The sequence below is a fragment of the Neltuma alba genome, unplaced genomic scaffold, assembly GCF_004799145.2.
Source record: "Neltuma alba isolate B1F8T4 unplaced genomic scaffold, ASM479914v2 tig00012028_pilon, whole genome shotgun sequence".
NCBI classification, from domain to species: domain Eukaryota; kingdom Viridiplantae; phylum Streptophyta; class Magnoliopsida; order Fabales; family Fabaceae; genus Neltuma; species Neltuma alba.
Window position 1 is genome coordinate 44288 of NW_021636595.1, and position 71223 is coordinate 115510.

The 71223-nt window shown below is 33.8% G+C and overlaps 6 protein-coding genes, 1 non-coding gene and 2 pseudogenes across 10 annotated transcripts; 5 read left to right on the plus strand and 4 right to left on the minus strand.

Moving 5' to 3' along the window:
• The first annotated feature begins 12461 nt into the window (after positions 1–12461).
• Positions 12462–15217, plus strand: LOC114721300 (glucose-6-phosphate/phosphate translocator 2, chloroplastic-like). Its single transcript, XM_028907121.1, has 5 exons — positions 12462–13268; positions 13700–13925; positions 14050–14272; positions 14416–14629; positions 14881–15217. The coding sequence occupies exons 1-5, from the start codon at positions 12744–12746 to the stop codon at positions 14890–14892; spliced, it is 1200 nt and encodes a 399-aa protein (XP_028762954.1). The 5' UTR covers positions 12462–12743; the 3' UTR covers positions 14893–15217.
• A 2289-nt stretch (positions 15218–17506) lies between these two features.
• Positions 17507–24175, plus strand: LOC114721305 (beta-glucosidase 46-like; annotated as a pseudogene).
• Positions 24176–26347: 2172 nt separating this feature from the next.
• Positions 26348–35856, plus strand: LOC114721298 (phospholipase A I-like). Its single transcript, XM_028907120.1, is given in 19 exon segments — positions 26348–26981; positions 27554–27701; positions 29697–29775; positions 29857–30010; positions 30106–30315; positions 30400–30645; positions 30737–30899; positions 30990–31250; positions 31335–31456; positions 31821–31982; positions 32083–32275; positions 32397–32422; positions 32424–32534; positions 32830–32968; positions 33092–33295; positions 33396–33864; positions 33955–34171; positions 34270–34359; positions 35101–35856. Coding segments are annotated over 19 exon segments (3975 nt in total). The 5' UTR covers positions 26348–26441; the 3' UTR covers positions 35542–35856.
• A 1468-nt stretch (positions 35857–37324) lies between these two features.
• Positions 37325–40930, minus strand: LOC114721299 (probable serine/threonine-protein kinase PBL23; annotated as a pseudogene).
• Positions 40931–41951: 1021 nt separating this feature from the next.
• On the minus strand, positions 41952–43992 carry LOC114721313 (pentatricopeptide repeat-containing protein At1g61870, mitochondrial-like). Its single transcript, XM_028907132.1, has one exon. It carries the CDS (start codon positions 43931–43933, stop codon positions 42707–42709), a length of 1227 nt encoding a protein of 408 aa, XP_028762965.1. The 5' UTR covers positions 43934–43992; the 3' UTR covers positions 41952–42706.
• Positions 43993–44127: 135 nt separating this feature from the next.
• Positions 44128–44199, minus strand: TRNAW-CCA (transfer RNA tryptophan (anticodon CCA)). The gene has a single exon. It is a non-coding gene; the product is annotated as a tRNA-Trp (tRNA).
• A 5584-nt stretch (positions 44200–49783) lies between these two features.
• LOC114721315 (tobamovirus multiplication protein 1-like) lies at positions 49784–55366 on the plus strand. Of its 2 annotated transcripts, XM_028907136.1 has the most exons (11): positions 49784–50129; positions 50995–51085; positions 51175–51227; positions 51346–51438; positions 51625–51696; positions 52425–52497; positions 52628–52673; positions 52799–52862; positions 53541–53594; positions 54895–54972; positions 55070–55366. In XM_028907136.1, the coding sequence occupies exons 1-11, from the start codon at positions 49974–49976 to the stop codon at positions 55160–55162; spliced, it is 873 nt and encodes a 290-aa protein (XP_028762969.1). In that variant the 5' UTR covers positions 49784–49973; the 3' UTR covers positions 55163–55366. The 2 variants fall into 2 exon arrangements, with proteins under 2 accessions (XP_028762969.1, XP_028762970.1); XM_028907137.1 differs by lacking the exon at positions 51346–51438.
• A 2768-nt stretch (positions 55367–58134) lies between these two features.
• LOC114721316 (derlin-2.2-like) lies at positions 58135–61511 on the minus strand. The gene is made up of 6 exons (XM_028907138.1): positions 61337–61511; positions 60735–60834; positions 59371–59585; positions 59208–59291; positions 58704–58757; positions 58135–58605 (listed from the first exon to the last, which is right to left on the minus strand). Exons 1-6 carry the CDS (start codon positions 61433–61435, stop codon positions 58423–58425), a joined length of 735 nt encoding a protein of 244 aa, XP_028762971.1. The 5' UTR covers positions 61436–61511; the 3' UTR covers positions 58135–58422.
• Positions 61512–67067: 5556 nt separating this feature from the next.
• LOC114721314 (polyadenylate-binding protein RBP45B-like) lies at positions 67068–71028 on the plus strand. 3 transcript variants are annotated; one of them, XM_028907134.1, is made up of 6 exons: positions 67082–67404; positions 67749–68214; positions 70090–70145; positions 70222–70352; positions 70442–70538; positions 70655–71028. In XM_028907134.1, the coding sequence occupies exons 1-6, from the start codon at positions 67117–67119 to the stop codon at positions 70820–70822; spliced, it is 1206 nt and encodes a 401-aa protein (XP_028762967.1). In that variant the 5' UTR covers positions 67082–67116; the 3' UTR covers positions 70823–71028. The 3 variants fall into 3 exon arrangements, 2 of the variants coding, with proteins under 2 accessions (XP_028762968.1, XP_028762967.1); XR_003738067.1 differs by lacking the exons at positions 70442–70538; positions 70655–71028 and adding an exon at positions 68544–68626 and having other exon boundaries at positions 67068–67404; positions 70222–70322; XM_028907135.1 differs by lacking the exons at positions 70442–70538; positions 70655–71028 and having other exon boundaries at positions 67081–67404; positions 70222–70356.
• The last annotated feature ends 195 nt before the right edge of the window (positions 71029–71223 follow it).

Below are 71223 nucleotides of genomic sequence, written 5' to 3' on the forward strand. Positions count from 1 at the left end.
AGTTAAGTTAGTTATTTGCAATAAATAAGTGTTGTCTTTCCTAAAATATATTTACTAATCAAAATATTAGCTAGAACTACCATTACTAAAAAGACTATATTTAAAAAAATGTATAAATATAATAGATAAAGTAAATTGAGTATAATATTTATGATCAAAATAAAAGTAAAAAAAGTTCTTATAATAAAAACCAAAAGTAGTATCATAAAATAGGCCTGGTGCATTGTTGGGTTGTTTTGAGCTGGACCCAGTATTGCTCTAGTAAGCCCGAGCCCTTTTTAACGCACTTCGTTTTAAAGTTAAGGGTTTAGGAATCTATTCTCAACCCCCACCAAATTAGAATAGATATATCCGTTCATATGACTGGGAATTTTCCAAATACTTAGATTTTGATATCCTAAGCTTTTTATGATTACCCAAAATAAGAAAAAATAATCAACAAACTGTTATGAAATTGTGCAACCCAAACCCAAAATAGCCCAATTAACCCAGAACCAAATATACAGGTTTTTCGGAAAAGTTGATGGGAGTGGGACCATGGTTTTGGAATCCTGTCATCTGACCCAGTGATCCACCACCATTGTGCAGAAAGAATATTTGAACTATCAGTTTCACCAGCAAAATATTATCAAGTTTACCTTCAAAGGGGGAAAAAAAAACTACACAGAAACATTGCACTACATTTTGACAATGAAACAGTGTAAGCTAGTTAGCTGACTATGTAACATTCCATGATCAGACAAGAATTACATAATCATAGGGTTGCACATCCTCCACAATCCTGCAAAGGTTTTTTTCCCCTTTTTTTCCCTATGCATAGGTATCATCTTATTAGAGACAGTTTTATTCGAGGTACTGCCTTATACTAAATATGGGCACCTATTTTAGTGGAGATTCAAATTTTAGTTCATCACGTTGTAAGGGACTAACTCCTCCACTAGATCCAACCACCCTTTTGGGTGCAAAGATTTTGTTTGAGTTGAAGCCAGCACTCTCCCCAGCACCCTGAACCAACCCTGGCTTCCATCCACATATCACAAGCCCAGATTCCTGCCAATCGCCACTAAACCAGGTTCACAAAGCTAGCCCATGACAATATTCGTTCTCTCCTTATTGCAAAATCATTCAAAATTTGTCGCTTTTACATTTGTTCTGTCAAAAGCATCTATACTTTCCTCGTAAAATAGGATTTCTAAGAATCCATAATTCACTCATTTAATGAACTAATATATAGGAGTGTTCATGGGACGGGACGGGACCGAGACACCCCGGTCCCACGTTGCGTCTTGTGTTTGGTCATTAGATTTCAACTCTATTACAATAATTCCAAGAACAAATCAAAATCCAAATGAAAACAAAAAAACAAAAACCCAACAGTAAAAGATGAAGAGTGAAAGCAGAGATAGCAAGATCAGGGAGAGAGAAGGTAGCGGCGACGAAACACAGAGAGGGAGGGGAAATAGCTTTAGCTTCTGTCATGCCCAGCACCGCTTTTCTTGCCTTCAATCTCTCTTTGTTGATTTGTGCATGCAGGAAGTAACTAATGAGATCTATGCTTCCTTGTTCGGCATTTTTGTCTCCACCGTTTTATTTCCCATTTGACTGTGCAAGTGCCGAGTGATGGCAAGAGGCAAGAGAGTGATAACTTATAAGTTTGGTTGGGCGGCACAGTAAAAGAAAAAGGATAAAAATAAGGATTTGCATTTATTATATATTATATTTATATCTTAATATATGTGTTATACATATAATAAAATGAAAAAAAAATGTACAAATATATTCGGGACGGGCCCAACATGAGTAACCCTACTAATATGTTTAATTATCCGGTAAGTTGTGGCTTTTTGGGACTTGAGAATTCTGTTGATGTGTGAGGTCTTGGAACTCTGGAAGCTTGTGACTTTCATAATGAACCTATATAGGTTCTATGCATTGCATTGCATAAAATTTAAGAAATAAGTCTCATGCCTAATAAATACTGCATCTTGTTAGAGTCTTCTGAGTTATAAATGCATCTTCTGCTACAATAGAAGGATCACTCATGGGAGGAAGCTGAGATTGACTGACCCATCATTTCATCCCCATCCTGAGAGGAAAACCAACCTCATCAGAATTCATATCCATTTTGAAATTGGTTCCCAAATATAGATTCATAATGTAATTCAGCAGTCATCACCATATAGCACAAACCACACAGCTCCTTCCCGTCCTAATCCCCGAAAAAACATGGACTTGGTAAACATAGAGAACAAAAGGGGAAAACGAAGGATAAAGAAATGTGGAAGAGTTTCAGAATGCTCCAGTCGTTGGTTAGAAACCTTAAGAGTCAGAAATTTAACTGTGGAGGATTTCATAATCCAAATTTGTGGGAAGAATAATTGGGCCTCAAATAGAATAAGAAAATGGAAAGGAGAGTGAAAATTAAACATGCAGAGAAACCCAGTCAGAATTCTGAACTATTGGTTAAAAGTTCTACAAGAATTATTTCTCTTTACATGTACACAACCTTATTGGTGAGAAAATAGACAATTGAGAAGGAAGCTTTTGCACCAAAGGCACCTGGCAAAAGGTGATTTCAAACAATGAAGGTTCCCTTCAAGCGATGGCAGGAAGCCAGACATAAAAATTGCCAGGGAAGATTAAAGTAGCTCCTGAAATAATAATTTTACGCTAAACTATTTAACATAGTGAACTAAGTCAACAGAAAAGTGGTCATACTATTTGTTGAAAAATCAACAGCAAGCAGATACGCCATTGGATAACATATTTTAAAGCACTCTAAAAATGTATTTCCTAGCCTATGTTATACTAAACACCTCTTCATTATAACTTTTGCATAGCCACTTCATACAAAGCCCTGATTATGATAGATCTGAAATCTGTTTCTAACTAAAGATCACAAACAAAGATTTAATGACAAAAGAACTTCAATTCCGTCAATGAAAAAGATGATAAACACACAATTAGCAATGTCAAGGAGTACGAGGGACTATATCATTTCGAAGTCATTCAAGTAAAAAATCTATGCTCACTTATCGTAAGTATCTTTGCATCTATATCAAGAAGTATTGATTTTATGTTATGGCTTAAGAAGATGAAACGCCTTCATTTTCATTAGTTTGACTGTCGTTCATTTCCAAATTTATGCTCAAACCAAAATATTAATAAAATTCAATGTAAGGTGTGTGAACTCATGAAACACCATAGAAACTTATTTCCTAGAGCCCCATATACTACTACCAGACCTTTCACAACCAAGCACAATGACTTGTAGGGACCATCTCGTGTTGCCAACAGTACAAAAAATGAGTGGTTCCTTATTTTCACAGATGACCATACCCGTCTTCCGTTCGTCAGCTTTCTAAAAGACAAGAATGAGGTTTCATTTGTTTTTCATAATTTAGGACTTTAGAGTTTAATTATTCTTGGCTTTTAGTGTCATATGCAAATGAGTATCAGAGAGCTTCGAATTTGGAAATCTATATAAATCATGTTAAACCATGTTTCACTTTCACATAGTTTGGAAACGCTTTAGAATATTTTTCAAACATTAGTTTCCAGTTAACGCGTCAATCATATCCCTATGCATTAACCACTTTGTTTTCAATTTGATTTGCTTCTATCTAGTGGGTAACTAGTTAATCCTTGTACTTAATGTATTAGGTAGCTTTTAGAGAGGTTTTTCTGCTTCTATATATCTCTTCATCAAAGCATTTTCAACATAATATAAATGCATAAAAACATGAATCATAATACTAAATCCAAATATGTTAAATATTATCTGTATAGGTAAGTAATAGCTTTTCAATCAATAAAATAACCAACATATAAAAGGATTGTAAATATTTTTACAAGCAAACGGACATACTACCTCCGGTTCTTAATATAATACCCAATTGACTCATTTAGGAAAATTAAAAAAATTAGTTAGGTTAGTTATTTATAATAAATAAGTATTGTCTTTCATAAAATATTCTTACTAATATGTGTATTAGTTAAAAATACCATTTGATAGAATTTTTAACATGTGTAACTACTACAAAAGTTACTTTAAAAAAATAAGTCAATATGAAAAACAAAGTGGATTGAGATCTTATATTTAAGACCAAATTAAATATCAAACTAGCTCTCATATGCAATGAGGCCAGCCCACCAGCCCTTTGTCTTCTGATAATCGGACAAAAATCTTTGTTGATATTTATATGAGATTCAAAGGCTTCCAATCCACTAATTCTTTTTTATACCATGATTCTTGCATTTTAAGTCAATCATACAATTTTTTTAATTTTTTTTTTATATTTATACCTTTTTTTTATTAAAAATATGTTCTTAGTTTAATTTTTTATTGAGATGCTCTCCATGGAAAAAATAAGGAGACATTCTACGTACTTATAAAATACGTATTTGAGTAATGAAAGATGTTTTAGATAAGATTTTTAAATTCAACTAGAATGTGACTATTTTCCGTTTTACATAAGATTCATATATGATTTTAAAAATAAAATCAATGTCAATGTAATTTTAAGAAAATTTAAGAAAAATAAAAAAATCACCAAACCCACATGCATACATAGCCCCTGGGAAAACAAGGAAATATCATGAAGAAGTAGAAGGAAAAAAGGACTAAAAGTGGTCAATATGAATATCAGAAGCAATGCCATTGAATGATGCACATAGGAGTCTTGTCAGTAAAAGACATTGTTGATGATAGGAAGAAGAATAAGAGGTTGTTCATGAAAGAGCATATATATATATGAGACATGCCAAAGTAAAAGATCTCAAGAGATAAGAATTGAGACTTCTTCAAAATATGATTCCATGAACCATGTAAACACCATGATGAAGTATAAGGCTTCTTAACTAGAGACATCTCTATCCAAGTATTTAACTCACAATATATAATACACACAGTAGGAAATCATCAGGAACATGACCCTATTTATGTGACCAAAAAAGTATGACTAACATATCTGATGATGATGGTTGAAAGATTCGAGCGAGATAATAAATTTAGGGTGTAGTTAAGTTCAAAGTTCAAAATCTAAAATATAATGGACCATGTGTGTGATATAAAAAGAATGATTTCACACTAACTAAAAGTTTAATTTGTGAGTTCGTAATAGTCAAATGAAGCACCCACGGCTCTGAAAGCACAAGCAATTTCCTTCACAAAAGCCAAGAATGCTGAATTTCCAAACTTTAACACCGAGAATACATTAGGTCAAGCCAAGACAGCTCAGAAATCTTGTGAAGACCAAACAATCACTACTCATATACAGCATGAAAACACTAGTGAGACACAAGCTCAAGCCAAAATCTTTCACGAATTTCGTATCCATATATAACTGTTTAAGCAAGAAACCCACTAAGTTAGTCGAAATAGCCCATAGACCTTACCTTAAACTTGATCCACCAAATGTGAGTTAGAGAGAGGGTTGAGGTGTAAGAGGGAATGGGAAACATTTGTTTATAGTACAATATTAAAAGGAAGAAAAAAAGAGAGCATTTTACTCCAAGCTAGGTCAGGACTAACAGGCCCTCCAAGCCCAAGCCAAATCTTGCTTACTAAACCCTGATTTTTTGCCCATCAACCGTGAAATTAACTATCAACAACTCGTGCAAACAAGCAACCAATATAAATTGATCCGGATGATAAAAAAAATTAGCTCATACCCTATACCATCGTGAGTTTAAATCCTATTATCGATGTGAGGATATCTTTGAAAGGTGATATTTAAGTATCTTTGTGAGTATTTTTTGAGCTTGAAAATATATTCTGACCTTGATAAGTTTTTTCAAACTAAACTATCTTGGCATAAAAAAAAAAAAATTCAAACAGACACTGATGCATGATAAGTCAATCCTGCAACCAAAAATATCAGCAGCTTCTTGAGTTATGTTTTTTTTTTTTGGTGTGTGATAGTAACATCACACTTATACACAAACAATCAAGGGAAAATTACAATGAAGTCCCAATAAAAAAAATAACTACCAACAAGTCCCAATGACAAGTTAGAAGTTTTTTTCTACCATGAGACTTGTCATTATATGCTGCTTATATTGTTATTGAGATTTTTTGATAATTATATATATATATATATATTTTAAGACCTTATTACAGTTCTTCCAATCATCAATGACATCTGAATTCTCAAAGTGACCGTGGGGGGAAGGCCCTTTGGGAGATTCAACAAGAGCCGCTGGAAGCCTCTTTTTTTTCTATCTCCAAATAATTTTTGGAAACCACTTGATTGATTTGAGGGCTAGCATGGAAATTTTAGAAATAAAACATAAATGTCTAAAGCGCAATTTGCATAATACAAGTCCAAGCCCTAAATAATTAAATTAAAATAATTTCGAGGTTTAAAACACCAAACTTCTTATATTTGCTGTATCAAGTTTCCCACTCGCACATGACAATGTATTCTATTTTTAAAATATTAATATTTAATAATATTTAACTATAAATATATATAGAAAAAAATACAGTCATATGTGATTGGATAATTTGACATAATGAATATAACAAACTTGACCTAAATTTTTTTTCTATTAGTTATTACATTCAATCCTAATTATAAAATCTTATTTGTATAATAAGGTGTTATAATTAGGATCAGAAAAATTTTTATTTAACGGCCATAAATTAAACTCAAAAATGGGAATGAAAATAAAAACAGCAAAATTCCTGCACGTGAATGTCTCCAATCTTGCTGGAGGAGACAGGCTCCTTGGGAATTGTTTGAGACCCCAAATGTCACTTCCGCCATTCTCAGACGTGGGCCCCGCACGCTGCCCCTTGGCCCCTTCACATGCGGCCCTCCATGCCAGCCGTCATTACATACTACCGCATCTTCGAAAAAAATCTGCCCCCCCATGCCCAACCTCACATGTATCTTTGATGTGATAGTGGGGTCCAGGAGAATGGCGGGGGGTTGAATCATTGCAAGTGGTACAAAAATAATTGAGCTTCAACCTGCAGCAGTTGGGCATTCTCCACCGCAAATTCCCCCGCAGGCTGCAGCTCCCTTAGGCTTTGTTTGGTTCAACGTAAGTGAAAGAAGGGGAGGAGAGGTTAATAAGAAAGAGGAGAGGAGGGGAAGAAAGGTCATAAGTTTTGTTTGATTGGATGAGAGACGAATAGAGGGGAGATTTCTTGTTTAGGTCATAAGAGAAGAAGATGAAAGGTAATTATAAATTGACAAATATATCTTTATATCTATATATTTAGACTGTTTTATTGTTTTATTATAATATTTATATTAAAATTATTATTTCTTAATTTATCAATTTCAAAAAAACCAATAACTTCACTTACATGCGATAAAAAATTATGATAAAACTAAAAAAAATTAGGAAATATGATAAAAAGTTTAGCATTCTATCTCATTAATTTTATAATTATATGTATTAAAATATATGATATGTATATATTATATAATTATAACACACACATTATGATATGTATATATTAATATATATATATGATATGTATATATTATATAATTATAATATTATATTATCATTATCAAATATTATTAGTGACTGAAAAGAGAAAAAAGTGAAAAAAAAATTTCTAATAAGAGAGACAAATTTGAAATATTAAAAAGTTAGTGTGGATAGTTTAGTCAATATTAGACATAATATTTCTCTCCCATCCAAAAAACTCCAAATTTGGAGGGGAGCATCAGGAGGGGAGAAGAGAACTAAAAGACAAATTTCTTTTCTTCCCCCCCTTCTATTTTTTTCTAACCAAACACACTTATCTCATTCATTTTCCTTCCTTCTTCTTTCCTCCCCTCAACAACTTTCCAACCAAACAGAGCAAGGTGTTGAAATCTAATTAGTATGAAACGACAAGGAATAAGAACACTGCTGCTTAAAAGATGCTCATTGAGACACCCCGTTTTGTGTTTTCAATCACCCCCCACCCTTTCTAAGTAGGGAAGGAGGATGATGAGAGTTTACTTGTTTCTGTTTTAATTTGTTGGTTCTGTATAGCTGTCACTTTTCAATTCAAAAAAAAAAAAAAAAGATGCTCATTGACTAGTGGCTCCTAATCATGAAAAAATCTCAAATATCACCAAAGAGCCCACCTCATCACACATGTCACTTGCGTTGCCCACCTCCAATGTTCTCCTCCTCCTCCTATCGCCTCCCAACTTGCTCCTAAACTTTGATACTCATTGCTAATTTTCTTCTCTTTGCACAATTTTGCTCATTTTTTCCTCACTCATTAATTTATTGTGTTTAATATTATCAGGTTTGATTAAAGCAGTATCTGACCTCGAATAAGATGTATAATTCTTCTAAAAGGGTCATTTTTTTGCATTCTATTTTTGAAAAAAAAAATAGCATAATGCCATTGTTAATCATATATTTTGGTCTTATTTATAAGGTAAAAATATTTTTTTTTCATGCTACTTATAAATAACATCATTAAATTTTTATATAAATGATGTATGCATAATTATATTTTATCCTTTTTTTTATTCTAGTCCTATTTATGAGGTAGAAGGAGAAATTTTCCATATGAATATACAACTTTGCTATTTATTTTTTTATTATGTTGACTTTTTTTCATTGAAAATAATATACATTAAATAGGAATAAAATTATAAGGCTGTGCAAAGTTTTTTTTTTTAAAAAGAAAAGTTGTGCAAATTTATTGAAGTTTAAAGTTTTTCCTATTTTATATGAAATATATTAGAAATAACTTATAAATAGGATTAGAAGAGTATTATGCATTATTATTTTCCTTAAGAGTGTGTGTATATATATATATATATTAAATAAGGACATAGTTAGAAATTTATTAAATTTTAAGGCATAAATAATTATGTTTAATTTTTTTTATTCCAATAAAACATGTTGGAAGTGTTTTTATTTTTTAAAAAAATGGGACAGAGGAGCACAAACAAGTTTATCTTGAATTTTGAGAAAATGTATGAGGTCAATCGTAATAATTTTTTAATGTGATTGATTGAAAAGAAAAAAATAAAATGAAGAAAATATCGAGGGGCTGTTGAATCTGATAGTGAATTTTTCTTGGAAGTATAGTGTTTTATGACCAAAGTCAACTTATATTTCAGATAATATTGTGGCCCAAATCTCATTTAAAAAAAATAACATTCTTGTTAAAAAAAACTATTAATATTCTATTTCCAATATAACATGATATTATATATTATATGGTACCTTTTTTTTTTTTTTTTTGCCTGCATATATTATATGGTACTTTAAGCCTTAAGAGGAATCAATCAAATAAAATAAAAACAAGATAACTTGAATAATGTGATAAGAAAATCAATATTCATATAAAATATCAAAAGCATAGAAAATTAAGAGTTATTTATAGGGAATAGGAAGTGGTATTCAACCATAGCCCTAGAGAAAACAAAACTCAGGCCGACTGCTTGGGCAAAATGTATTTTTGTGTTCTTAATCAACAACCTCTCCTTAATTAAGAGGCAGTCTTTGATGAAGGAGTTAGGTGATAGGTTTCATTTTCTTTTGATTTAGGTGGCTTATTTCTTTTGAAGTTGTAATCAGTTTCCATTCAAAAAAAATTTACGAGGTCTATCAGAGTTTTTTTTTTTAATATAACTGATAAAAAGAAGCTGTCGAAAAGTGTTTATTTAAAAATCGGATATGTTTTTATACACAAAAGATACTGATACTTTGTAAGATTTTATACATAAAAAGTACTAGTGCTTAAATTCAAGTTTTTCTGACTAGTAAAATTTTCAAACAAAATGTTTTCATCGATTTTTCTAAAAATATAATAAAAAATGATGGAATGTATTAAAATCAAGAATAAAAGTTGGAAAGCAAAATCATGAATTTTAAATAAATTGCCCTAAATGCTCTTTGGTAACCGAGAGATCACAGGTTCAACCTGCCTAATAATTTGAGGTTGGTAATAGCTACCCATCTAATTCAAAACTATCCAATCACACATCTTGTATATTTATTTGATTGTAGTTTAGAACATGATTGTGTTAGATCAGTATTGACGAGATGAAAATAAAATTTGGGTAAACATATAAACTTATTTTGAAGATTTTCACTTACAAGTGTTAAAGACTTGCAATTTTTCTGGGTGCAAATTTGTTTCGAAAATTTAAAATCATAAGAAAGTTGTGTTAAAAATAGTAACAATTAATATCATAATTTTACTAGTCAACGTAAATTTTTTAATAGTAATAGGCAAAACTACTATGAGTTTAAATTTTTGAGGCGAATTTATATCTAAAAAAAATTTCAGATGTTTAGCACTGAATGGAAACTTCAAAGAAAAATTTACATATTAACCCATAAAATTTTAGGTTCCAATTATTTGGTTTTTGACACTATTGTTTATTACTACCTTTACTCTCTGATTTTTAATATAAAATCTATTTTATAGGTCAATCCATTAAAGTAAATTTTATATTAAGCACATGAGCTATTAATATTTTTCATTTTAGTTGGGCCTAGAAATTCAGGCAATACAACTAGAAATTAAAATGAAGAAAAGGATTCAAATTCATTTTAATACTAGCATAGCTGAGAAATTCCTAAACACTTGGGGATGCAATGGTTAAGAGTAGATTTGCTTGTAGAATTTACAATATACACAGAACTCAATTTGAATCGTTGAAGTTCCATCATTTGAGTGCTTCAAATGTAAATATTAGAATCTAAATTTTACTCACTTTGAGGTTGACAAAAACTAATTATTAATTCATGCGTCCCCCTCCTCTATCTCAAAAGCATTGGTTCTTCACTTTGCTTTTTGGTAATTTTCAACTTTCATCCGTTCATGTAATTCTCATCCCATGCCAACTTTGAGAGGGGGAAAAAAATAAACAAATAATGCCACTTGGCACCACCAAATAAACAAACATGAAAGAAAAACCATTTGGCTGGAAAATCAAAACCAACATTAAAAAAAAAAAAAAAGGATGCTTAAGTGAATTAAAACTCATCTGTACCTCACATATCGTAAAGCACCATCATGCTTCGCTAATTGGCTTGGCTTGCTCGCTTCATTTATTAACCATCATCAATCATTAGTTTGGATTCTGATGAAACCAACCAGAGACTCCGCCACCCTTTTCTCCGCCACACCATGGCGGGACACTCTGTCTCCAATGATCATCCAACCGTCACGACTCCTCTACTACACAACCGGTGGCGCCACCCTAGCTTGCCTACCTTGAGATTTGTTCATAGAATTTACAATATACTCCTATGGTCCTATTTATAAAGCATTTTCAGTATGTTTCACATAGATAAAAAAAATACCTTACACTTTATTAACTCTCATTTAAAATTTAATAACTTTCTAACTTCATCCTTATTTAATATTCATTATATCTCACGTAAACAAAATTAACACAATAATAAATGAGGGTTAAAATTATACATCCATATAAAAAATTTCTCTTACTGTTTTATAAATAGGATCAAAAAATATCTTCTCTTCCTGTCCTATAAATAGAACCAGAGGAGTACGCAGAACTCAATTTGAATCGTTGACGTTACACTCACAATGTTCATGACGCAATTGCTCCATAGACTAACTGGACGATTCAAATTGACTCGTATGATCTCATGTCACTTTCTTCCAGAGAAATATTTACGATTTCGTCCTGTTATAATTATTTTTTCTGTGTGTGTATGGGGGCCAATTGAAGGTTAATTTACACATGAAAATAATGCGGACTTTGAAGAATTATCTCCGCGTGGAAAGTTCAAACTCGGCCCGCAAGGTATTTGTTGACTATAGCAATTAAGAAATACAAATTGCCTTACGATCCTCCAGAAAGGACAAAGATTTAGCATGTATTTTTAAAAGAATAAACTTATTATAAAAGTCCAATATTATTATTAATTGTTATATTAATTTAATAAACATATGAAATTACATATGAAATTTCTTTTATATTTAGAAATCATTTAACAAAAGTATAAAGTATGATTTTTTTTTTAAAAAAAAACTGGTAATTTGCATTCCCCCTGTGTGATAGTTTAACTGTTTTAAGAACTTAATTAATAAAAATATCTAGTACTCTTTCTGTCCTTAATTTAGGACCTAATTATTAAGTTAATTTTAGTTCTAGATACAAAACTTATTTTTCATATTTATCAATTTTTTTGAAATTACCTTTATAGATCTCCTTCATCAAGTAGAGGAGGAAAAGATGACATTCAGGAAAATGATTATGATGTTTTAGGAAAAACATGTCATAATTTTTATAATTAACTAGCTTATCTAATTTTTTTAATTTAATCAAATTAGTTAAACAGATTTTATATTAAAAATCAACGGAGAATTAATTTTTTAAACAACAAAAATCTAGTAAATTTCAATTAACTATTAGTTGTTACCAACCATGTGAGTCCCACATGCCGTCTCTCTTCAGTCTTCCTCCTCCCTATATAAACCTCTGCTGAACCCCTTCCTCTGCAGAAAAATATATTTTCTTCTTTCTCTTCCTTCTTTCCTCCACTTGCTCTTCGATTTTCTCGCCATCCAATCTTTCCAAAGCTCAAAACCTCTTTTACCTCACCAACATTGCTAAAAGTTTTGAACTTTCCACATTGTGATACTTCCAAAGCAACCCCATCAAGCAAACAAGAGATCCCAACCCAGAACATAAATCTTATCGATTCTCAGATACCCATTGAGCTTTTCTCCTGTTAACTGCAGATTTACTTCATTCGCATTTCGCTTAAGCTAATTCGAAGCATTCATAATGATCTCTTCAATCAAGTACACGACACCTTCACTGAGCTGCTCTGCATTCTCAACAAGCAGAAAGCTTTCTGTTCCAAGGCCTCATCTTTACACACTACCTGTTATTCAGAATGCCCAGCAAAACCCAGAAACTGAACTCTCCATCTCTACCCAAAAACCCCTTTACATTTCATCGACTAAGAGCTTCACATTTCTGGCAAATCCTAGAAGGAGGGTTACAGAATGCCAAGCCTATGAGGCAGAGAGGTCGCGACCCATTGAGATTAACATCGAACTGCCTGATGAACAGGCTCAGATGGAGGCTGCTCAGAAGCTCAAGATTGGCTTGTACTTCGCCACTTGGTGGGCTTTGAATGTTGTGTTCAATATTTACAATAAGAAGGTTCTCAACGCGTTTCCTTACCCATGGCTTACTTCCACTCTGTCTCTGGCCGCTGGTTCTCTTATGATGTTGATCTCATGGACCACAAGGATTGCGGAAGCCCCCAAAGTTGATTTGAATTTTTGGAAGGCCCTGCTTCCGGTAAGTCAATCCCTTTTTTCCCCAGATTTCTTGATTGACACGCAATCAATCATGCTACAAGTATGTGATCTAGAATTAATAATAATTAAGAGGTTATAATAAGCCTATTATGGACTGTCTCTAATAGCTTTAAGCTCATGAGTTTGGAAAAATAATTGGTAGAAATCAAATTTTGACTGAGTTAATCATGACCATTCATGCAGTTATGTCAAAATTAAATTTTGTGAGATCCACATATTACTGCTAACGTTAAAATAACTTGATAGCAATAGCTTTAAGACCTTGCAAAGTTTTGTCCTAACCCATTTTGAAGTCTAACCTCAGAAAAAATGAGGCCTCATCTGAGTCACTTTCTGTGTTCACAGCCATCAAAAAGTGGGTTGATGTGAAGGATTATTGTTTAGGACTCACCGGGAAAGTTGATTATGCAGGTGGCTGTGGCCCACACAATTGGGCATGTTGCAGCAACTGTGAGTATGTCAAAAGTTGCAGTTTCATTCACCCACATCATCAAGAGTGGAGAGCCAGCTTTCAGTGTCTTGGTCTCTAGGCTCTTGCTTGGAGAGGCATTCCCTTTGCCAGTTTACATGTCTCTGATTCCAATTATTGGTGGTTGTGCACTTGCTGCAGTCACTGAACTTAACTTCAACATGACTGGTAAGCAAATTACTTGTCCACAAAGACAAAATTCCCGGCTCATTACATGTTCCAATATGATGTTGAGCTTGTGATTCTGATCCCATTTGTTTCCATGCTCTAAGTACAAAACTCTGTGTTTCAGGTTTTATGGGCGCTATGGTATCAAATTTGGCATTTGTGTTCCGAAACATATTCTCAAAGAAGGGAATGAAGGGGATGTCAGTTAGCGGAATGAACTACTATGCTTGCCTTTCAATGATGTCTCTATTGATTCTCACACCTTTTGCCATTGCTGTGGAAGGTCCCAAAATGTGGGCTGCTGGCTGGCAAACGGCTGTGTCTCAGATTGGTCCCAATTTCGTTTGGTAAGCAAAACAATGTGACTATCTGATCATTGTTTGTTTTCTCTAGCCTCTTAATCACTTGCAATTGGTAGAATTTCATTCTAGTTATCAGTTTTCTTCTTGGACGCAACATAACAAATGGATTCTGGTTCGAAATTTTACAGGTGGGTGGTTGCCCAGAGTGTCTTCTACCACTTGTACAATCAAGTGTCTTACATGTCTCTTGATCAAATATCTCCCTTGACATTCAGTGTTGGGAACACAATGAAGAGAATCTCCGTGATTGTCTCTTCCATCCTTATCTTCCACACTCCAGTTCAACCTGTCAACGCCCTTGGGGCTGCCATTGCAATTCTGGGCACCTTCCTCTATTCACAGGTGATTTGTCGCTTCCCCGAAAGCTGATTTTGATTCTTTGTACCCTACAAATATGATGTAAACGCTTGTTCATATCTCTCGAGTGGGGAAAAACAGAGTAACTATAATGTAACTCCTAAAAGCAAACGAAGTCATAATAGGATGTGCAAGAACACCTCAATTAATAACACAATTTGATGACAGAACCTCTACAGAAAAGTTATTACATATGTTTGGGATATGACTAACATTTCTAATATGATTCTGAGCAGGCTAAGCAGTAAACTGAAGCTGCCATGTGACACAGGAGATGAAGAGAGTGGTTTAAGCTGGAAGTGTCAATGATCACAATTGAAGTTGAAGAAGAAGAATTATTGCGGTCAATGGGACTTTTATGCCAATTTCACTAATCTTGGGAGGCGATAGTTAGAATTTATAATCACGCTTTGAGTCTGGTTGCCACTGTAGATGATCTTCCTTCCTTTTTCTTCTTTCTTTCTGCAATCTAAAGGCTGAGCGAGATGTACTTGAATGGAATAACAATGATGTTTCAGACATTTTGAGGCTTGAAAGTTCATGAATGACAAAATCACTGCTATTTTTTGACCTTTTGAATTAAAGGCAATAAATAATGATAATTGTAATAGAGTTAAAGAATGTGTTTTGTTCGGCAGCCGTGGCCCAAAGCATAACAAATGCAAATGAGCTCATGATATTCATCCAACCCAACAACTCCGTTAGCCCAATACTATTTGACTAAGTTATTCTGAGTCAGGTCATTCTGTTGGAAACCAGACAATGTGGTGTTCAAATGTCAATTCAGTCATTGGATCAAAGCAAGTGAGGCCGAACATGCAACACTTGAAGGGGGATGAATCGGTGTTTGCGCAATTTCAAAATGTGTTTTGCCAAGGGAAGTCAAGTTGGTGCATATTTCTAGAGATTGTAACACGGTTGCAGATGCGTTGGCGAAGAAAGGAATTGCAGAGACATCTTTGTATGAAGTTTGTCCAGGGAACCTTGCGATACTTGTGCAGAAAGAGAGTTTGGGGGCTGGTACCAGTCTATCTAGTTTCTTGTAATTGGGCTCTGGCCTCTTTTGTACCAAAAGAAATGTGTCTTGCCAAGCAATGAAATATAAATGGTAAATGTAAATAAGAGTTGATTCAGTTGGTAAGTGTTGGTTCATAACCCATAAGATTTGTAAGTACTTTTTAAAACATTTTCTGAACCTAAAGGCATATTCTGACCCTGATAAATTATGAGACTTAATTCATCTAAATTTTTTATAACAGGAAAAAATGTAAATAGTAATTGGGCCGCTTAGAGTGGGATGCTATGTATCGTTATGGCCTATGTCTTCAAGGAAACTAACTGGCCTCTATGTCCTTCAATGAGCTAGCTGGTGAGCCGTTGGAGAGATTCAATCTTTTGCACTTCAAATACTTGATCGATTTCTTCATTCAAATCATTTTCTTTGAATGTGTGGCTTCCATGCTTCCATTTTCTTTCCTCACATATCTAATTTCTGTACAACTCTATTTTTTTTTTCAAAGTGAAAAATCATATTAAACTCCAACTAATCCTGGTCAAGATGAATAGAATCACAAGGATGGTAAAATTTTTCTCATGAACGCCTTCAATCACCAACGGGTACTTTTCCTTTCCTTTTTGTTGCAGTATGGGTTCTTTATCGGCACGCACCTTTAGTTTCTCTAAAAGAGTCACGAGTTCGTGTCCTTCCAGATTCCACCATGAATATTGAGGAAGGTCAGCTTCTTAATGATTGTAGGATTCTTGACAAGTTGATTGCCAGTTTCCAAAAATGTTGCAATCAAACTAGCTTTCGTTGTCTATCTTCCAAAACTTTCCAGATTGCGTATCGGATTTGATTTATTCCTAACAATGCAACATCAAATCCTTTTGCAATAAATGATAGACTTTTCCAGTCTATATTATTTTAGCTCCCCTGTTGTTATGCCTGTGGCCAATCTGATTGGGTTTTTCACTCCATCATTATTTAGTCCACTACTAGTTAAAATTCAACTATGAAATCAAAATCCTATTTTAAAAACCATGGGGCCAGTTAATTAAAAGTATAATGAGGACCCAGAGTAATGTTTTAGATTATCAGTATCACTAATATAGCAATATAATTATCAGTAACATTCATATCAAATAGTATCTCCAGTCCTAATTATAAAAGCTAGTTGGCTAATTTGAAGAGGTTAAGAAAATAAGTTAAATTAGTTATTTGTAATAAATAGGTGTTGTCTTTTCTAAAATATCCTTACTAATCAAGTGTACTGGCTAGAATTACCATTATTAGAAGAACTATCTTGAAAAAAAAATGCATAAATATGATAGACAAAGTGGATTGGGATCTTATAATTAGAACCAAAATAAAAGTCAAATGAAGTGTTATATTAAGGACCGGAGGTAGTATATAGGAAGCTGAGACCTGTTCAATATATTATCAATTGATTTTACTATTATCTATATCAGTATCGTTAGTTTAAAGTATAAAATGTCCAAGAAGTCATAATTGTAGATAGTGTGATTTATTTGTGAAACCCTTTAATGTATGCAGAAATTAAACTAGTTTAAATGATAAATAATGTCCAATTTTTTCCCTTCTTATTCTCCTAAATTCAAATTAATTAAACTTTCTCTCAAAACTCCAAGGTCATTTGGACAGCCCTTAAGAATTGATGGTTGCATGTCAAATTTTGAGTTATGACAGTAATTAGTCTCGTCCTTGTCAGTTTATAATAATCACTAATATTCTTCACTTCTCACTCATGACGAACTCAGAAGTGATGTATATATGCGTAACACACACACACACACACACACACACACAACACACACACAGAAAGACAGGATCATAAGATAAGAATGGAGTTTGCAGTATCATGTCTGCTTCGAAATTCTCGTCTCTTCACCTTAAGCTTATGGTTGTCAATTTTCATGGCAGCTTATAGTGCGACTAATGTTCTATCCATGAACCAGAATTTAGAATCGTCTCCTACTTTTCCCAGTAATTTTCTCTTCGGAACTGCATCTTCCTCTTACCAGGTTCATTTTCTATTTTGTTTTTCCCAGTTCTTCATATATTACAATTTAAACATGACATATATATGAATGGAAATCAAGGGTTTTGATCATCATCATATATATTTGTGCGTGTCTCGGTTTGCAGGTTGAAGGAGCTTTCTTGAGTGATGGGAAGGGACTGAGTAACTGGGATGTTTTCACTCATAGACCAGGTTTTCTGTTTCTTTAATGATGAACTTCCCAGTATGATGATGGCTTTGATGGTCCACGTCCAGAAACCTAATTAGAAACTAATGAAGTAGAGAGCTATATTATATTATATTGTTGTCCTTTTCAGGTAACATAATGGATGGAACTAATGGAGATATTGCTGTTGATGAATATCATCGTTATCAGGTATCAATATCTTCTATCAGCTTTATCTTTCTCTTTTTGGTATGAATACTCTATTAAGTTTAGTTTCTCTTTTTGGTAATATCAACTACTTCTAAGTGTTAGTGACTCCTGTAGTTTTATTTACATGACATACAGAAGTCTTTTTTTTTTTTTAAATTTACAAGTCATATCATTAAATATTTAGCATGAATATACTATTTTACTCTTCATTTATTATCATCTAAATTGTTATTTTCTTGAAAAGTATACATATTAAATAGGGATAAAATTGAAAAGTTGTCAAATTTTAAGGTAGAGTTAATGAAGTTTAATATTTCTCTTAGCTTCTGTGAAACACATTGAAAGTGACTTATAAATAAAAAAAATATATACTTAGTTTATTAGATTTCAAAATATTTCACTGTCTGTTTGGCATAACATGAACGTGCGAAAGAAATGAGAATGGAAATTTCTCACCTATAAGCATAAGAATTTGTTTTTCTTAAAAAAAACCATTTTTCATTTTTTTTTCAATTACCACGTACAGTAAAAACATTTTCCCTCCTGTTCTCTTTCTTACCCTCCAAGAACTTCTCTATATACCAAACATATTACTGAGGGCTTGTTTGGAATGGTGTTACAATCCTTTAAACGTAACGTTTCAATCGTGATTTATAAAATTTAAGATAAGTATGTAATAAGAGTTTTATGTCCAATTATGTAAATAAGTGCTTTTGAAAATCCCAATCATAATCCCAAACAAGCCCTAAGTATATATAACAGGAAAATAAAAACAAGTGCATGTTCATTGTCAACTCCTAAAATATACTTCAAGGAGCTCAGGAAATTCAGATCGTTTCATGATAGAAATTAATCATACCAATTATAGTAAATACAAACATGATTGAACACAGTGCTTAATTATCTTGTTCTTTTCAAAGTATAAAAATAATAAAATGTTTGTAATATAGAAAAATGATATAATGAATAAGCCTATGTAAAAAATGTGAACCATTAAAATTACATTTTAATCATTAGAATGAAATTACATGGAATACAAAAGCTACTCATGATTCGTAAAGTGATTAAGAGGGACTGAATGGACAAATGGGCAGCCCCACTGGTCAATTTCTCTTTTTGTCCCATCATTTCCTTCCCCCATCTGTATTTTCGTATCGCCTCTTGATGATTAATTAAAGTGCCCCACAAATAATTCACTTCTAACTAATAATCATACCCCTCACATATTAATTATTTTTCACCTTTTTGTTATCTTATTTAATTTATAAACTACAAGTAAACTAAATTATTAATATAACCATTTATAGACTAGGAAGATATATACTGCATAATAAGACAGACACGTACATATATTTTGCCATTAATAAGACATATATATAAACACACACAGTATCATAGTTGATTTAATTCTTTCTATTTGGCTTTTAACATTTCATTGATAAATAATAAATCATATTTGATGTTAATCATATCTCATCAATTATCTTCAATAAAAAATATTAAAAATAAAAAAAGCGTATGTGAACTTATTCTAAGCTTAATAGCCAAAAACCCGTTTTTTAAAGTCTTAAACCATTTCATAGAATTAATAAATTTAGTTAAGGTTAGACATCCTTACACTATAAGGGTATTTAAGGGGGGAAAAAGTTTCAAACAATTTTTAAACGGTCTTGCAATAAATAATGTTTTTCAATTATGCTTATATTATTCACACAGGCTATGGCCCGAAAGAAAAATCATGAAGAGAAATTGCCAATCTCAGTTTGTTACTTATTTGATTTGGCGGCGGAAAACACAGGAAGATGTGGATCTTATAGAGGATATTGGAGTAAACAGTTATCGCTTTTCTATATCTTGGGCCAGAATTTTACCCAGTAAGTTTTTCCTTTTCTCATTATCTAACTTTCAACCTCCAACTCCCATATAAAGCATTCTCAGCCATAAATCCTGAACTGGATTAGTTGGTTATTCACATGTTATCTCTTGTCTTTAATATAAAAGCTAGTTGACTTTTAATTTAGTTCTAAATATAAGATCTCAATCTACTTTGTCTCTCATATTTATTCATTTTTTTTTCAAAATAGTCTTTATAATAGTTACGCATGTTAGATGTTCAATCAAATGGTAGTTTTAGCTAACACATGATTAGCAAAGGTATTTTAAAAAAGAGAATACCTAATTATTACAAATAACTAACTTAACAAACTTCTTTAATTTACTCAAATTAGTCAACTAGCTCTTATATTAAAGACCTGAGATAGTATTTAGTAATAGGATCCAGATGATGATAACATCAAGAAAAAAAAAAAAGGGGGTTTTTAAGATTACTCATATTTAAAGTTTTTTTTTACCTGAACTCATACTTAAAGTTTGATGCAATTCTTCTTTTAGCCTTTCAAGATGTAATTCATTATTTTAAATCAGGGTAAATTTGATTTTTTTTTAAATTTTCAAACAGATTTAGTGACTCGTCCATCTTTCTTTGGTTCTCGTGAAGTGATGGTTAGAGGTGTCTTATAACGGGAATTAAAGTGGAACTTAACTAACTATCAATTACCTTTAAAAATTTTATTGTCGAAAAATACTTAAATCAAAATACTGGTAGTACTTGTGTACAAAATTTGCAACATAATACTTTCTGGGTATAAAAATTTATCAGGTCATTCTCACCAATAAAATTTTTAAAGGACTCTTTTTCTTTTCCTAACAGAGGGAAGATTTGGCAAGGTGAACAAACAAGGACTTGAACATTATGATTTCCTCATTAATGCCATTCTTAGGAAAGGTCAATCACGTAATTTTTATGATTTATCTCAATTCACTTTTCACATTAGGAGTCCTATTTGTCAATAAACAAACCCACAAGATCGGACGGTGGACCCACCCTAAAAAAATTACATGTTAGGTTTCATTTTATGTATTCAGGAATAAAGCCGTTCGTGACATTAGCACACTTTGACATACCTCAGGAACTTGAAGACAGATATAACGCAAGGCTGAGTCCTAAAATTCAGTGAGCCAAACTTTCTGATCATTTTACCATACAATACTTAGAATATTATGATGAATGAAGAATGATGAAATTAATGAAGATTAAGGATGTTTTGATCAGGCAGGATTTCAAGTACTATGCAGAAATATGCTTTAAGAAGTTTGGGGACAGAGTGAAGAAGTGGGTTACCTTAAACGAGCCTAATGTAGCAGTGATTAATGGGTATAGAAGAGGGATTTGGCCTCCTTCCAGTTGCTCTGCTTCTTTCGGAAATTGCAGCCATGGCAATTCTGAGAAGGACCCTTTTGTTGCTGCCCACAACCTTATCTTATCCCATGTTTCTACTGTTCACCTCTACGTACAGAACCAAATACCAGGTACCCTAATTTTCAATGTCATTTGTGAATGATTCATGTTACTACCTCCGCTCTTAAATATAAAAGTCAAATGAAAGATTCACAATTTGGTTCTAAATATAAGACTCCAATTCATTTTTTTTTCAAATTTTGTAATTTTTTTCCAAAAATATCTCTATTGATTGTATATGATAAGAGGGTTTATGTCTAGAATAGTTACAATGCACATAATTAAAAGGGGTATTCTAGAAAAACTATTTGTTATAAATAACTAATTTAAATAATTTTTTTAATATATGCAAATTAATTATCTAAGTTTTATATTAAAGACTGAAAAAAATTTAAAATATGTACGTAGTGCCTCTAATTAAATGTATTGTTTGGCAACTCAGGAAAAACAAGAAGGTAAAATTGGAATTGTGATCAATGCAATATGGTTCGAGCCCTTTAGTAACTCATCAGAAGACGAGTCAGCAGCTGAGAGAGCTCAGTAATTTTACTTCAACTGGTAAATATGAAAGCTACCATTTAATTGTATTAAACATAAATTTATGGAGAAATTGTTTAATATAATATATGATAATGAAGGGTCTTGGACCCAATTATATGGGGGAAGTATCCATCAGAAATGAAGGAAATTTTAGGGCATGACCTCCCAGAATTTTCAAAGTATGAAGTGGAAAGACTCGAGAATAATGGAATAGATTTCAGTGGGGTGAATCATTACACAAGCTATTATATATGCAAAAGATTGCATCTTTTCTGAGTGTGAACCCGGTTTAGGAGCTTCCAAAACTGAGGGTTTTGCCCTTTAAGCTCATCAGAGGAATGGAATCTTCCTCGGAGATCAGGTATGAGACTCTGAATAATATGTGATGTATTTTTTGTATGACTACTTGATAGAATCATATTTAAGTATTGTCAAGTTTAATTAGGGATAACTCTCTCAAAAGAGTTTTCTACATTCACACATTCAAATTTGAGATCTTGTGTTCAAACAACCAAAATCCCTTCCATTAGGACTAATAATGCCTATTAGTAATATATACGGTATACATTTTCAGCCTTTAAAATTTATGAAAACCGTGCATTATTTATAGTATTTAATTCCAATATTTATTATAAAGTGTTGAATAGTTTTCTTATTTTTTAACACTGTAAGAAATTTACTCTATAGAAATAATTGAACAATCATTCCATCAATTCAAAAATATTTTTATTTTTTCATAAATAAGCTTAATTAATGCTTTATTTATACATTCATCAAATGCCCGAGGGAAATATGATTGCTTTTATATTGTTTTCTCAAAGTTGTTTTTCATAACTAAAACTACCAATACAATCACAAATAACTGAAATAAGATAAGATGTCACGACTTAGATGGATAGGGAGAATAAGGATAGGAAGAAGCATATGGAAAATAATAACAAAATAATGAAGAATGGATTTAAGTCCAAGTATAATAGAGTCTAAATTTAGAATAAAGAAACTAATTTCTGGAATGCATATCTATACATATATATTGATATTTTTCAAGAAACAAATTGGTGCATAGGCCGGCCTTGTTCTCAAATATTATATTTTCATTAAAAAAATTAGTAATATATAATAATAAATAATATGCATGTCTTGTCCTGATTAACACCTCTGCAAATCAAAGTAATTATGATTAATATATGTAAATTATGCAGACTGCAGTTGCTTGGCTGTATGTTCATCCTCAAGGAATGGAAAAGATGATTGTATATATAAAGGAGAGGTATAATAATCTACCAATGTTCATTACAGAAAATGGTGAGTACAACTAAAATCAATTTTTATATTAATTATAATGTCACCAATCAATATTCAGTTATTTTTTTATTGGCAAAAAAAATAATCTATGTATCTCAATATTTTTACGATATTATCTCTCTTCGGTTGTATTTGATTATTTTCAGAAGCACTCAAGGTAATTTCAAATCTCCTTTTCCCCCCTCGTAGTCTAACCTTTTTGTGAAATACCCGATGTATATTACAAAATGTAGTTAACATTTATTAGTTCACCCAAAAAAAAAAGTTAACATTTATTAACGACAGTGACTACATGCTACATTTTAAAATGTTTAATAGGAACATTGTCATGCTTAATAGTTTAGGACATGCAGTGTTCCTGAAAGAATAGTTTAAGAACAAATATGATTGGGCGAACCCTTTAACTCTTCATCTTATAAATTTAGATCATCTGAGCCAAAATGTCATATCTAGTGATAAAATTATAAACATTATATATTTGTTCATAATCATATTTATATGGTTTCTTTTCTTAATGCGTTGTAGGATATGGAGAGATAGAAGATCCGAGCCCAACCACAAGAGACATAATCCATGATGTCCAAAGAGTGAACTACTTAAGTAGTTACTTGAATTCCTTGGCCACAGCCATAAGGTATTATTACAATTGCACATCCAATTATGAACGACTCTATTTATTATATATGATCGAATTATCATTAAATTTTTTTTTCTTTTCTGCTAATTATAGTTTTGAAAGTAAAACTGTGAAATTAATAAATGATCAGGAAAGGAGCAGATGTGAGAGGGTATTTTGTATGGTCATTGTTGGACAACTTTGAGTGGAAATATGGATGCAGTGTGAGGTTTGGGCTTTATCATGTGCATTATATATGGCACTCTCAATAGAACCACAAGACTCTGCTTTACGGTACAAACACTTTATTGCTCAACATCAGCCTCCCAAATCTCCAACACTCTTCATTTTCTGACACCAATTTGAGATTTTACCAACTGGAGTTGGGTCTAACAAAAAGAATTAGTCTTCTATAATATGGTGAACTAAAGTTCGAATCCACGTTAGGAGAGGTACCTATATTTAGTGCCTGACAGTGTTTCGAATAGGATTGTTTCTAATAAGAGGGTACCAAAAAGAAGAACATGAGATTTTCTTGGAGCTTGTTTGTTTGGGGTCATTTTTAGTGGAAGAGGTGATTTGAATTGGTTGCAAATTTAATGAGTTTGATGTCGCGTCTTGTTTAGAGTTTTTCTGCGGAGAATTCTTAAAAAGTGAATCTGTACTTGGAAACACGATATTGTATCGTAACTTAATTATTGCTGAGTTTGCCAAGAGGTTTTTCAAGGAATTGTGCTCGTTTCGTTGAATTTTCAAGCCTATGATATGTATAGTTTTGATCATTTCTCTAGTTTTATAATTTCTAGACCTGTTATTTAATTATGATCTTATTTTGTTCCGTCTTGGATTTGATAAACTATGACTAATTTTGTTTATTGAATGAAGTTTCATTTTCAATGGACGGAAGAAAAATTTTAGTTAAGTTGGTTTATTTTATATGTTATCATTAGACTATGATATGTAACGAGCTTATTGTATATCACATCGATTTGTATTGTATGAGGAAAGCGATATTAATTTAATTTGCTATTGTGATAATCCACAAAAATGAACAGCTTCTGATTTTGACTTCAACAAGCAAAGGCCACAAGGGTGGTTTGAATTGAACTTGTCCATTTTGTCACATTTCTTTGTTTTTCTTTTTGAGGCGCCAAACATTGGACTTAATAAACAAATTGCTTAAAAGTTAGGTAGAGATCAATGAAACAACAATCAATCTAATCTAATTTGGTCATAATATTCTCAATTAGAAGAGTATTAGTATTATTAAAACGAAGATGAAGCAAGAGACAATGGCTTACTTCTGCCGGCCGGCTCAAGAATAATACTCCTCCGGTCCTTAATATAGGACCCAATTCTTGAGTTGGCTTTAGTCCTAAATATAAGACCCATTTCTTATATTTATCAATTTTCTCTAAATTATCCCTTTAGATACTCCCTCAACCATAATTAAGTAGAAGAAGGAGAGGGGGTATTAAGAAAGATAATTATGGTGTTTTAGGAAAAATGTGTCAATTTTCTTATAATTAACTAACTTACCTAACTTCCTTAATCTAATCAAATTAGTTAAATGTGTCTTATATTAAAGACCGGAGGAGTAGGTTGATTATGAAGAATGAAAAGGAAAAAGAAAAAGGGGGGGGGGGTAGCTGTCTAATGAAGTATTTCCCTTTATTCCCTTTCATTTCTCTTATTGATTTTGGATATTATAAAAGATTATATATTTATGAACCTAAAAACTATTTAATTTCTAATGGATTATTTATAATTACCTCTTCATAAAATTTTATATATAAATTCATATTAAAAAAATATAATTCAATGATGACGAGACTAATAAACAGATACATTTTCTTATATAAAGCTGGAAAATATAAAATGTAATCTTACATCTAATATAGATATTCACATAAAATATTTAAATTTATAAATAATTCTTTTGGATAAATAAAATTATTTTTAAAATAATAAAATACAGTCATGAAATAAAAATAATTTTTATAACGGGATAAACAAGAATTATTCATTGGCTTTATTGATGGATTGTGAGGTACTATCTCCGGTTCTAATTATAAGAGCTAGTTGACTAATTTGAGGAGATTAAGAAAGTAAGTTGAGTTGGTTATTTGTCTTAAATAGGTATTGTCTTTTCTAAAATATCTTTACTAATCAAGTGTATTGACTAGAACTATCATTACTAGAAGGGTTATTTTAAAAAAAAATATAAATATAAGAGATAAAGTGGATTGAAGTTTTATATTTATAACCAAAATAAAAATCAAGTCTTATATTAAGTAGCCGTAGTATTAGTAATACGATAAATCATATTACTTGTCCAATAATACGGTGAGGAGATAAGAACACAACTTATTTCTTGAAACAAGATAAAATTAAAGTTTTATTACCGAGTTAAATGACCGCCGCCGGGCAACTCGTTCAGACAATGCGCAGAGGTTTTCATCTGGTCAACTTGCGCTCCCATCCCAAACGGTGACAGCACAAACGTCAACAACTCCGGTTTGTGCAGGTTTCAGGCTTTCAGCTTCCTCTCCAAAAAGCTTCAACCCACTTTCTTTCTCTGTGGATTTCTTCTGGGTCCTAATGTTTCCAACTCGATAACGATGACTTGGGCATTGGGCTGGAAGAGGCCCTCAGAGATTTTCCATCTTGTGCTCAGCTATGGCTCTGAGAATCCCGCGAAATGCATTGACCGCACGACAACGTCATCCCGTTCGTCTGCTTCATCGTCATTGTCGTACTCCACTTCTTCAATTCTCTCGCAAAAACAAGAGATTGGGTTTCGTATTGAACTGGACTGGTCTGCGGCGGAGAATGAGGACCAGGTGGCTTTAAAGCTTCAATCGCAGCTAATGGTGGCTCTGCCCATGCCGCAGGACTGCGTGCTAGTCGAATTAAGGGCTGAAGATATTGAGCGTGTGATATTGGATATGAAAGTGATGAGGCGAAGAGACCCTTTAAGGGCTATAACAATGACCAAGACTGTTAACACTGGGCAACAGACTGATGGAGCTGGGGTTTTGACTCGTTTGCTGAGTTCAAATTTGGCTTCCTTAATGCCGGCTGTTGAAGAAGGGGTCCACGGTTGCGGTGATCATTGGAGGAGTGTGTCCCTGCTCAGTATTTGTGCCTGTGGCTTGTCGGTGAGTGTTACTGGGTTATGGAAGTTTTATGTTTTAGACGTTTATTGATGCCACCTACCTGCTGGATCCATTTTACGTTAGTAATATTAATCGATGAAAAATGTCTTTCCTTGTTTAAATCTTAGGCTTGAAGTTGAGGAGAAGATAGTTGCACTATTTGCAATCTGCTGGAGCAAAAGCACCTTCTTTTTTTTTTCCCTTTTAAATTTTCTGTTCATCAGAGACCTGAATGCTTTGTTTTTCCCCTTTGTTTTTGTTTTGAACCCAAAAAAAAAAGCGTTTACATGGTGGAGGATAGGGTGAATAAGTTCTGGCCATTTAATTCTTATGTTTGCTGATTGTTTGGGTGACATCAGGTGTAATTTCCAAAACTGATGTTATTTCATAGTGGTTTTGTTCGCCCCTTTGCTATATTTCTGCAGTAAAATATCTAAAATTAATATTTTGCAGTTATGTTTGCTTGTATTTATCCCCTAGGGCCAATGAATCATTTTGATTTCTGCTATTTAGTTGTGGGTCATACTTGATTAAGTTGAATGAGGCATATCTTTAGATGTCTCAGTTGCATGCAGGTACTCCCAGTTGAGCTGATTCAGCTGCCGCATCTGGAAAAGCTCTACCTCAATAACAACAGGCTATCAGTTTTGCCACCCGAGCTTGGTGAGCTGAGAAGCTTAAAAGTGCTTAGAGTTGACAATAACATGCTTTCATCAGTGCCTGGTAAGACTTTTGTCTCTGAATTACGATCTTAAAGTATATTATTAATCATTCTAATTTGTAGGTGTTGGAATTAATACATATAGTGCCTAGCTAGGATGTGAGTATAGTGCTTATGGTATATGTACCAGATAATGATTGTAATTAGTAGTATTGAATTCGTTGTCTTGCACTATTGAATTCTATGAATAATACTTGCTCCATTCCTAATTATATGACAAAATTATCTAATTCTCACATATGAATAAAACTAATTTAACTAATTTATGTCTTAAACTGGTTTCTGTTTTACCAGTTTTGGGCTTATTTAATTCTCAGTATTTTGTTAACTTCAAATGCTTTATACACTTATGAAGGGCATATTGGGAATTACTCCTCAAATTCTGTAATTTGTCTTATAAATAGGAATAACCACCACCAACAACAACAAGCGGTGGATTGTGTGCTGCCATTATACTCTAAAAATAATCAAACCTTTAGATAAATAGGAATGACTAACCCTCCAAAATTTTGTCCTATGATGAGGAGTATAGGGAGTATTACTTGTATGTCAATATTCAGTGGTTACATTTCCCATGAGAAATTTTCTTCTGTCAGTCATTCTTTTTCCTTTTCTGTTGACTGTGCCGTCATTCAAGTCATTATGCATACTCATTGACTAAACCATCTCAGGGATTTCCTTAGACAATGTTTGTTTACCTATCCTCAAAGCTCCATTGCCGTCAACCTGTCATATTAGAATCTCTATATTATCATTTTCAGGGATGTGTCCTGTCCAAACCTCCATAGGTGCTCTTTCCGTGTATGTTGCACAAAACGGAAATATTTTGCTATCTTATGTTCCTCTCTTGGATATTGGGTCCTTGATTCTACTGCCTCTCTTCTATCTTTATCTTCTTGGATGTCCTTATAATCTAATTTCTTTGATAACACTCAAATGTTCGCTTACATTTGTTGATAACTTTGATTTTACAAGATTGGGGTAGAGGGTGGACAATTGGCATCGGGTGTGAATGATATGATCTCTTTAATCTCACTAAGCCTACATCGCTGTTATCTGCACTTAGACCATCAGAATCAGACTCATCATTGCTTGAGGCATTGTAGTCTTGCTTCTTCTTTTTTTTCCCCCTTTTTAATGGTACTCTGGCATCTTCCTGCATTACATTATGAGTCTGTCAACTTGGGAGACAGTCCTGTTTCTTTTCGTGGCCAAGCAACAATATATCTGCACTTAGTTTGATTTATTGGTTAAATTAGGGTACAAGGGACAAATGGGCTTAACCCTCTAGCTGATTAATGATATAGCAAAATGTCGAAACAAAATATTAACAAATTCTAACAAAGCAATGGAATAAGACTAAAAAACCAAAAAAGGAAAAAAAGAAGGAGAAGAAGAAACAAGAGAAGTAGAATGTAAAAATCAATGCCGAACAGTAAGCAAAAAGCAGCCAGGCAATATGATTATATACAGGAGGTATACTTTGTACATTCTTGAAGAAGCATATGTATTGGACTATTGTTAAACTTGGCCAAGCCAAGGGGACTGTTAGAATTGATGTATAGTAACTAGGATGTGACCACTAGGCTAGAATGCGTTGGATGGCGTCTGTAGTTAGTAGTAGTCAATGACTTGGCTTGTACTATCAATACATCATTAATATATGATATGAAATATAGCATACCACACTACATAAGTCGTAAATAGTGAAGCTCATTTCTCAAGTTCTATACACTGCATGGGGAAACTTATCTAATCGTATTATAAATAACATGTTACACGTATCGCAAAATTCACTGGCTACATTTTCTACTAAGTATTTCTCTTAATCTCCCTCTCATTTCTCATAACTTGTGGAAATTGTAGTAATTTGTATCCTATATTAAGACTATTGGGTATATGAAAGAACATAAAATTGCCCCTAGAAACTGAGGTCATTCTATCTAAGTTCCTAGCAAGCATGCTCATTTATCTGATGTTTGTAGTCTTTTGAGCAGTGGAACTGAGACAATGTGATCAGCTGGTTGAATTGTCATTAGAGCACAACAAGCTTGTACGGCCTCTTCTTGACCTAAGGTTATTCTGTAAGACAATTTCATATTGATTTATTTATAATCTGGGTATTCTTCTCTTATTGTTAGTCTATGTCAATGACAGGGCTATGACTGAGTTGCGGGTTCTTAGGTTATTTGGAAATCCTCTTGAGTTTCTTCCGGAAATTTTGACTCTCCACAAACTTTGCCACCTTTCTCTCGCAAATGTTAGGATTGTAGCAGATGAAAATTTAAGATCGGTGAATGTGCAGATAGAGGTAGCATTGAACAAATTAACATGAGTACTTTTTGGCTCTATTCTTTTGAATCACAACCATTACTAAGTCGAATATGCTTTTTATTGTTGTCGCAGATGGAAAACAGTTCGTATTTTGTTGCATCTAGGCATAAGCTAAGTGCCTTCTTCTCTCTCATATTCCGCTTTTCCTTTTGTCATCACCCATTACTCGCTTCTGCACTTGCAAAAATAATGAGAGACCAAGGAAATAAAGCAGTTGTTGGTAAAGATGAGAATGCAGTGAGACAGCTTATAAGTATGATTAGTAGTGACAACCAACATGTGGTATGTTTGTCTTTCTAGAGTTCATAACAAACGCATTTGTATTCTTATACCTTTATTGTTTGTAATAGTCCTTATAAAATACAGGTTGAACGTGCCTGCTGTGCTCTTTCTGCTCTTTCCTCTGATGTTTCTGTCGCACTGCAGCTGGTGAAAGCTGACATCATGCAACCTATTGAAACAGTTCTTAAATCTTTATGTCGAGAAGAGGTAATATCTGTACTGAAACTCGTGGTGACGTTAGCTTTTACATCTGATGCTGTAGCTGAAAAGATGTTATCCAAGGATGTATTGAAATCATTGAAATTATTATGTGCCCATAAGGATCCAGAGGTAAGCATGCTAGTTTCTTCTCATAGATAATTGTTTGGTGGCATCCTTTTTATTGCTCTGTTCTTTCATTTCAAGGTTAATATTTATGTAGGTGCAACGGTTGGCTCTATTAGCTGTTGGAAATTTAGCCTTCTGCCTAGAGAATCGTCATATTCTTGTTACTTCTGAAAGTTTGCGGGAACTCCTCTTGCACCTGACTGTTGCAGCTGAACCATGTGTGAATAAAGCTGCTGCTCGTGCTTTGGCAATTCTTGGTTTGTCTCTTGAATAATTTGCCTGTGATCTCTTAGAATGTTTTGATCCTATTAGTTAGTTAATTGCTTCTGTGTTTTGTCCTTTTGTAGGAGAAAATGAAAACCTGCAGCGTGCAATCAGAGGCAGACAAGTTCCAAAGCAGGGACTTCGTATACTATCAATGGATGGAGGTGGGATGAAAGGTCTAGCTACCGTGCAGATTCTAAAGGAAATTGAAAAGGGAACTGGAAAGCGAATTCATGAGTTGTTTGATTTAATATGTGGCACATCAACAGGTGGAATGCTAGCTGTTGCCCTTGGGATTAAGTTGATGACTCTAGAAAAATGTGAAGATATATACAAAAATCTTGGTAGATACTGCTAAGGAATGACATGTGCTGTTTTTATTTATTGATTAATTTAACTAAACTGATTGAATGCTTCTCTTAAATCAGGGAAGATTGTTTTTGCTGAACCTGTGCCAAAAGACAGTGAAGCTGCATCTTGGAGGGAAAAGTTAGATCAACTTTATAAGAGTTCATCAAAGAACTTTAGAGTTGTTGTTCATGGATCAAAAGTATTTACCTCCTTTTTATGACGGTCCAATATCTTGCTATATTTTTTTATGGTAACAAACCATCCAACATTTGGTGCTTGACTAATCCCAATTCAAGTTAGGCCAAGTTTTTTCCCCCCTTTTCTTTGGGGGGTTTTTTGTTTTTTTGTTGGGGGGGGGGGGGGCCACTTGTAAATTGTATCAGGAACTTGGAGACTAAAGGGATTCTTAAGAGTATTAAATTTTATTTATTTACTTTTGCATGACATTTTAAGTTTGAAAATGAGAATGCAGAATGTGTTGTTTTATTTAAGACTAGAAGCTATTTCTACAGTTGTGCCTATGCATTTTATGCCCTAAAAGGAGACATTATAATCTATTGCAGCACAGTGCGGATCAGTTTGAGAGGTTATTGAGGGAAATGTGTACTGATGAGGATGGGGATTTAATGATCGATTCAGCTGTGAAAAACGTGCCCAAAGTTTTTATTGCATCAACCTTGGTAAGCGTGACACCAGCACAGCCATTCGTATTCCGCAACTATCAGGTGTGAGGTCCAGAACTTTTTTTGTTGTTTATATGTAGTTTTAATGTTGTCAAATAGATGGAAAATCTCTCTCATCACCTTTTTTTGATGGAAAATGCAGTACCCCGCTGGGACACCTGAGGTGTCTCTTGTGAACTCAGAAAGCTCAGTTATCTCTGAATTATCATCTCCTACAATAGGTGCCCAAGTTGGCAATAAGCGGAGTGCTTTCTTTGGAAGTTGTAAGCATCAATTGTGGCAGGCTATTAGAGCATCATCTGCTGCTCCATATTATCTTGATGATTTTTCAGATGGTACTGCTTTTCCAAATATTGTTGTCCTTGGGTTAATTGTAGTTGAGTTTTCATGTTTTATATTCTATCACGTTCTTGACATTTATATGTTTTCACACTCGTTCCTCCAACATTTCATAAGATGTCAACCGCTGGCAAGATGGTGCGAATAGTGGCAAACAATCCTACAATTTTTGCCATAAGGGAAGCACAACTTCTTTGGCCTGACACAAAAATCGACTGCCTAGTTTCAATAGGGTGCGGTTCAGTTCCAACAAGGGTATCTGCTCTTCTTTATTTGTTTATTTTCCAGGGAAAAAGGCTTTCATATGTGCTAGTTAGATAAGTTGAAAGTAATCACAACTGACAAAATTTTATTCCTGGATGATGATGATGATCTTTCTTTGTTACTCTTATTTAAAACACACTTCTTTAGTTATGTCGATGTGTAAAAATACAAGTCTATAATCATTTGTATTACCATGAAATCTAATGATTGATACTAGTCTAGATTTGAGAAAATTAGCCATTGTCCACTGAACTTATTAAATTATTATATATTTGTGCTGCTGTAGATGCGAAAAGGGGGATGGCGCTATTTAGATACAGGACAAGTGTTGATTGAGAGTGCATGCTCCGTTGATAGGGTAGATGAAGCTTTGACTACATTACTACCTATGCTTCCTGAGATGCAGTATTTTCGTTTCAATCCAGGTACAAAGCTTGAGTTTGGAATGTGGGCATCAAAACTTGTTTTTTCTCTCTCCTCAAAGAGCATACATTCTTGGAATGAACTCTAAGTCTAGTGAGTTTTTTTTCCTTTGGTTGGCCTTGCAGCTGATGAACGTTGTGATATGGAACTTGACGAGACAGATCCAACTATCTGGCTGAAGTTGGAATCTGCAGTTGATGAATATATTCAAAAGAACCATCAGGCACTTGAAAGTGTCTGTGAGAAATTGCTTCTGCCTTTCCAACATGAAGAGAACTGGTTAGAGAATATAAAATATAAACAACCAAAGACAAAGGATTCAATTGAGGGTATTGTTTATGATATGCAGTCTGTTTGCCACCTGTAGATTTTCCACTTCTGGCAATCCCAATTTAATACTGTTACATCTTTTCCATTTTGCTTCGCCAGGTGCCAGTGGACCCACATTAGGGTGGAGGCGTAATGTACTACTTGTTGAAGCTTCACATAATCCAGATTCTGGAAGAGAGATCCGCCATGCCCAAGCACTTGACTCATTTTGTGCTCACAATGGAATACGGTTATCCCGTATGCAGGGTTTATCCAGAACTGTAAAGGCTGTTCCTGCGACGGCATTTCCAACTCCAGTTGCATCACCTATGTTTACAGGAAGCTTCCCATCAACTCCACATGTCTATAGTCCTGATTTTGGTCAGAGGATTGGTCGAATTGATCTCATCCCACCTCTAAGTTTAGACGCACAATTGGGAAAAACTACTGCATCACCTCCAGTCTCTCCTCGAGGACTTAGACAACTACCATTGCCTGTCCAATTGTTGCATGAGAAATTACAGAATTCACCACAAGTTGGTGTCATTCATTTGGCTCTTCAGAATGACTTGGATGGCTTAATCATGAGGTACTTGCTCTTATATTTTCTGAATTCAATCAGCTATCTCTTTTTCCTTTTCTGTGTGATGGGGGCATGATGTTTATGGCTATTCATTAGTTGGCACAATGATGTGTTTGTGGTGGCTGAGCTGGGGGAGCTTGCTGAGAAATTTCTACAAAGTGTTAAAGTTAGTTTATTGTCATCAATGAAGAGCCGTCGCAGAAAGTGTGCATCTCTGCTTGCCAATATTTCTACTGTTTCTGAGTTGGTTGCTGCTAAACCTTATTTCCAAATTGGTGGCATTCTTCACCGATTTGTTGGCCGTCAAACCCTAGTATGTCTCCTTTTGCTAATGGTGTTTTATTAGTTTAAATTGATTCATTGTTTGATGTTTGACATATTTATGAGAACTTGACTTTTGGTGATCTGAAGGTTATGGAGGATGACTATGAAGTTGGATCGTATTTATTCCGTAGGACTGTACCTTCTTTGCACTTGACACCTGATGATGTTCGACAGATGGTATACTCCAATGTTTTTTTTTTTTTTTAAATTTATTTATTTTCCCTCCATAAGTCGATTTTTTTTAGGTTTGTCACTATTTATATCTGTCCAATTTTTTAGGTCTTAAAATTTTTTAATGAGGTGAGATGTTAATCATTTGGTTCTTTAGGAGTCACTTTAATACAGTGCCAAAAAGCATCACAAGAGTATCTGGATTTTTTTTTTTTTTGTTGCATTTGGTCACACTAATCTCAATCATTTGTGCCTTAATCTATATCATCAACTTGATACATTCTTAAGGAATTTTTCACTTATAAGTTCAAATGCTACCCCTCCCGTGAACCTAGCTTTGGCTAATGATGTAAATGTTCTGGACTGTTTGGGTAAAACTGCTGAGTTTTTACATCAAAGCTAGAGAATAATAGCCCTTTGGTCTGAATAAGAACTTTAACGATTGACTCTTACGGTGCAAAAGGCTTTTGATACCATTCCAACTCATGGTTTCCTTTTTTAAAGGTTTTTGAAGCAATAAAAGTAGTTAGCATGAGTTAAAAGCTCAAACTTTCATTCCCTCATGCACGGAAAATATATGGTAACAGAGTAGTTCGTGTTGTATGATGTCTATTCGGTACCACTACAATTTCCCTGGTTAGGTAGAGAGAACAGATTATTACTAGTAGTTTGAAACATACTGTATCCCCATGCAAATGCTTGATTGAATTTCCTTTACTCTTCTTGTTGATGTCTTGAATGACTCAGGTTGGAGCATGGAGAGACAGGATCATTATATGCACTGGTTTACATGGACCCAGTGCAGCTCTGATCAAGGCCTTTCTAGACTCTGGTGCCAAAGCTGTCGTATGTTCTTCGAATGAACCCCCAGAACCTCTGTTAACCCATTTTGATGGTTCTCGGGAGATGAATGCATTGGAAAATGGAAAATTTGAAATTGGAGAGGATGAAATGGAAGATGAGCATGAACTTGAGAGTCCATCAAGTGACTGGGAAGATAGCGATGCTGAAAAACTTGAGGAACAAACTACGTACATTTATGATGATAACGAGGAGGAACTGTCACAATTTGTCTGTCAACTGTATGAATCATTATTCCGTGAGGGTGCTGGTATCAAGGTTGCTCTGGAGCAGGCTCTCGCCTCACACCGAAGGTTGGGGTACGTGTGCCATCTCTCGAGCATATAATGATTTGTTCCCTTACGCTTAAAAGTACACACATATACACTGAACATATTCTTATAGAGGTACAGTGGATGTCTAATTTTGAGGCATGAAATGACGTACATAAGGAATGTAAAGTAGTCTCTTATTTCTTTTTAAACCTTAACATTGATCGATTATGGCTTTGTAATATAACATTGTCAATCTTGTAACTCTCTGGAAGCCTAGACTCTGCCTTGCCCATATTGTTCAATTGACAAGAACATGGGAGGCCTGGCCTTGTACTGTCTCTTGAAGACGATTATTCTTTTATGCATATAATTAGTTACTTTGGCCGCTCCTTGAAATTTCACCAACTACGTAGATGAACCAAAACTTCACATGCTGCGTGGGAAAATGATCTCTGATATGCACGAGTCTCATCCTTTGAAGTGTGGTTGGAATCACTCAACATCTTTATCACTTGAAGGTATCGATGAAATTTGGGAGGTTAAATTTTCGCACAGGTCAAAAGGGAACTACTATGTCTGTGGATTGTCGGGTAGTATTCTCTTGTGATCTTGCTATTTTTAATAGAATGTGTGCTTATATGGAGTCTTTGCGTTTGCAATATCAAGTTAAAGATAATAGGTCGACAGCTCCCAGCCTACTTTTTGGTCATGAAGAAACAAAATATACAACATTACATAGACCAGCAAATACAACATTGTAATGGCGGGTATGACAGGTGTCCGATAAGAAAAGTTGATATCCAAAGAGGCAGCACATCTCCCCACCTCAAGTGTTTAAAGCATCTGTGAGGATTTATTTTCATTGACTGTAGAGTACTGCCATAATCTGGCTGACTGGATGGCAAATCTTTTTAAAAAAGCAAAAGAAAACTACCAAACAAAATCTGATTGTACCCAAGAAAAAGAGAAAGATTTGCTCACAAACACCATATAAGAGAATGGGGACAAAATGAACTAGCTCATAGCAATGTGCTCCCCATATTTTTTAGTATGTAGGAGATGTCTACTATCAAGCAAGGAAGTACCAAAACTAGGAAAATCTCCATTTATATGATGACTTGTGAGTATGTCTGAGCAGCGACTTTGCACAGGAATTTGTTTCTTCGAACACATAACGAGATCTGACTAACCAATATCATATGATAATGCTTCTTATCCCATTGATGGTATTCGTAAGAGGATATTGCCCAAAATTCTCCTTGAACTTTTGCAGTCGGTATTTTCTTTTCTTTTCTATTTTTTCCATTCCTTATCATGCATCCATGGCATGATGACATCCAACACTAGCTGATGTGGCTGAAAGAGGGAACATGTGGAAGAAGAATTGGTGCTAACTGGATTAAACGGCTTCAAAAAAGTGTGTTGTTAGTCTCAGACGCTGCCAAAGAAGTTTGAATTCAAAGTTGGGATGAAGTTCGAGTTCAATCATCAATGTTGCAACTTTTTGTAACTCACTGAATACAATCAATGCCAATTTATCCTCCTTGCGTTCCCTCTCTCGGCCACATCAACTACTGTTAGATGCTGTCATGGATGTGCCATGACTTGATAGGGGCTAATTTACTAACAGTATGAAAGTTTAGGGAGTAATCACAGAAATGAAGTTCAATGATCAAGTTACAAATTGGTGTATAGTTTAATGAATAAACGATTAATTCTCCCATTATGGAGATGCTCATGAGAAAACAAAGTTCAAAAACTAAAAAAGACAAAAACGAAAAGAAATAAAAGGGAACATGGAAGACTTGCAATAGATAATAGACAAGAGGAAAGAAGCAAACCATGATATGGCCATGTCCAGAAAATAAGCAAAATTTCCATTGAAAATCAACAGGAAAATGAGGTGTTCCCAATCGGAAATCAAATTTTGACCTATGACTCAAACTTTTTTCATCTATAATGCTCCTTCATACCTTTCATCTCAACAGCTAACTATTACACTAGAAAAGTAGAGTTATTGCTTCCAAATTACAAGATAATATGGCTGCTTCTCCAGTTCCTGTTTCTACAGGCACAAGGATAGCGTTGGATCTCTATTGAAGGGGAAAAAAAATTAAGTACTTCACCAAGTTTGAGTTAGAAGGGAAAGGAAGTTCTCAAAAAGTTCGGCAACACATTGTAGTCACAATTTCTTGCAAAGCCTATTCCAAACCCAATTTCTGGGTCTCGATTCTTGATTATGACTTGGAAGAGGAAGACGAGAAGATGCAGAGCTGCAGAAAACAATAATCAATTAAATAGAATTCCTGGACTATAATGCAAATGTTTATCTAGGTTAATTAGATTTTTGGTTTTGGTATCACAACAATCAGGTAGTGTTTGGTACAATTTGCACGCCGTTCAACTGATCTACCTCTCTAATCTGGTGAAAGGCAAGTCATCGATGCCAAAAGTAAGGGGATCACGAAAAAATCCCGTGACCTAGCCCTGAGAAATTGACAACTAAGATTTAAACGTGAGTATATGCCTCATCACACATCACATACTTGTTTTCACCATTCAACCAGCCCACGATTTTCTCATGTCAATCTGCACTGACCGATTCATGCAGCATATTTGTGTGTGTGTGTGTGTATTTAAGATTGCACTGCCAGAGTAGGACAATTTCTCATTTTGAAGTTCAAATTGTCAAGCAGTCTGGCGACTCTTTCTGCATTTAGCATCATAGCAGTAAGAGTGTGCGTGTTCTCTCAGATCTAACGCTCTTCTGCAGCTATCGGCAAAAGAGCTCATTTATGGAAGTGTTTGGATATCCTGAAAAGTGCTTCTCAAACCATGGTTTGGTTTTCATCAGAAGCACTTTTTCGCAAATCGAAATAAACTCCTCCACACATTTACTTTGTAGACCATAAAATCACTTCTAAAACCATGTTTAGTTTTCATCCAAACACCCCCTATATTTATCAACGGCTTTGCATTCTACTTAAATTTAAAAGGTGAAACAAAAGCATTAGAAAATACAGGGAAAAACGAGAAATAAGATTAAATATGGGGAATCTCACTCATCGAACGAGTAATAAGATATGATTTCAAAAATATTTAGTACTCATAATGTGGGCTATTTATCTAGGTGATGTTATGTGTTATCTTGATTATAATGGTACCTAATAGTAACCCTAACAATCGCATACGACAAAATTTAAAATTAAGTAGTCATTTTTGTACTGCAAATTTTAGTACTAGTCGCTGATGTGAAATATGTACCTCTGGTGTGTGGTAACAGCGTAATTTTGCGATGAACTCCAGTTTTTGGCGATGACTCTGCACCTGTTGGTCTTACAGTGCGCAAAAAATGATTCAATGTGGCCAGCAGTTCTGACTGTGGATCCAGCTGTTGTCTATGATTCTATTCTGTATCTTTCGGCTTTGATAGAAGTTCAAGAGCTTCCACAACCTCACCCATTGAAGGTCTTGCCTCAGCTTCTTCTTGCAAACACATTGCTGCCACTGCAAGTGCTTGAAATAGACTCTTCTCAGGGTAGTTGCCGTCAAGCAAGGGGTCAGCCATTAGAGTAAACTTGCTTCTGTCCTTAAACAGTGGTTGTGCCTGCAAAAACCAAAACAAAAAGAAAACCATCAGTGCCTTATTTGAAGATTAATGTTCAAACCACAAAACTTTAGAGGAAGTCGAGACACTGACATAAGGTCATTAAAAAGCCATTTTGTGTTTCATGTTTAACCCATGTTAGGCCCATAACAGCTCTTCGTTGGAGTGAAACTGATTCATCAGCTGTTGAAAGGAAGAAAAATGGCAACATACCCATTGAATCAGGTTCTGCTCGTCTGCTGCTTTTGTAACGTCAATAACTCTTCTGCCAGAGATTATCTCCAAAAGCACAACCCCAAAGCTATAAACATCAGACTTGCTCGTCAGCTGCCCGGTGGCAGCATACTCTGGTGCACAATAGCCATAGGTTCCCATGACCCTCGTGGTGATATAAAGTTGGCCTTGTGTTGGACCCATCTTGGCCATACCAAAATCAGAAAGCCTGGGATTGAAGTCGCTATCTAACAATATATTTGATGCTTTAAAATCGCGGTATATTACTTTTGGCTCAGCAATTTCATGTAGATACTCAAGCCCTCTTGCAGCTCCCTCAGCTATTTTCAACCTCATGTCCCAAGATAAAGGCGCCTTATTTGGAGCCAAGTCTGAGACAGAAAACATTAAGTAAAAGAGCTTCTGGCTATCACAACAATTCAAAAGCTGCTAATGAAAACACGTAAATAATATTACTTTATTATGATCTCTTAATCTTATGCGTCTTCTTACCTAGAAGGTGATCTTCTAGACTCCCATTGGGCATGTACTCGTAGGTCAAAATCCTGTGGTCGTCTTCAACACAATAACCTATCAAATTGACAAGGTTGGGATGCTTCAACAAGCTTAACATCAAAACCTCTGAAATAAATTCTCTAGTTCCTTGCCTTCCTTGTCTGTCCAGCTGCTTCACAGCCACAACCTGGAAGCCAAACGAGGAACCCGAGATGAATCTAACATGCAGGAAACTCTAGCAGAAAACGAAAACCTCTGTTAAGAAATAGAGATAGAAAGAGACTTGATCAATGCTTTCTATGCGTCCTTTGTAGACCACCCCGAATCCCCCCTCGCCTATTCTGTGTTCATCGCTGAAACCGTCAGTTGCATCACCGAGTTCTTTGTATGTGAAAACTGTAGCTTCATTTTGTACAGTTCCGTGTTTTTGTATCTCTGCAGTTATCCTTCTCTGCCTGCTGCTACCTGCAGTTACGTAAAATTCAATCAATCACCAGCATTACCCATTAGAACCGTTGAGCACAGGTTCAAATATGCAAACTAAATTCTTATGGATTTTTCATGAGCCCGTTGAAGAAATCAAGTTCTTATCGATTGCTCGAAATTGTCGAAAACTTTCTTTTAAGTTACCAGGAATGATCACTCAAAATCCGGGAGATCAATGACAGAAAAACGAATGAAAAGCTAACCTGCCTCTTGTGCATCAATTTCGAACGATAATTTAATTAAGGAACAGAGCGAAATTATCAATCAAATTCTGCACAATATTAACCTACAATAAAAGGTTAACAATTCAAATATGAGGCATCAATTGATTGACGCACCAGTCTTGAGTGAAATATTTGAAACAATTGATTTCAACGTATAGGATTTCAATTCTGTCCTGCGTTTTGAAACTTCTGTTGGACCATCTGCATCGACGACTTTCTCTGACGGGGTAAGGCAACAGGAAAAGCAGCCCATTTTTCCTCTTCAAATCCGCTTAAACAAACCCAGTTGATGAAGTTTTTAACAATAATAATAATAACAACAACAACAGTTATTATTATTGTTATTATTATTATCATCAAGAACTTTCACTGAGCGAAACCCAGAACTTGATAGATCAACACATGGGTATCAAACAGATAGATCTAATAACTCCTATGATCATGACAAACTTAAATGGCATTTGTGTGGGGAAACGTGATCCACCCAAGTTTAGTATGGGTTCATTTTAAAGAAAGTTGCTGGAAATGGATTGACTATCATTTCCATCTCTAATAACTTGGTTAATTTCAGCTGCTTCTTTATCCATCATTTCCAATTTCCATTTCCAAGACGAGGCTTTAAATAAATTAGGCATAACACGTGATTAAACACACTTTTAGACGCTACAATTTAACGATAAATATAAAATTTACATAAACAATTCTCTCAGAGGGAAAAAAATTTTGTTTGTTGCAAATGTGTAACATTTAGAAGGCAGGATCCCTTCCTTTAACACGCCTCCAAAAAATGGATGGGATATTTTTGGTTTCACAGTAATATTTGAATTCTAACCATTACTTACCTTTTACTCTATAATTTAGAAACAGTTTTATTTTTTGAGAAGTGTCAATGTTAAGAAAAGAGACTTCAGACATTCCTTTATGTCATTCATGCTATCTCTTGTTTCTAATATAAAAATTAATTTGATATTAATTTAATTTTAAATATAAAATTACAATCTATTTTATTTTTTATATTTATTTTTTTAAAAATAATCTTATTCTTATAATAGTTACACATATTTAAAATTTCAATAGTTTTAATGAAGATATTTTTAAAAAAATAAAAACATATTTAATATAAATAACGAACTTAACTAATTTTTTTAAATTAATCAATTAAATCTTATCATAAAGATCATAAGTAGTACTACCTCTGTTCCTTAATATAAGAGCAAGTTAACTAATTTGAATAGATTAAAAAAGTTTGTTAACAAGTTAGTTATTTGTAATAATTAGGTGTTCATCTTTTCTAAAATACTCTTGCTAATCATATATTAGCTAAAATTACCATTTGATTGAATTTTTTAACATGTACAACTACTGTAAGGATTACTTTTAAAAAAATAAATAAATATGAGAAACAAAGTGAAATAAGGTCTTATATTTAGGACCAAATTAAAAATCAAATCAACTCTTATATTAAGGACCGGAAGTAGTATTATTTTCCCCCTCAACATGATACATTATTATTGCAGAGAATTACGATCCACTTGAAGAGTGGACATTAGAGAGCAAGGGATCATCAAGATTGGCCATGGCAAACTAAACATACACATTATTGTTGCTGACACTTCACATAGTAAATTTTCCTCGTGACATTCATCATTTGAAAATGATCATTCCTGGACAATGAGAAAACCATCAGACTACACAAGATTACAAGATAGCCTCTCAAAAGCAGCTTTGGCTCCTTCACAGCTCAAAATTATAGATTCCTTTGAAGATAAAAAGGCAAGAGAACATAAAAACTGCCAAGCTTGCTGGCAATAGGATGGCCAAGATGCTGAATAGACTAGAAAGGGGGCTTGACATTATAAAGGTGAGCCCTGATAATAACTCATACTCTACTAGTAAGCACTCGATCCAACAACACAGCAAAGCTAGCTCAGAATCAATGAAACCAAGATGTTGTTGTGATCTTCTCATTTGTCTACCATAAGTAAAGCATGAGTATCACTGTGTCAGGCATTGGCAATCCAGAGTTTTATCATGGTAAGATTGTTAAGTACCAGCATTCCTATGCATATTCATAATTCGGTCAATCCACCTAATAATTTTTCATGAGTCGATCAATATAGACAGGACATGAATGGACGTGATGAGAGGACACGAGTTTTCTGGGTTCCATCTGACTGAGTTTACAGTCATCCCTACGAAGGCAACTTAGCTTCAATTTCATCCCATTGTGCATTGTTTATCTTGAACTTCTGCTTGATATGCTTGATAAGAAACTTAGCATCATCAAACTTGGAAATGCTTATTAAACCATTCGCAAGTCTTGTCATTACTGAGTAAGGTGGAATCCAACCATGCTTAATACATCTCTTGGTAGCCCAAAACGCTTTCACAAAATGCTCACCTTCGCACAGGAAGGTAATCAGAGTAAAGTGACAGGTAGCAGTGGGTTTCATGCCTTTTGTTCGCATGTCACCGAACAATTTTATTGCTTTATTAAACCTCCCTTCTTTACAGAACCCATGAATCAAATGGCAGTAAGTAGCTGTATTTGGCTGCACACCCCTGGACATCATGCCACCGAGCAACGCCTTCGCTTCCGACGACTTCTTCATTTTACATAAGCTCTGAATCCTAATGTTGTAGGTGGTAAGACCTGGTTTAATGCCATACTGAACCATCAGTTGCAACACCTTCCCTACATCTTCCAACTTTTCTTCATTGTAAAATCCAGCAAGCAAATTCCCAAAAGTAGCCTCATCAGGCTTTACGCCTTTTCTATCCATCTCAGTTAGTATCGAATATGCAGAACTAGACTTACCCGCAATGCAAAACGCCTTGATTCCCATATTATACGTTTCAAGGTTGGGTTCTATTCCATATGTTTTTGGGAATTCACAGAAAATTCGACACAACTCATCGTAATTCTTAGCCATTTGACAAGCAACAAGCAAAGCATACAACGATTTAACGGAACGAGTAATACCCAACTGATCAAGTTGCTTGAAAGTGAGAATGGCATCTTCAAGCATGTTGGCTTGACCATACCATATTATAACGTGGCACGCGAAACCGTCGTTCTCATTAAAGTCCGGCCGGGTCTTCAATTCCTCAAGCAATTGACGAATACTCTCGAACTGTTTGGCTGCCGTGAGCTTGGAAACGGTAATGGAGAAACAAATGCGATCAATATAAGCCTCAGGGTTGAGCGAAGCGGAGCGGCAAATCTCGAGTATCCGCTCTGGATTCTCCTCGGCCTTGAGACGGGCGAGAACCGGCCTGGATTCCACCCTCGAGGAAGGAGAAAAGGGACCAGGCCATGTACTCTGGCCAGTGCCAGCCTCAGATGAATTCGCAGTTGATGCGATTGTGCAGTAAAAGCGATAGCGATACGCTTGGCGAAATCGAGAAGCCAAAAACATGGTCGCAGCTGGGAAGGGGAATCTAGGGCCTCCGCCAAAGAAAATGGAGAGAAGTGCTAGTATGAGGGCGCGACGAGTGATCCACCGGTGAGTCTCTCACTCAGAACCGCAATCTGCTTCAGTTTAACTTCATGCGATGCAACGCTGCGTTTTGATGGGGAAACGTCTCAAAAGAGACGGATTTTATGGGGATTTGAACCCGACGTGAATCGAACACGCAACCTTCTGATCTGGAGTCAGACGCGCTACCATTGCGCCACGGATCCGCTTGGTGGTGGGACTGCAGTTTTACTACATACAAAATTTAAATTTGAGTTTAAGCAAATCTCCCTAACAATGATTCAAGGACATTAACCCAAAAAAAATTTTTTTTTGTAAATGCTAAACAAAGAATGTTGACAAAAATTTATTGTCATTTGTAAATTCAGATGTGTCGATATTAAATAAAATTGTGTTACTAAATCTGATTTGTAATTTTCAACTTCCTTTTCTATCATTCTCCTAAGGATTTATTTTAAACTATTTTATAGCCCAAAAAAATTATTGTGATTATCTTTTCAAAGTTATGAATAGAATGAAAATTATTATACAATCCCACATAATAATTCAACCACTAAAAAGTCTTATACTTATGAACAGTATTCTGATGCAAAAAATCATAACACATACCCATCACTTGTTTTGAGATTTTTAATTATTATTTATGTGGAATTACATGAAAATTTTTCCAATTTATAATTAGGTTGTCTCAGGTGTGAATTTTTTTTCGAAGTTAAATTCCATGGGCTTTGGCTGTAAGCTTTCCCTCGTGAAACATTTTTTTTTTATGATTCTAAGGCTTTTTTATTTTTAATATAAACTGAAAAGCAGTACTAAAACCAGCAAGACTGCAACAAGAAACTCTTAGTGGCCTTCATCAGATTCTTCTCTAAATTAAAAATTGGTTTAATATAATTTTTGCTTTCTAAAATTTGGATCATTTTAATTTTTCGTCTCTCAAATTTTAAACTTGTGGTTTTAGTCTCTAGAATTTAAGCTGTCTTAAAATATTAGTTTCTAAATAAGTAACAATGTTAAAATCTACTTAAGTGTTATAAACGGTTTAATGATGATATGAACTCATCAAATGATACTTAGATGGATCTTGTGTGCATAGCCCAAAAAAAAACGAAGAACAGATTTTTAAAATGCAACGCAAAGAACGATTTATATAGAGAAGGTGAATTCTCAAAGCACAATATAGTTAACAAGCCCTTAAATGAACAGTAAGAAAAAGGAAGGGCTAAACAATTACGTTCTAAGGATATGTTTTTTTTTCCTTTTTGTTATTTACACAAGATTCAACTATATGCCATTCAGCGAGTTTACATCGCTATTTTAATACCAACTTGATCTTGTTGCACCGGGCAACAAACATGTATGAACCATTTTACGAAGTATGTGTCCAAATAACCCAAAATCTTGATAATTAGCTCTCAATTATCATTTTTAATCAATGTATAATGATATTTAATGAATAATTCAATTATTATAAAGAGACAACCACTGCACCTTCTTATTATGAGTCTGACTCACCACACGTTTTAAATTCTATTTAACCCATTCCCACTCCTTGTACAGCAGAAAAACCATTTCACACTGCAGGAGAAAATCGTAGATCTCCATCAATTAATGGCATCTAAATAATCTCTAATTAAGTGCATTAAGTCTTCATCTTATTTGCACCCCGGAGGAAAGCTACCCAATGTTTCAAGGCCTCTTCTCACTTTCAACTCCCATGCGTGTGCTCTTCAGTGGGAGAATAATCACATAATTTTTTTAAAAAAAAATTGGGTGAAAATCCCCTTCTAACAAATTAATTGGGAAATGACACATATAATAAATATAAAGGTTTGAAACCTTTAAATGTCAAAAAAAATATTATTAAAAAAAAGACGACATTACCCTGATGAATGCTAATTATATATCAATTATTCTTACTTACATATGACTAATTGCATATGATAGATATTTACTTGCATATGATGGATGCTTGCTTGTATATGTAATTAGCATCAATATTACATAATAACATAGAAACTCATATGGAAGTAAACATCCATCACATGCAAGTAAGGATTTGTACATGCAATTAACATCCGTATTACACAATAACATGCAATAAAAACTCATATGCTAGTGGTCATCTATTAGGTGTAAGAGAAGATTCGTCATCTGCAGTTAGCATTGATAGCATGCAATAACATACAATAGGAATCCATATAAAAGTAGGGATACATCATATACAAGTAAGCATCCATAATATGTAATTAGCAATTGTATTATGTAACAAACCTATATATAAGCAGGCATCAATCATGTGCAAGTGAGATTTGTCATATGCAATTGGTCATATGCAAGTGAAAACTTGTCATATACAAATTAACATTCGTATTATGCAATAAACTTATATACAAGTAGGCATCCATCATATTTGTGTCATAAACAAGTGACAATCTATTACCTGCAATTAGCATCCATATTATATAATGAAACTATACGTAAGTAAGCATCCATTATATGCAATTATTCATATGTAAGTAGGTATTCATGATATGCAAGTAATGATTAGTTATATACAATTAACATTCGTAAAAGCAATGTGGTTTTTTTTTTTAGGGCCTCACGTTTTTATATTTTTTGTAGGTCTCATTCTCCGATTAGTTTGTCAGATCGAAATTTTTAACCAATTCCCCCGAGACTAAACACTTCTAGAAAATCTTCTGGACACTATCTACTTATTTGTTTGTGAGTAATTGCAAGATGAAAATGCTCGGGAGAATTTGGGAACAAAATCTCGTGGGAATACCTCATTTAGAACTACCCTTCTATTTTTACATGTAATCATCCTTAATTATTAATCTCAATTTAATGAATGGCATAATTAAAATAATATATTCAACGCTCTAGATAGCTTCGCTTTATTTGTTTATACTTTTAAATTAAAATGAATTTAATAAAATTCTCTTATATATTCACCAAACTTAGGTGATAATTAGATAGTAATATAATAATTAACTAAAAGGAAGCTTGACACTGCCGCGCGATTATTCGCTGGAGCTGTCATTCTCTGCCGCCAAATTACCAACTACCAAGCGGCGAGGAGGCATAACTCCGTAATCACGTGCGCCTGGCCATCTAAAACTTCACCGGCAAAAATCAAAGTGCTGCCTGAGAGAGAGGCCAAAAATATTTTTAAAAAGTATTTTCATGTAAGTTTAAATTAATGCAAAATTTCTTTTATATATTTATTTTAAATTTAGTAAAATTGTATTCCAAACTACAGTAACACCCCCAAGCTTCAAATATGATCCTTTTGTACTTTTTCAGTAATCCTATGAAATTAATAGTAAGATCACTTACATTAATAACATATTTACAACTTATTTCGAACTATTTACATTTAATATCTACAAATATTTTCAGGTAAGTTGGAAAAAAAATTCTTCATATAATTTATAAATTAAGATTTAAATGTTACTTTTTTTTATTCAAATGAGCACTTAGTTCTTTTTTTTAAAATAATTTTTTAATAATTAAAATTTGTCCCCATACTTGTAAAACAACACAAAACAATAATCTAAAGTACTGTCCAACACACATGTTAACATTTTAACTGTAATTGCGGCTTTTTCCAATTTTTATGATTATATTTACGCTTAAGACAAAAAGAAATTTTTGGTTAGGGGGAGAGAGAGAGACACTAAAAATCGCATGACTGATTGGTGAACATACCGACTCCTGTTAGGGTTTTGCCGAAACTACTCACGTCATATTATTATTCAATGTAGTATGTATATTATATTCGAGCATATCCTAGTTTGAAAAAAAACGATTCTTAATATAAGATCTTGTTTAATTTTATTTTGATCCTAAATATAAGACTTTAATCTATTTTGTCTCTTATATTTATGTATTTTTTTTCAATATAGTCTTTCTAACAATAATAGTTTTAACTAATACACTTGATTGGTAAGGATATTTTAGGAAAGACAACACCTATTTATTACAAATAACTAACTTAACTTATTTTCTTAATTTTTTTAAATTAGTCAATTAGTTCTTATAAATAGGACTGGAAGTAGTATTATATTCGAGCATATGAACATTTTTCAGACCTATGTGGCTTTGCCACATTTTTACACTCACTCCCGTTTGATACAAAACATTATAAATGAAGAGTAGAGATTAAAATTAAAATTGAAAAAATTTATTAAAAAAATATTTAACATAAGAAATTGTTTGTTACATAGAACTAAACAAACTCATATATGTAGAATTGAAGAATATTATAAGAGGAGATTGTACTTCCTAATCTCGCCTTTATGAATTTGTCTAATTCTACATAACAAGCAATTAATCATACTAAATATATTTTTAATAACTTTTTTTAATTACAATTCTTAGATTATTTTTTATTTTTAATGTTTCGTATTAAGTACACGCAATCTTAGAATACACCGTAAAGTCTTTAACCCAATTAATGTGGGTTTTTAAAATATACGTCATGTGGGCCCATTTATCTCATATCTTTTTCTCTCTCTGTTTTTTTTTTTATAGTGTTATCGCATTATAAAAGATTAGGAGTCATAATGATAATGATAAAACATGAAACAATGGTACAGAGTGTTCTATAAAAGGTTATAGTTATCTCCTTGTCCGTTTTCTTTTATTTTTTAGGGAAAAAAATTATTGTTTAGTCTAAAATTTAAACAAAAAAAAACTGCCAGATCTTCTTATTATACAGTTATGATATTTAAGAAAAATATTTAGCATGAATTTGTAAAATAAAAAATATAAAATTTTGAAATATATGCAATCAACTTTATTTTTTTCTCTTACTTTCTGAGTTTAACAGGAGTTTTATTTAGAGGGACTTGTCATCCTCTTAAACCGTGGAAGTCAATGAACATCTACTTCCTGAAACTCAAATTCCTAAATAACAATAGTTAATTTACTTTTATATTTTTACTAATATGTATAAATCTTATTCCAAGTATTTTATTCTAAAACAATTTGATTTTATGTATTTATACAACCATTTTATAATGCAAACTCAAACATTTAATAAACTAGATAGAATTTGAGAGGATTTGTATTATTTATAATATTATTTTCTATAAATTTAATGCTTTATTAATCACCACAATCAGCTTGTTATCCATAACACATCACATATGTATTTACATCTCACAAGAAATCTAAAAAACTATATAAATCTTTTGTTAAATGTAAGACTCAATTATTTGGCCAAAAATATATATAAGACTTAATAAATAATTTTAAAAAATTAAACAGCTAAATAAATTTCTTAATTATAACTTATATTACATAATCTCCTGAAATACTTATGTATATCATTATATTATGTATATCAATTTATAAGTAAGACAAATTAGTTTAGAGAAAAACAATAAATATAATTTTTTTAAAGTAATTTACTTAGCTTTATTAATCTCTCTAAATTAATTAATTAAGTTTTATATTAATGACAGAAAATAATACCCCCTTGTTCTAAATATAATGCCTATTTTATTATAAATTTACTATAAATTTTATAACATGTATTAAATGTTGATATGATGGTATGAAAATTACGAGAAAAGATGTCTAAATTAAAAAAGTATTTGGATGGAAACAAAATTATAATTTTAAAAATAATTTTACAATATATAAAATAAATATATAAAAAAATTTATCTCAATTTATAAAAAATATTTTTAACAAGTGTTTTTGGTCATCCAAACACACGTTAAAATAGGATAATTAAAGCAAACTCTCCGGAAGCAAAAAGTTCGTATCATGAAAATATACTTAGAGACAGAGAAATCGATGTGATCAAACCTTGGTGTCAGTCCTGGCAGAATCAGGTCAAAAAGTTTGTTCAAGGATCACTCTTCAGGGTCTGAGAGTGGGACTTTGTGAGTGAATTTGCTACTTGCTTGTGTTCCTGATTCAAATTGGCTTCTCCGCTTCTTGAATTGATTAAGTCCTCATTCGCATGAGGAATTTGCCCCTGAGCTCGACGTTCGTCGAGCACATTCCTCCTCTTCTCCTCTCCGATTGGTGGAAAGATATCAACAAGTCCACTGTGTGCCAGAACGCCGTATACTTCTCTCTCTGCGGATGCTATGCTCTCGTCTCCACCGCTGCTCTGGTTTCTCTCTCCCCTTTCCTGCACTCTTGATTCACTGTGACCGAAATTTTCCCTTATCTTCTTTCTCGTGTGATTCTTATGTGATTACCTGCTTGATTACAGAAGTGATTTTGTATCCACATTCTGGTCTCCGTTTGCGCTTTTCGAATCAATTTCTTTTGTAACTTGAAGTTTCAATTCTTTTTCCTTGTTGGGGAACGCTTTTCGTGTTCAATTGCTTTTTAACATATATAGCATTGTGTATTCCTGTTTAACCTTCGTAAGCACACTTCTGTTTTTGGCATTGGCCCAAAATACTTTTTCTCCCCATAAAAAACCGTTCTCTCCCCCTGAGAGAAAAGGCTATATTATAATTAATTATTAAAGCTTTGTAGCTATTAGGTGCGCTCATATATTTGTTAATTTACTACACGAAAGCTATCTTCCTATCTTTTTCTTGTTCAAAAATTTCCTTTTGATGCCTTGTACGATACTTGCTTCTGGTACTTCTTTAGTCCGACAATTTCTAATTTTAAATAATTATTTTTAAGCTGTGCATTTGGAGCGGTTTGATAATAAAATGGAATTAAAAAAAAAAAGTGGTTTCGTTCTATGTAAATGGTTTCTCTGCAATTGAAGAAAATAATGATGATGATATAAGGATAATTACTGTAAAGTAACGATGCGGTGTATATCTAAAAGATATTGTGTTCTTTTCTTGTTTGGCAATGTTAAAAGAAATGATGTCTCATTTGTAATGCCAGACGCCCTGTGCTAGACTTCAACCGGTTGTTTATTTCCTACTATTTGTTTTGTTCCTATAGGGCTTTATGTCCCAAAATAATCGCCCTCCTGATGTTATCTTCCTGGTTTCAAAATACTGCAGATTCAATTGATAAGAATTGAATTAAGAGTTCCTGAATATGGTTGGACAACACAAAAGGTTTTTCATTTGATGAACTTCATTGTCAATGGAGGTGACGTTGAAAGTCTTGCCGTTTTTGATATTGTCATTGTCTGTGTGCAATTTTGGGCGTCTAACTCTTTTTGCATTTCCACACTGCAGTGCGTGCTGTGATATTTGGATTTCACCACCAAGTTTTTATCTTACATCCAAAGGTTAGTCTTGCACGTATGCTCTTTATAATTCCCAAGTTGAAGAGGGAATCATTTACTAAGATCAACAGTTTTTTTATTACTTTCCATATTGATATAGAGTGGCTGTACGTTGGATTAGGTATTAGTTTTGGTTCTGTTGGATCTTCCTGGACTACTCTTTTTCTCAACATATACCCTTCTAGTTCTTTTCTGGGCAGAAATTTATCATCAGGCAAGTGCTTCTTCTTTCTTATCATGTTTACAATTATTGATTTTAATTGTGACTGCCAAGAATCTTACTTTAGTGAATTAAATGAGACCAACTCTCAAGAGAAATTATCCATATGACTTGGAAGGAAATTCCTTTTTTCATTTGTTTAGTCCTGGTGTTTCTAATTTTTTTCCCAAAACTGAGCAGGCAAGGAATTTATCAACTGATAAGCTCAGGATAATTTATGCATCTATCAACAGTGCTGTGTATTTTATTGAGGTATCGATCTCGTATCATGTCGTGAAAGCATTTTATGTTTGCTGATTAGAACCGTTTTTGGTTGTTTAATTCTCTTATATTTATCTTAATGCATTTTTCAATTGGCATCCATTTTATTCCTACTTGTTCATGTCATATTCTTGCTTTTGTTTGGGACTGAAAAATATCATATTGTTGCTCTGCATTCTGAGGAATTCTTAAAATGTTGCATTTCTGAATATTCTATTATTCAAGGAAAAATGCTCTCTCTCTATTATCTAATTTTTTAATATGGTGTTGGGCGGCTTCAATGTATAGCAATACCTCATCTTATAAGCTATGATACTCTTGACAGCAGATCTTGCCTTCAAGTGTCCATTCACTTTTGCTTGAGTGAATAAGTTGTGGACACTGGACAGTAATAAGGGGAAAATTCAGTCCTAAGATGTTTTTCTGGTATCTTAAGATGTTTTCCTGGTATCTGAAAATTTCTTTACCAATGAATACCTAGGAATTTGTGCATCTTGACTGTGAAGCTCAACCATAGCTTATTGGCTTTTGGTGACATACAGGATATGCAATTTGGTATCTATTTTTGGTGGTATTTATGGTTTGTTTATTTGTCGTTTCTGCAAGATGATGTCAAATTCAGCATAAATCTCAGTGGCTTCCAGAGCACACAAGAGCTTGGCTTTTTTATCATGTTGTCCATATATAACCATTTTACAAAATTTTTGTTTTGGTTTCAGATTTGCATTTGGATTTATCTTTGGATAGATTATGATAGGGTTGTGGACGACATCGGAAATGTATTTTTTGCTGGTTAGTTTTTCTTCTCATGATAATAGTTATAAGGTGCTTGATATTTTACACCTACTTGTGCTTGCTTGAGACGAAGTTTTGCTGCTGTAAAATGAAACATTGCCTTATGCGAAGACATTTTCTGATTCAGTTTTGTCATTAATGGTTGCACTGGGCTTCTTGCTTTGTGGAGGAAGGTGAGACTTTTGCATTTTGTTTGAATTGCCATGATTTATTAACTTAGTCCTGGTTTCTTCACTAGATTTTATTCTTATTATGGTGGGCTTTTTAATTTTGTCTGATACGCATTGAACACATACAGATTGTTTCTCATGCTGAGGCACTTCCCCATTGAATCTAGAGGGAGAAGGAAAAAGCTTCATGAGGTATGTGCATTTCCGTCTTAGTTGGTCTATTTGATGGAAATTGCTCTGGGAAAATGATTTTCAATGTAATCCTTTGCTTGTGAAATTCGTTGAAAAATAAACAATTTTATATTTTGCCAGTTCCATCCTTCTTCATTGACCTCTACTAATAAAAATAGTAATGGAAAAAATACAAATATTCTATTGTTGTCCAAGTATTTGGAAGACAAGGTGGTTTGACAGCTGAAATTTGTTGAGATCGTGATTATTTTTTTTTTGCTGGCTTTTTCTTTCTTTAGTGCCAGAAATTTCTTTGCTGACTTTAACCACTGAAATGTGTAAGGTACAAAATCATATCATATAACCTCTTCAACCATCAACTGAAGCAGAATAGCTCTAGCTTTTCCTTTGTAAAAATTCATATTTATTCTTTATCAGAACTTTGGAGTAAAATATGAAAATCAATGGATTTTATGTTTGCATTGTCGTGCCCCATTTGTGCTACATTAAAGCCAAAACTTTGGGGTTCTTGGATTACACCATAAAGTTATGAACTATGAAGAATCTGTTAAAAGCAGCTTATTTTATTCAGTCTCGGCATGGATCAAGAAAATGAAAAGTTGAGTTATCGAAAAAGAAATTGAGAAGTTGATAGTATCATGTATTAGTTGTATTGACAGCACATGAGCTGTGTTGCAGGTTGGATCTGTCACAGCCATATGTTTCACCTGCTTTCTTATCAGATCCTTTATGGTAATGAAATTTTTTCTTGAGCATTTGAATGTTAATTTATCGCAAGTGTAGATTTCTTATTGTTTTCTTCTTGAACAACACCATCTGTGCTTTGGTCGTCCTCTCCCTTATCTTTGGTACAAGAAGTTGGGATGCTCAAAGAAAGCAAATCCAAAAACACGAGCATTGCTACCAAAATATGGCGTCATATCCTGTATGCATGGTAGATATTCAAAATATTCTAAAAGATAGAGTATTTTAATCTAGACCATGACTCCTTGTGTTCTATGAACGAGTATATTGTGTGTCTCTGCATAATTAACGGACAAAAACAATAGGTAAAAGTGCAAAGTATGGTATCTGGTAGTTAATGATGTCAAAAATATGAGTGTAATGGATTTTGTTCATAAGAAGCCAATTGTGGCACTGCATTGATGGGAAAAATCCTATCATGTTTTTCCCAGTGTCATCTAGATTGACTAGAATCAACAACAACAAAGCTTTATCCTACTAGATGGGGTCGGCTGCATAGATCTCATAATGCCATTGAGTTCTATCTGAGGCTAAATCTTTAGATATATTATTAATTGAAAGATCTAGCTCAATAACTTCATTTAGTGTTCTTTTTGGCCTTCCTCTATCCTTTTTAGAGGACCTTATACTGTTTGATCAACCATTCTCATCGGTGCATCCAAAGGCCTTCTTTGCATATGACCAAACCATCTTAAACAGTTTTCTACCGAAACATCAAGAGTGACTAGAATCACTAGTAAAAAATCTCAAGTTATTGAAAATGGGAAAACAACAGAACTTTTGCTGATAGGCAAGATTGGCGGGATCAAATGCAAAGATTGCAGGATGGAGACTGAATATAGGGAAAAAGGAGGGGAAAGGCTTGACGTCTTTGCCATGGGAACTAAAGCTGCATGATTGAAGTTAATTGATGGTCCCGTTTGGTATGAATCATTGAAAATAAGATGTAAGGATTAGATTGGGATTGAAAAATTACATTAAAAGAATATTTAATGTGAGTGATTGCATGCTACTTGGGATTGGACAAATCTATATGTGTGGGATTGGGGAATACCATAGAGGGAAGTGGTATTCCCTAATCCCACCTAAATGGGCTTGCCCAATCCCAAGTTGCCAGCAATCACTCATATTAAAGATTTTTTTTTTTTTTCAATCTTAATCACAATCTTTATATCTCATTATCAATGCTTCTACCAAATGTAACCGATAGTATCAATAATTATGCTATTGTACTTCATGCATTACAGACTTATAGTATCTTTCTTATTTTATATAAAAACTATTGCAGGTAATCCTTGGTACATTTGATTCTAAAGCATCACTTGATGTTTCGAATCACCCAATTTTGAACTTGATTTACTACATGGTAACCTGCAGAATCTTGCTTCCTCTTCTTTTTTCAATTGCCTCTAGTATCTTGGTTTGATTATATTTGACATCTGGGAATCTTTTTTGTCAAACAGCTAGTTGAGATCATGCCTTCAGCTTTAGTCCTTTTCATCCTGCGCACATTACCCCCAAAGAGGATATCAGTTCATTATCATCTTGTCCAATAGCAACACTGCGTTTGGGAATTTTTATTTATTCTTTCCAATTGACCATAATTCCACTGGGTTCCTCTGGTTGGATGCTATTGAAATTCAGCAGATGCAGAGAAACAATCCCAACATAGTCCGCCAGATACATCAACCCCTGCGAAACACAAAGCAACTATACTGCTTGAGACTGACAGTTTGGATTTATTTTTCTAGGCTGTGTTATTAAAGCAGGTATTAACCCCCCCCCCCCTTCTTCCTTCTAAATTTGAGGAAGGAGGGGGTTGTTGAAAGGCTTTAGGAAATCGAAATTCTCATGTGGTGTAGAGAAGTGGGGTTTGAGCCAGCCTCCAATTTTTTGCTTTAATATTATATATAGATGTTATACATTATTAGTCCTTAAAATTTATTCAAATTTTATCTTATATATGAACTTTTTTAGATAAATGCCCATTATCTAATTAATTTGAAATTTTGTTTCCAAATTATAAATACATAATTACTCTTTAAATACACGTCCATTCAATTTGTTTAATATAAATATTATCTTTTCTAGAAAATCGAAATTATCCAAAAGTTTATGCACCCATCTTTCATTTTTTTTTGGTTCAGATTGAAACTATTAAAAAAAAAAGGGACCTCATTATTTACATATCTTTATAATTTAGAAGCTTCCAGATTTATCTCTTTAGTTTTAAAATGGTTCCATGGCTCATGTAAATCATTCGTTTACCCATGTGCCTTCTCTTCTGCTTCTCTGTCCACTTCACACCCACTAATGTTTTTTTTTTTTTTTGGGGCACTTCTCCCACCCGCCCCATTGGTGTATACGTGGCAGTTACACCCGACTCTATCCCCCACATTGTCTGTAAGTCAAATATCACATGATTCATGAACCATTTCTTTATTTTTGCCTCAAATGAAAATCCCAGAGTCTTTCATGAAAAGGTTAGCCCAAAGAAAGTGCCGTTAAAAAAAGGAGAAAAGAAAGAAAAGAAAAGAAAAGAAAATGAAGAAAGAATAGAAAAGAAAAGAAAATGAAGTCTTCCATTATTGGTTTGTTGATTTTCAACGCGTTGAAAGAGAGAAGAACTCTAAAGGCATATGCGGTGGTCAAGCATGGCTTTGATATTTCACTTAATTCCTTTAGACCTTTTTGGTTCGTTTGTTTCTTTCTTATATTGTGGAGCAAGAGCAGTATTTACAGTTTTATTCTTTATTGAAAAAAATAATATACTACCTCCGGTCTTAATTATAAGACCCAGTTGACTTATTTGAGGAGATTAAGAAAGCAAGTTAAATTAGTTATTTGTAATGAATAAGTGTTGTCATTCTTAAAATATCCTTGCTAATTAAGTGTATTGGCTAGAACTATCATTACTAGAATGACTATCTTGGAAAAAAATGTATAAATATGAAAGACAAAATGGATTGGGGTCTTATAATTAAGACCAAATAAAAAGTCAAATGAGGTCTTATATTAAGGACCGGAGGTAGTATTAAGCCCGCTACTGCCAATGTTACAACTTTGAACTCCTCTAAACTATATACTCTTTTTGGTCATTAATATGAGAGTTATTTAATTAATTTGAGTAGATTAAAAAGGTTAAATAAACTAGTTAAGTATAAAAAATATAATCTAATCTCTTTCAAATACTCATATAATATTAGATTATATGTCAATTTATAAATTAGATAAATAAGTCCTCAAAAAATGATAGATATGAAAAATAAAATGAGTTAGAGTTTTATATTTTGAATGAAATCTAACCACCTAATAACTAGTTTCTATATTAAAAACATAATCAAGAATACAAGAATATGGGTTGGAACCATTGGGCTAGTCCCAACCTGTCAAAGTACAGGCTACTCTAGCCCGCATCACATAACCCTCTAGTTGCAGTGGACTAGCACGCGAGTTGGGAGTTGGCCTGCCTAACCCATTATTTTTTTATATATATAAATATATGTTGTTATATTTGAAAATTTTTTTGTCTAATTTACATTTCAATTTTCCTATTACATATCTAGACAAAAAATATTAAAAAAAAATATAAGCATACTATATTTATAATAAAATTTTAACAAATGAATAAAATATAAGAGAATATTTATTACAGAAAACAAATATTTTAGAAAAATATGGTCAATGAACTTTAAGAGAAATTAGATATATGCGCTTTTAATTGATTAAGAGATGGTTTTTTCTATCAAATATTGTATCTGTATGAAAAGATTGTAAAATTTATCACTTGATAAGTTGATACTTAATATTAATTATGTAAGATGTTTGTAATGAATTGTTTTATATTTGTATTAACTATTTTAAATGTGGTTAAACATAGTTTATGCTTATGATTGCTTTTGAAATTTGGGATCACTATTTATTAATTTGAAAAAGTAAATGAAAATAAATTTTAAAAATTAACAATTTAAAAAGAAAAAAAAGAAAAAAGAAAGATGGCCAACAAGCTATGGCGGGTTAGGACGTTTTTTCACCCCGCTAAAATGTGGGCTACTCCAATTCGAGCCGCTGCGTAAGATGGAGTTGTGACAGGCTGGCCAGTATTCTGGCCATAATTAATAATGAGAGAATAGTACCTTTTCTCTCTTTTCTGAGCGAACACTGCTTACCCATTTACAGCTATAAGGAAGGGACCAATAACACAAGAGCGCACACAGTTACAGGGATCAGTGGGCGGCTGTGAGATTTATAGAAAGACTAGATGATGGAGGGAGAAGAATCTGACCCATAGAAAGGGAGAATAAGTCAAGCGGAAATAGTACTCTCCCGGTCCTAAATATAGAACCAGAAGGAGTATATTAGAAGGGTCAAACGTATGTCTTCCCATGCCAGCACTTACGTGTCGTACACGTCAACATTTTGTTGGCCATATAAACAATTTCTATAGACTGTAGAGCACCTGTTTCAAAATTGATATGGACTGTAGACACAAAATGATTCAGGAAAAGTAGTTAAAAGGAAAGAGAGATTGGTCCCAAACCATAACCTCAAGCATTGGAGAGAAAGGCAATCAATATGCACAATTTCAGAAACCTGGTAAGAGCAACAAACAAAAAAAAAACCAAGATTTGTACCACTTCTTTCTATAAAGATTGGAGAAAACTCCAACCCTTTAGGTCAGTCACTGTTTAAATAGACATCTATGTATATTTATAGTTATTTTTACAATGCACAGGCACTTGAAGGCCAGATCCCTAGAAAATGGGGTTTCTCAAACCTCTCAAGTGTGAGGACTTTCATCTGCAAATATTTATATTCAATCATGGTGAGGAGCTTCAGCTTGTGGCGGAGCAAATCTAACATTTGCTGGCCGGGCCACCACGACAGGCTCATCAGCAAATAGTGCTTTGATGAACGAAGGAGTTTTAAGGGGTCGCCGGCCGGTCATCCGAGGATAGACATCTTCTAGAAAATAGTATGCATGACCAGCAATCATTCCCTGAACCATGTTTTCAACTTTAACAGAAGCCATCCAGCACATAAAGAAATGATTCAAGGCAATACTGAAATAATGCATTACTTAAGCAAGAGACATACCAGTAGATCCACCCAAGCACTAGCACCCACAAGAACAGAGAATCCTAGGAGAACCTATATTCACACAACAAAAAGATCAGATTGCTTATGTTCAAGAAATGAAGAAAATAAAAACCAAGTATAAGCACATATAATCTGGAAGTTCGGGTTCTCTCCATTTATGGTCCAAAAAGAAAATGTTTCAAGCGAATTCTGGTCATCCATTATATCTAAGAGTTTAGATTATAGAAGTGAAAACTACTGCAAAACAACCATAAGCCTCGATTTATGTGCACTTCTTTTGAAGTTTCCATATACCGTGTAGTATAATACTGCACCACTGGCTCTAGTATAAATACTTTTTTGAAAAAATATTCTTGGATGTTTTTTTCCGAGTTCATTCTCTATAGATCTAAACATCTAAATGTCTAAATTTGCCTAAAATTACCGTTATTTTCCTGCTCAAAATTGAGAGGACCTTAGGCCCAACATCATATAAATATTATACCAAGAGCTCTTACTCACCCAAGGAAGGTAAGCTGCTGTGAAAGTAAAGAGGCCGAGGAAGCTCATGTGGATGAAGGGATTTTGTTTGCCCCATACATATACCTAGAAATTACACATTGTTAAAATCTTTTTATAACACCAAGACAGTTAAAATTTAAACATAAAGTAAAACACAACTGACCATCATAAATGTTAATGAATTGCTAAGGAATATAATTTTTGCAAATGACACTGAGATGTATGGTATCATCCCGCCACCAACAACAATCCCAGTCAACAATGTAGCCCCAAACAAGAGCATGTAAAAGAAATCAGCTGTCCTTCCCCTGAAGGAATTCTCCTCTAGAAGCTTGCAGTACCGAGCAAGAAAGAACATATGAAACAAGAAATCCAAGTCTGCCAATACCATGTCAAGTCTAAGTTAGAGGGTGACACAGAACCTTCAAACTAAATATCAACTGATATGGAAGAAGAAATAACAGAACACAATCCAGGGATGCATGGTTTTTGCTGGTGAAGTGTTCCCTAACTAATGTGCATGATGTTTATCAGGGAAAAAAGAAACGAGTACAAGGTTGTTTTGAACTGCCGAGTTAAAAAGGTAGATGAGCATTGTCTCACTTATCAGGGTTTTTTAGAGGGAATATGTTGCAATTTAAGTGCAAATAAGCTATGCAGCTAACAAACTCACTCATAGATAGAAAATATCATCAGGAAAAAGAGGAAAATTAGAGGACTTGGCGAACCATCCTACATATCCATTAAAATTAAGAGATTCGTGACTAACATATACATTACTCAGACCATCAGTTCAAGCTTTTGTTAATGATTTTAAGAAAGAGTATCATCTCTGAATGGTGTCACATGCACACATATGAGCTAAATCTAAAATAAGGCCTCCAAATGCAGTGGACTGTCAGAAATGCCATACAATAATTCCTCCGTTTCTGCCTTCTAACAAGACCACAAAAGGCCATCAGCATAATCAGATAGATCCAAAAGAAAAACAAGTCAACTCCTTGAAACTCCATAGCAAGCCCTCTTATATTATGACTCAAAAATTAACTTCCCAGCTCTGCACAGCCTTCAAATCTTTGCTTCAAAGTAGGACATCCGGAAATCCTGTGGTTGCAAGTTGCTACTTCTCTTTACAGATTCTCCTGTCTCTCTTCATCCTCTCTTTTATGTCATCTAATTTCTCATAGTTATTATGGAGTTTGTGACAACAAAATCAACTGTACGTGTGAGTACAGTTTCTCCTGCAAATAATTGGGTTTTTTTTTTTTTTTAAAAAAAATATTGTTATCATGTTGTCTTTCCGAATCTAGAGTTGATATAGGCAGCATAACATGTGCTACATCATATTTCAATGTAGGCTAAGCTATGTCATATACATAGCATTATGAGCAAAAGAAAACGTTTTGATTTTTTCATAGAAAAACACAACAATGCTGCAAAAGCAGAGCAGAGAAGGAAGTCGCTATGAACCAACGAATCATTGTCGATCAATAATAATTCTTTAAAAAGGTAAATTGCAAGCATTACCCATTCTACGGAAGTAGAAGAAATTGGTAATGAGACGCCAGAATTGATATTGCTTAACCACCAGTTTAGGGTTCAAGTACAAATGATACGGAGAAATTATCTGCAAAGCCATAACAAAAATTATTACTCAACGAAATAGCTCGACATAATAAAATAGGAAATGACAAGTTTGAACTACAAATGCCAACCGTAAAACAAGATAAAGAAGAAAAAAAAACCAAGACTTTTCCAGATTTTCAGCCAAACCAAAGGAAATGAACAGAACCCAATCATAACACGTTTATATATTTCTCAAGACAAGCACTACGGTTAAAGACGAAAACTACAACAACCCAATCAATCTTTTCGTTCTTTTACGCGATTACGGATCCTATCGATATGTGTCTGGTGCCCTTCTTGAAGGAATACTTCAAGAACTTCAATCCCACAAATTGACCCCAAGTTGCAAAATTACCTCATCTTAACAACTGAAATAATCTTTGGATAGTTTAGAGCTAAAACAAAAAAAATTTATCGCCACTACTGGAGAAGAACTAGCAAAATCAAAAAGATAAAAGAACATTTAAACCGATAAGAAGAGAAAGAAAAAGAAGAAAGTATACATCAAGGGAACAGCCGATGGTGGTGACAATTGCAGCTGTAACATACGAGCGCGTAATGATGGGCATCTGTTTATACCATTCTTCAACAGCTTGAGCCATTATGTGAATATGTTAACTAGAAGAAGGGTGAAGAAATTCTGATGCAGTGCATGTAGTGCGAGGGAAACTAGAATGTGAAGGATTGAAGGCTAAGGTAAAACAGGGTGTCTGTGGTTGAAGGATAGAAACAAGTCTACCGGCAAATCACAAGCTATATCCTTAAAATCTTTCAATCCAATCTAATTTTAGCATCTCAGATTAATTTTTTTAAAATATGATAATATAAACTTTAAATATAATATTAGATAAATGTCCTGTTTGCCGGTACGTTTCACCTAAGTCGAAACAAAATTTCTTTTACAATCACGGTTGAAAAGTTACTTGTAAATTATTCCAAACGGGTGCATTAATATTTTAATATAATTTTGTATGATTAAATAAATAATAAAATATATTCAGCTCAAAAAAAAAATAAATAATAAAACATAATATTAATTAATTAATTAATTCTGGCATATTTTCATACTTTTTTTCAAGCTAGAGATCCAACTTGGATAAGCTTAAAGGTGAGGTGGAGATGGCAGAGAGAAGCAAAGCCATCTTTTAATTAATTAATTGAGGACGATTGAGCACAATGAAGGTAATTGACACGCACAAAGGACCTGTTTGGAAAGATTTAAAAAATTCCTTATAAGCATATTTTACGTAAGTCGAGACAAAATTCTTTTTATATACTTATCTCATATTTTATAAATTATTATTAAAAAACTATTTATATTTATAAACTATTTATAAACTATTTTAAATAGGTGCAAAGCTGACGCTGAGGAAAAGTCCAGTTAAACCCGCGGGTGTGGAGATCATAATAAATAACTAATAAAACATAGCATTTTTTTTTTAGATTTTTACGTATTTTCATAAAGTCGATGAGACTAAGGGTGCACATGGGCAGGGCTGGACAGGGCAGAACCCCTGCCCGATGCCCAGCCCGAAACATGAATGGGCTGCATTTTGCAGCCCGCTGCCCGGCCCTGCCCATAGAAGCCCTAACCATTTTGGGCTGGGCATGGGCGGGCTGGGCAGGGCGGGCTTTGCTGCCCAAATGATGATGACCTACCGATATCACATGTAAAAAAAATTTCATCCATACCTAAAAATTACATTTCATAATTTTATATTTTCACACATTAAAATTATCCAAAAATAATTCAAAACAAGTCTTAGCAAATATCCAAATAAATAATATTCATAATCTATTTAGAACAAAACAACTCTCAAGATTGTAATTAAAGTCTTGAAATTCAAACGGTTTGCATTAATCTCTAGAAAGTTGAGAAAAGAATAAAACATCTGAAAAAATTGAAGAGGGGTTGAAGCACATTGAGATATTCCATTGGGAGCCAGGGATGGCGATGTAATAGAAACTTGATTATCCATTTAAGTGGCAAAAATTAAATGTTACCTAAAAGATTGTAAAAAGATATTAAAACTGAAGTAATGGGCTAATAGGAATAACATAGACCATATAAAAATGAGGTGAAAATAATTTTAAAAAGAAAAATAAAAATAATCTCATAATAATTTAATATAACGACTTTTAATATGTAAATACTTATTATGCGATACAATGCAGCTAGCAGTCCATACAACTAAAAGACTTCTTTCTATCATATGACTTGTTCATAAAAAATTAATACAAAATAACTAAATATAAATCAAATAGAAAACATGTAATTCAGATAATTAAACCCCAATTTTCTTTCCATGCTCCTACCCCAATCTTGTTTTCTATCTTACATAAATATTCAAAATTGTTTATTTATACAAATATGTAATGTATGAACTCAATTCTCTAACAAAGAAAGTTGTTAATGACATAGAGGGGAAGATTGACTTATAAATAGCCAACACTACAACAGCAACAAACAATAGGATATACACAATAAAACTCACGAATAACAAGTTAAAAGCAAGATACTACTGCTTCTTTAGAAGAATTAGATCCCTTAAAATAGAAAACTAATAGACATGTAATAATAATAAGTTAAATTGCAAAAAGGAGGGAGATAACTTTTTTTTTAGGTAAAGAAATGTAATATATTAATATTATTTTATAAATTATAATATATATAATCTGGGCAGGGCCAAATGGGCAGGGCAGCATGTCCTGCCCGATGCCCAGCCTTGCCCATGAAATGCCCAGCCCAAAGATGCCCATTCTTTTTCGGGCTCTTTTTTTTCAGGCTGGGCTGGGTAATTTTTCTTCGGGCTCGGGCGGGCTTTGCGGGCATTTGGGCTTCATGCACACCCCTAGATGAGACTAGATACTGAACCAGGAGAGAGCAAGGGGAATTTTTGGACGAGGAATGACATAGACATGGCAAATCTCAGCGGGCGTGCGTACCACGCACCAATTGAATTGTTCTTTTTCGTCAATACCACTTTGACACGAGGGGAGAAACTAAACAGTTCCTCCAAAATCTCCTAATCTAATATAATCATATGGATATATTAGCGACTGGGTTTGTATTATTGCTGGTAATTACTTTTGATCGAATTTTGATTTTAAGGGTGTTTGGCAATCTCTAAAATATAGTTTGAGAAGCACTTTTCCGCAAAACGAGGCAAATTCCTCAACATATTTACTTCGTAAATCATAAAAGCAATTCTGAAATCATGGTTTGGTTTCTATCCAAACACTCCCTTAGTCGTTGCAGTACAAATCATGCTTTTCAATTCTTATGCTCTCATAAAAATTTGGTCTAAATTCAAATGCGTTGTAAGATGTAGGAATGATAAGCAAAATGGTTAAAAATATAAGACCAAAACTACAACGCATTAAAAATACCTAGTACATATAATTTTAATAAGTTTTGATTTTAGTTTCATCCTAAAGGGTGCTTGCATGGAAACCAAATTACAGTTTCAGGAATGATTTTACGATATACAAAGTAAATATGTGGAGGAGCTTATCTTGATTTATTAAAAGCATTTCTCATGACATCCAAACACCCCCTTAAAAGCATTGATTTGGACCAAATCATATAAAACTAAAATGACAAAAAAATCATGACTTGAAACTATAGAGATCAAAACCAAAATTCAATGAAATTATGAGAACTAACAATGATACTCTTCCGATTCTTAATATAAAACATAATTGTTGATTTGATCTTAATACTAAATGTAAAACCCATTTTTTATATTTATCAATTTTTTTAAATTACTTTTATTGATACTCTCTCAATCATAATTAAGTAGGAAAGTGAAGGGCGATATTAAGGAAGATTATTATAATGTTTTAGGAAAAATACGTTATATATATTGTAACTAATTAACTTATCTAACTTTCTTAATCTAATCAAATTAGTTAAATAGGTCTTTCATTAAAAATGTAAGGAGTACTAAATATTAACCCTTAGCAATTTAGTATGAAAATACACTAAAATTTATATTTAGAACGGAATGTAGGTTGTTTTTTTTTGGGTGAATAACGGAATGTAGTATTTGATACAGTCACATTCAATGAAACTTTTCACCCTCAAGTTTGCTTTAATTATACAAGTCCTTAAAATTTTATTAAAATATTACATTTCATTGGAGCAAGCTCAAGCCTCAAAAAATAATTAATTATCTTTTAAATCATGGCAAAATTGTTATTTGTTATAAAAGCCATTAACCTTTCTAACATGGTTCAAGAGTTTTGTCGTTTCAACATTCAATAGCTCTTGAATACGCATTTATATATGATGCATTCTTTTTCACTCAACATGTAATTTCAATTGCATAATAAATAGTAGTTCTCACGTACACACAATGATTAAGCATGGGTTTGGAAAAACTTGGAATAAGTATTTTCACATTTTATTAGATAAATTTTTCTCACATATTTATTTTGTACAATGCAAAATTATTTGAGATAAGTTAATTCAAACAAACATTAAGTTCAGAAGTTACGTTGATTGATTTGTTTAATGAAACAACTCAAGAATAAGATAGCATGTTGTTTTCACCATTTGTTCCTTAAATTAATGGTGAATGCATCTTTGATGTGAAATGAACGAGGGAATCTCTCCTGTTTATAAAATTTATTTTTCATTTTGGAGAAAATAAACGGGAGAAGTGACATCAAGCTTTAAACTTAGATCTCACGTTGACATATTTTTGTACATGCATGTTTATTTGTATAAAATAAAATAAAAATTATTATTCTTGTGAATGGATGAAGGGGTGCTTGTTTTTGCTTCTCAGAGGTATTTTCATATAAGTTAAGATAAAAAATTTTCATACATATTTATCTTATATATCATAAAATTATGATAAAAAAAGTATACTTTGCTTTTATATATTCTTTTTGTTTCACAGTTATATTTGTTTGATTAGATGGTTGTACATTTATTATTATCACTTAAATTCTTATATTAAAAAATCATAATAATATTTATAATGATTAAATGAATTGCATGTTTGGTTTCATGTCAAGGTCATAAATTTTTCACCATTAAATCAAATTAGCAGTTGAATGAATGAATGAATGGGATTCATAGCACATGGACCGAATCATATCGAGAAAAAATCTTGAGAATCTCTACCGCTTTATTTATTTATTTATTTTTGGGATAGCATTCTCTAGCGGTTTTTTACATTAGGAATAATATAACTACTCACTTAATTAATTTATAAGTTCTTATTATCTTAATTAATTTTAATATGGTTTATATATATATTTATCCTGATAAAAATATATATATATTTATCATGTGTTTATAATTTTTTTTATCAGATCATTAAAGTCCTACCTGATTTTTAATTAATTCTCTATAGTTTCAGGAGACTGATACAAAATTACCAGGATTTGTTAAAAATAATTGAAACTATTAGGACTTGATAAAAAAATTTTAGGGATTTAATTAAAAATCAAATAAAATTACAAGAATTTATAGATTAATTATACTTATTTAAAATATATATACATATATACAGAAATACAAAGAAAAATAAATTTTATCATTTTTCGTAATAATGAACATTTTTATAACATAGAAGGAAATATTATCCGCCTAGCCAAAAAAGAAAAAAAAGGAAATATTATCTGACGATATAGTGATTTTTACATGTTAGTTTTAAATAAGGGACAATAATTTTATTTTTGGGTTCGTACAATTTTTGACCCCCTAAAAGTTGGTTTAGCCTCTTAGATTTCAAATCATAGATCAATCCTTCAAATTTTTTTCAGTCTAAAATATTTGTCTTTATAATTTAATAAATATATAGAACTATATTTTTTGAGAGACAAAAATCTATAGTTTAAAATTGAGAAATTAAAATAAAAAAGAAGACAAATTTGAAAACCAAAAATTGCATTAATCCTTCTTTTTTTTTTATCGTTGTCATTACCCATGAGATAAACCATCCTAATTAAGAATGGATTGTTGCCGAGCTTTTTCTTAATTTTATAGATTATTATATTCCGATCAAAAATTCAGAGCACATCTTCCATCAGCAATGATCGCTTCAAAAGACCCAATCCAATCAAAGGCCACCACCGAAGCCCATGACGATAAACCGCGTTTTTTTTTTCCCTAGTCACAAAATCGGGTTAACAAAAAAAAAAATCTGATCGCCTTTTCTTTTTAGGGTTAGGGTTTGAGGCTCTATATAGCTGGCGCCTGGAGACACTTTCGTCCTCTCTTTGTCGTTCACTCTCTATCTCCCGAGAATACCAGATTTCTTCCCCAGCGATGATGCAGCCTGGACCTGGCATGGCTCCCCCAAACATGGGTCAACAACCCACCCAGCAATACCAGCAGCAGCAACCCTACATGATGATGCCACCGCAGGCTCAGGCACCGCCTATGTGGGCTCCTTCTGCCCAGCCCCCGCCGCCGCAGCAGGCCGTTGCTCCGCCGCAACCCACCCAACATGTCCAGCCGAGTAGCGCCGATGAGGTCCGTACCCTTTGGATCGGCGATTTGCAGTACTGGATGGATGAGAACTATCTGTATAATTGTTTTGCGCATACCGGCGAGGTAAATGCCATTCCTTTGTATTTTCCGGGTATTAGTCTTTAATTATGTTTTGTTATGTTTGAAATTACTGCGCCAGTTGATTTGCCCCCTTTTTTATGGTTCGGTTTGTTGGAGCCTCGGAAAGTGGGATATAGCATTTAATTGCGTTGGAATCATACTGTATCATACGATGAGTAGTGGGTTGGGATGGACTTGTGTCAAATCAGGTCCCGAATTTGGGGGATGAAGACCGGATTCCTTCCGTGATTTGTATACTGTCTTTTCTCTAGTTCTCGTGTTTAACCCCGCGGGTAGTCCGCGGCCTTTCTCGCCTCTGATGGAAAGAAATCATGTTGTTGTTGCAGGTGGGTTCTGTGAAAGTCATTCGGAATAAGCAAACTAATGCATCGGAAGGTTATGGATTTATTGAGTTTTTCACTCGTGCTGCTGCGGAGAGAACTCTTCAAACATTTAATGGCTCAATTATGCCTAATGGTGGGCAAAACTTTAGATTGAATTGGGCATCTTTTAGTTCGGGTGATAGGCGTCATGATGACACCCCAGATTACACAATTTTTGTGGGAGACTTGGCTGCCGATGTCACAGATTACCTGCTTCAGGAGACATTTCGTGCTAGATATCCCTCAGTTAAGGGTGCAAAAGTGGTAATTGATAGGCTCACTGGGCGGACGAAGGGTTATGGTTTTGTCAAGTTTGGAGATGAGAATGAACAGATGCAAGCTATGACTGAGATGCAGGGGGTTCTTTGCTCAACAAGACCCATGCGAATTGGACCAGCCACAAACAAAAATGTTGGAGGACAGCAAAAAGGTTTTTCTCGTTTATGAATTACGTGCTGGCCTTTTGTTGCGAATGTCTGCTTGGTGTGCTTCGCTAATATGTTTGAAAGCAAAACCGACTTCTGATAATCTGTTTCTTCTTCGTTATAGTGAGGAATACCAATTTATATTTAAGATTTTGCTCATATCATTTACTATGTGCATTCTAAATTTTTGTTGTTCGAGTTTTCTTCCTCTCAGTTACGCTCTAGAAGATATGCTGTCCCGAGTCATTTCTTCCTGTAATTTCCTTTAAAATTTCGGATAAATAAATGATCTAGAATCATAAAATCTTATAGTACTCCTGTTGTCTCAAAGCAGGGTGTCAGGAGGCTCTGTCATCGCGGAGCCTGGAACTGTTTTCAGCTGAAATGGTTACCATTTTAGTGCATGGCCTTGCTTAGGTCAGTTCGCATTTATGTCTTGCCCGTTACTTTCCGCGTCATTTTCCGTTTTCCACTACAATTTCCAATAGTTCTTTTCACTTCATCTGGCTGGTTTAGTTTTTAGCCAAGTTATATTTTAAGGCTATTCTAGTTATTTATATTTGTTCAGTCAGCCGTTCTTTATCTTTACTCCTTAAATTTTATTCCTATTAGCTTGCCAGAAAAATTACATCTTTAAAGTTCTTTCAATGTGTTCCCTCGTTCCTAAGCAAGTTTCCATACTTTTTATAGTGTCTTTTGATATTCCATCTACTGCCTAGCTGCATTACTTTCAGTTTCAAATCTTCAGTCCATAAGACAAATTGTGGGGAGGCCAATGCAGGCTGATTGATATTGCCAGTTCACCGGTTGTGCTATCATTGTTATGGTTTCATAACTGCTAATTTCTTATTATAATGCTACATAATCGAAGTTGTAGTCATTAACTTGTGAAATAGCTTGTCAACAACACCTGCCTGCACAACCATTTGACATCTATCTTCCTTGTTTTTGGCTCAATCGGCAAATTCAAACCTCGTGTCATTCATAGAAAGTCAGCTGTGGGCAAGTGGAAAATGTTAGAAAGGTGTCGGAAGTCGGATAATAAATGATGTCGGATGATTTTGACTTCAACTTCATCGGCAACTGTACTCTTCGTATCTTTTTTTGTTTGCCTGCGTGTTCTTGTCAGTGAATGTATTATTTGTCACTGCATATTTGCCTCCAGTTATGACCTCTATTCACTTAGAATTTTAATGGTGCCAAAATTTGTGTGTGGAACTCACTAACTTACTCAGTGGAGGCTTCATCTTGTAGATGTTCCCCCCCCCATCTTGTAGATGTTCCCCCCCCCCCCCGGTTGTAGGTTAAATAATATTTAATTTGTCTTTGAGTTGTGTGGTATATGTGGGGTACAGAGATTTTTTATGATTGCGTGATTTCTGAATCTGAAGTAATTATATGGATACTCGATGGGTCCTAAATATAAAGGACATATAACTTCTTCACAAGTATTAAGAAAATTAGTTTCAATTAGTTGAATTCATTTAATTTATCATGAATTGCACAACTTGTTCCAAAAGTGAACTTTATTAAATTGTGGTTTAACTTTATCCATAATTTAATGATCCTAATTAAATGAGGGTTTTTTTGGTAGAAAATAATAAATAATAAATGCAACATACAATCAGGTATGTGCATTGCATTTTAGATATTTAGGACCTGAGGGAGTATGAATTGTTTTAAATTTGCGCAGTAACTATTATGACCGGCTGTATTTCCATATTAAACTTATAGGTTGGGCCTTCCCTAAACTAAATAATTAGGTGCAAATATTTCGTCTATTTGTTTGCTATTTGTTCATGGTGTTTTATGTATTAAGTTTTTCCTTCCCTGCTCTTTATTTTTCATCTTTTTATTTCTCTTCTACCTTGAACTTGCAGCTTCCTATCAGAATCCTCAAGGGTCACAGAACGAGAATGATCCAAATAATACAACTGTGCGTACTTCTTTGCAACATAGAAGCTATCTTCTTCCCTACTTGTTTGTGACATCTTTTTTTATTTCCACTGCAGATTTTTGTTGGCAATTTGGATCCTAATGTTACGGACGATCATTTGAGGCAAGTTTTTGGCCAATATGGAGAATTAATACATGTGAAGATTCCAGCAGGCAAGAGATGTGGATTTGTCCAATTCGCTGATAGGTAATTTGACTTTCTCAATCATATTAATCATCTTCCAAGTATGTGTAGCTAGCTTTTTGATTTTGCCTCGTGCTTTTTTCATGAACCAGGAGCTGTGCTGAAGAGGCTCTGCGGATTCTAAATGGAACGCTGTTGGGCGGACAAAATGTCCGTCTTTCATGGGGCCGCAGTCCTTCAAACAAACAGGTAACATCAATCAAACTGCTTTTTTCCTGAATCTGGAGCTGTGCCTCGGCATCACTGTTTTATGATATTGAGCTGGATCATCTGATGAATTAAATGCTTTTGTTGGTGATCTTCAGGCTCAGCCAGATCCAAGCCAGTATGGGGGATATTATGGGTATGCTCAAGGGTATGAGAATTACGGATACCCTCCTGCTGCTACACAGGATCCCAACATGTATGGAAGCTATCCAGGTTATGCTAACTATCAACCACCACAGCAGCAACAGCAAATGGGGTATAGCTAAGTGAGAAGGCAGGCCTGCATTTTCTGCTTTCTGTAATCGTGATATACTATTGGAGTGCCCCTTGCTTTTGTTTCCTTTGATTGCCGATACCATTATTATCTTATTTGAACCGTATGTTATGTCTACCCTATATTTACTTGCTGCGAGTATTTTCCTATTTTCATCTTTTTTTCTTTAGTAGTTGCTAGAGCATAAATATTTGTGAATCACTCACTCGTCAGTTGTCTCGTTTACTTCCGTTTGCTTGTATCCATACAATATTATTTATCGAGCATTTTCTGTGATACCCATCTTCATTGGTTATTTGCTAGAGCATAAATCTTTTGCGATATGAATCTTACGTTAATGATCTCCTGTGCTTCGATGGCCATTGTCTGCGTAGCGTCTCCCTCACCCAACTA

What these genes read in the sequence shown, in the direction of transcription:
- LOC114721300 (XM_028907121.1), top strand. Translation starts at nt 12,744, where the DNA reads ATGATCTCTTCAATCAAGTACACGACACCTTCACTGAGCTGCTCTGCA. An exon ending in ACTTAACTTCAACATGACTG is followed by an intron (nt 13,926 to 14,049) that starts GTAAGCAAATTA and finishes TCTGTGTTTCAG; the next exon opens with GTTTTATGGGCGCTATGGTA. An exon ending in ATTGGTCCCAATTTCGTTTG is followed by an intron (nt 14,273 to 14,415) that starts GTAAGCAAAACA and finishes GAAATTTTACAG; the next exon opens with GTGGGTGGTTGCCCAGAGTG.
- LOC114721313 (XM_028907132.1), bottom strand. Translation starts at nt 43,933, where the DNA reads ATGTTTTTGGCTTCTCGATTTCGCCAAGCGTATCGCTATCGCTTTTAC.
- LOC114721315 (XM_028907136.1), top strand. Translation starts at nt 49,974, where the DNA reads ATGAGGAATTTGCCCCTGAGCTCGACGTTCGTCGAGCACATTCCTCCT. An exon ending in GAACTTCATTGTCAATGGAG is followed by an intron (nt 51,086 to 51,174) that starts GTGACGTTGAAA and finishes TCCACACTGCAG; the next exon opens with TGCGTGCTGTGATATTTGGA. An exon ending in TTCTTGCTTTGTGGAGGAAG is followed by an intron (nt 52,674 to 52,798) that starts GTGAGACTTTTG and finishes GAACACATACAG; the next exon opens with ATTGTTTCTCATGCTGAGGC.
- LOC114721316 (XM_028907138.1), bottom strand. Translation starts at nt 61,435, where the DNA reads ATGGCTCAAGCTGTTGAAGAATGGTATAAACAGATGCCCATCATTACG. An exon ending in CTTCTACTTCCGTAGAATGG is followed by an intron (nt 59,586 to 60,734) that starts GTAATGCTTGCA and finishes TGGTATTGGCAG; the next exon opens with ACTTGGATTTCTTGTTTCAT. An exon ending in GTGCTTGGGTGGATCTACTG is followed by an intron (nt 58,606 to 58,703) that starts GTATGTCTCTTG and finishes AACATGGTTCAG; the next exon opens with GGAATGATTGCTGGTCATGC.
- LOC114721314 (XM_028907134.1), top strand. Translation starts at nt 67,117, where the DNA reads ATGATGCAGCCTGGACCTGGCATGGCTCCCCCAAACATGGGTCAACAA. An exon ending in GTTTTGCGCATACCGGCGAG is followed by an intron (nt 67,405 to 67,748) that starts GTAAATGCCATT and finishes TTGTTGTTGCAG; the next exon opens with GTGGGTTCTGTGAAAGTCAT. An exon ending in TTTGTCCAATTCGCTGATAG is followed by an intron (nt 70,353 to 70,441) that starts GTAATTTGACTT and finishes TTCATGAACCAG; the next exon opens with GAGCTGTGCTGAAGAGGCTC.